At 37.6% G+C, this 72,089-nt stretch overlaps 1 pseudogene; it reads right to left on the reverse strand.

Annotated features, from left to right (window-relative positions):
• Positions 1–6,741: 6,741 nt before the first annotated feature.
• On the reverse strand, positions 6,742–45,358 carry LOC136393950 (coiled-coil domain-containing protein 66-like; annotated as a pseudogene).
• Between the last annotated feature and the right edge of the window lie 26,731 nt (positions 45,359–72,089).

Below are 72,089 nucleotides of genomic sequence, written 5' to 3' on the forward strand. Positions count from 1 at the left end.
AAAACTTTTTTAAAATTTTGTTTCCTACAGACTTTACAACAGAGTTCAGCTTTAAAAGATCTTTAATATAAAATCTCACATGAGAGAAAGATCACAAGGTTATGTTAATTTATAAAAAAGTGTTGTAATTTATGTCTCTTGTTTCTTCTGTGGCTGGCCTTCTTTGGCTGACCTCAAATTCTTCCTTAATATATTCTTTACTTTTTCTTTTTTCTTTTCTTTTTTATGTATACAAAGCAAAGATCTTGCCAAACAACACATACTATGTTGTGTTGTGAAATCTGTGGAAATTGGAGGACCCTAGAGATCATCTATTCAGACTTTCGTTTGCACATAATAAAATTGAGACACAGACCATAATTATATTGAAAAGCCAGCAGCCAATGATGGGAAAAGCTGAGATTTAAACTATCTTTACTTTTGGAGAAAGAAACAAAAGAGAATTTATTCTACAGCTATATTATTGTTAAGGATTGTATGCTGTTGGAAAGATTTAGTGGGTTGGAGCAATTTCAATAAAATGGCAGCGTAAGAATTTTTACCTCTAGTCCCATCCCATCCTCCACCCCAGAAACATCAGTTTGAAAAATGGTCTACACATGAAAATACCTTCACAAAAGCCAAGAATTCCAGGTGAAAAAATATAACACCCACATGAAGCACAGAAACAAAAAAGAATATGCTGATAAAGGTAGAAAAGATATATTCACATTACCCCCATTTCTCCTCTCCCAAGCCTGGGCAGCCCAGTGCAGAGAAAGATACCTTCCCCATAGGAGAAGGACTATAAAGTAGGTGCTGGCTTTTATAACATATCTCCAGATCCAGCAAGTCCCAACACTGGACCAACTTGTGCAGCTCTAAGTGACTGTGGGCTCCCTCAACCCAGGCCTCTGCTCACCCTGGTGCCTGCCAGATTTTGTGGCCTCAGGTTATACTGGCTGCCCCAAATAGCATCTTTGGCACTAGGCTCCCATAAACCTAGACAGTGTTCACTCTAGCACTTGCTTCCTTCAGCAGCCCAAGGAGCTGGCAAAGCAGTGCTCCCAGGAATGCAGGCCCCCATCTCATTCAGGTATCTGCCAGTTCCAGTAGGCCCACAGGCACCATCTACCATTGCAGGCAGTTTCTACAGTGGGTTCCCTGCAGGCTTCTGGGAACTCAGTCCTTTGTTTGACACACGTCTGTTAAGTCTAGCAGCTCCAGGTAGCTCCTGTAGGCTCAAGCATTTCAAATGACACCAGGCTCTCAGAAGGCTTCTATAAACCCAGCCCCTTAGTTCTCCTGAGTGCTCACAATATCCAGTAACCCCAGGTGGTGTTCATGACACCCTTAAGTCATCCTAATGCTCCCTGGCTTCAGAGGCCCGAAGAAACTCCTATGGCAACAGGCTATTTGTATCATCCCGTGAACCCAGACCCCCATCTCAGATGGTGCCTGCAGGCTCCTGTAGGCCAAAGGAATATACAGTGGCCTCAGGTTCCCAGCTTACCCCAGAACCAACTGACTTTCATGGCACCAAACACTCACAGGTTCCTATGAAAATAGTTTTCTAACTCACCCCAGAACTGACCCTCTGCTGTGACCTTGGGTGGCTCCTGTGACCTCTAAATCCTAATGAACATCCATGAAAAATGGCTCCCAGGGAGTACCTGTGAACTTAAGGCTCTGGCAGGGCCCAGTGCCAAGCTGACTACAGGTATCCTAGTTCTGATCCAGCCCAACACTGGGATGCCCAAGGACTCTAGCAACAAGCCCAACCATGGACACTTACCAAACTGACTCCATTATTTCTAGATAAGATGAGTGGAAAAGAGCTTTGCTTGCTGAAGCCAGTCTATAAAAACTAAAAGAGGAGACTATGTCCTGGAATAAATATACACCAATGCATGGCCACAAGGATCATGAATAATCAAAGAAACAGGACACCAAAGTAAACTAAAAAAAAAAAATATGTCAATGACTGACTTGACTTCAAAGATATAGAGACATATAAACTGGCTGACAAAGAATTCAGAATAATCCTCTTTAAAGAAATTCAATGAACTACAAGAAAATATGAACAACGAATTGAAGATGAAAGAACAGTACATGAACAAAATGAGTTCAACAACAACAAAAACATTAAAAATAAGCAGAAATCCTATAGTTGAAGGTTACAATAACTGATCTGAAGAATTCAATAGAGGCCTTCAACAACAAACTTGACCAAAGAGAAGAAATAATTAATGAACTAAAGAAAGGCCATTTGAAATCATATAGTCAGAGGAACAAAAAGAATAAGAATGAAATAGCCTACAAGAATTATGGGATACCATTAAAGTAAATAATATTTGCATTATTGGAGTCCCAGAATAAGAAGAGAGGAGAGAAGATCAGAAAGCTTACTTAACAATTCAATGGCTAAGAATATTTTAAAGAGATGTAGATATCAAAGTTTATAAAACTAATATGTCACCCCAAAAATCTCAATCCAAAATTAGTATCTCAAGACATATTATGATAAAACAGTCTAAAATCAAAGACAAAGAGAAAATTAAAATACACACACACACACACACACGTGTATGTATATATATGGGAATACCCATAACACAACAGTATTTTTTTCTAAACATAATGCTATAAAACTAGAATTTAATAATATTAAGAAAACTAAAAATATTCAAGCATGTGGAGATTAAACAACACATTGCTGAATAACCAATAGGTCAAAGAAGAAATCAAAAGGAAAATCAAAAATTATCTTGAAACAAACAAAAATGAAAATGCAGCCCATAAAAACATGGGATTCAGAAAAAGCAGTTCCAGTAGAAAGTTTAGAGTGATAATGTTTACATTAATAAGGAAGGAGAAAGATTATAAACCACTTTACATTACACCTCAAGGAACCAGAAAAAGAATAAACTAAGCCCCAAATTAGTAATATAAAAGAAATAACAAATATCAGAACAGAAATAATTCAAATGGAGACAAAAAAAAATCAATGAAAATAAGAGCTGATTTTTAGAAAAGATAAACAAAAATTACAAACCTTAGATAAACAAACAAACAAAAATGAAAAGAAAGAAGACTTAAAGTCAGAAATGGAAAAGGAGACATTATAACTGATATAATAAAAATACAAAGTATTATAAGAGACTATTATAAACAAGTATATGCCAATAACTTGCTAATTAATTCATAAAGCTTACCAAGATTTCATTATAAAGCAATAAAATATATGAACAGATCAATAGCAAGTGATAAGATTGAATCAGCAATCAAAGTATGCCCAAGAAAGAAGTCCAGAAAAAATGGTTTCCCTGGTAAATTCTACTGAACACTTAAAACTTCTTTAAGACCAATTCTTGTAAAATGCAACCTATAGAATGGGTGAAATATTAGCAAACCATCAATTTGATGAGGGGTTAATATCCAAAATATATAAGAAATTCATATAACTCAATAGTAAAAAATAAAAGTCTGATCAAAAAAAGTGGACAAAAGACCTAAATAGACATTTTTTCCAAAACAGACATACAGGTGGCCAACTTGAAGATATGCTCAACATCACTAATCATCAAAAAAATGCAACCTAAAAAAATAAAATAAAATAAATAAAAAAAAAATGCAACCTAAATCCAAAATAGCATTATCACCTCATACCTGTTAGATTAGCTATTAGCAAAAAGACAAGAGACAAATGTTGACAAGGCGGTGGAAAAAAAAGTAATCCTGTACACTGTTAGTGGAAATGCAAATTTGTACTATAGAAAACAGTATAAAGTTTCCTCAAATATTGAAAATGGAACTACCATATGATCCAGCAATTTTACTTCTGAATATATATCTGAAAGAAATGAAAACACTATCTTGAAGATGTAAACACCCCATGTTTACAGTAGCATTATTCATAATAGCCGAGACATGAAACAATCTAAGTGTCTATCAATGGATGGACAGCTAAAGAAAATGTGATACATATGTGTGTGCCTGTATGTGTACAAATGAAATATTATTATTTAGCCATAAGAAGAAGGAAATTTTGCCTTTTGAGACAACATGAATGAATGGACGTTCAGGGCATATTGTAAGTGAATTCAGAGAAAGTCTATGTATGCTTTCATTATAGGCAGCATTTTAAAGAACCAAATTCACAGAAACAGAGTAGATGGTGGTTTCCAGGGGATGGTAGTAGGGGAAACGGAAAGATGTTGGTTAAAGGTAAAAAAAACTCCCAGCTATAAGATGAAAAAGTCCTGGGACTCTGGCCCTGGCCGGTTGGCTCAGCGGTAGAGCATCGGCCTGGCGTGTGGGGAACCCGGGTTCAATTCCCAGCCAGGGCACATAGAAGAAGCGCCCATTTGCTTCTCCACCCTCCACCCCCTCCTTCCTCTCTGTCTCTCTCTTCCCCTCCCGCAGCCAAGGCTCCATTGGAGCAAAGATGGCCCGGGCGCTGGGGATGGCTCCTTGGCCTCTGCCCCAGGTGCTAGAGTGGCTCTGGTCAGGGCAAAGCAACCCCCCAGAGGGGCAGAGCATTGCCCCCTGGTGGGCAGAGCGTCCGCCCCTGGTGGGCGTGCCGGGTGGATCCCGGTAGGGCGCATGCGGGAGTCTGTCTGACTGTCTCTCCCCGTTTCCAGCTTCGGAAAAATACAAAAAAAAAAAAAAAAAAAAAAAGTCCTGAGACTCTAACATACAGTATGATAAATATAATTAAAATGTTATATGCTTGAAACTTGTTAAGAAAATAGATTTTAAAAGTTAACATCACATAAAAAAGGTAATTATGTGATGGGATGGAGGTTTAACAAACCATCTTGTGGTACTCATTTGATATGTGTATCAAATCATCCCATGCCATACCTAGTTACATATGTTATATATCAATAATATCTCTATAAAGCTAGGTGAGATAAAGAGAATGCTTTAGTTGGTTGGATTGATCACTAAGCATTTAAATGTACTGCATAGGCAGTAAATATGATACCATAGGTCTCCCTCACTTTTAGCCTACTCTGCCTGACATGCAGAACTTGGTTAAAAATACCAAAGAATGTAGATGGTGAACATGGCATTTTCTTAAGTAATCTCATTTAACATTCAGGAAGATCCTTGGTCCTGCATACTTTCAGTTGAACATAGCAAGACTTTATTGTATTGGACAAACTCAAAAAGAGTGATTTATTTAATGCAGTATGGCTCAAACTGATGACAGAGGTTCCTAATTTGCTTCATGTAAAATTGGTGTTCAATTAGCCAAGTATAGAAAAAGTGACCTGTTCAACCAACAGATTGCATGTCCTTATCTTGTAAGAAAAACTGCTTGAATATCAAAAAGTTTCTCATGACTGAATGCATCTTGCAGAGAGTTTGTATCTAACATTTGGCAAATTTTATGTCTAATTTGGAGAGAAGTCCCTAATTTAGTCCTCAGATCTTAATGTCTACTCGCAGTTCTAATCTTCTGATATGCAAAGCCAAACTGTCAAAGTAGAATTCTGAACATTTGGAAATGTTCCTGATAGGAAACAATCTTCTCATTTCATAATGGAACTGAATCTATATTTATAACATGAGATGTGTTACTTTTATAATAGGTTGTGAACACACACACACACACAGTTTATATTTTAAAATATTTGAAAAACCTCTCTCCTTATCAAATATTTCCCAATATTAAACAGAAAATCAGATGCTCATTAGAGAGAAAGCTACATGGATTAATTTGGCGTTAGCAGTGGAAGGCTTTATTTAAATCTGATATTGTACTATGACTATCTCAAATACACATAATGCACACAGCAAAATAATAGATTACTTTTCCTGCCCTGATGTTTCTTTTATAATAAAATATTTATCTTCTTCACTGTCTTCCCTTCAATTTACCACTCTAACCTATAAAGTCTGAAGAAAAAAATTATATAATTCGAAATGTCAGACAAACTGATAAGTGTAAAGGCAATTATATCTTTTAAATTATATCCATGTTGTTTTTATCAATTGCAAATCATGCTTCTGAATTCTGGTGACATTATTACTTCTCTGCCTTGTTTGCTCTGGTTCTTTTATGCAGCTAAGGATCAGATCTGTTTATTGTAGTTAAGCCCTTACTTTAGAAAAGAGGTCAGTACCCCTGACTAAATAAGTATTGCATGTTTTAAAAATTCTTGCAGCATATGTTAAAAATCACTGTTTTTAGACTGAGCTGCAGAACATATGACTTTTTTTTTTTTTTTTTTTTACAGAGACAGAGAGAGTCAGAGAGAGGGATAGATAGGGGCAGACAGACAGGAAGGGAGAGAGATGAGAAGCATCAATCATTAGTTTTTCCTTGGAACACCTTAGTTGTTCGTTGCTTGCTTTCTCATATGTGCCTTGAACGTGGGGCTACAGAGACCAAGTGACTTCTTGCTCTAGCCAGCGACCTTGGGTCCAAGCTGGTGAGCTTTGCTCAAAGCAGATGAGCCCACGCTCAAGCTGGCGACCTCGGGGTCTCGAACCTGGATCCTCCGCATTCCAGTTCAATGCTCTATCCACTGCACCACCGCCTGGTCAGGCGGCCATGTGACTTTTGTTTGTTTCCTCTCTGATCAAGATCCTTATTTTGGTCACTTAGGAAGTAAAGTGTTTTAACTATTTCCACTAATGACATGCTTTTGCTGAGCCTAAATTTCCAAATCTGAGTCCCCAACTAATTTTCATCGCTGATGAAACTAACACAACTCACATTGTGTCCCTGCCGTTTACTTACTCTTACAGCTAATTCTGGCCTCCCTTCTCAGGGTCTGCGGCTTGGGCGTGCGCATGCGTGATGGTTGGGCTTGTGCTCCGTGCTTTCCCTTCCTTATCGCGCCACAGGTCAACCATCCGATGTCTCCTGGTGGTCAACTGCGGAAAAATTCTCGCAGGGGGAGACTTCACGTAGGTAGAGGGTTCATTCTTGACCATAAAATCTGTGGTGGAAAGCCAGTAACACATTATTGACTCCCTTCTGACCGCTTTCATGGAAGATGAAGGAAAGGTAGGGCTTTCAGGCGTTCTGAAAACTGTCCCGCCCCGCCCTCCAGGTACCTGGCTGTGGGGGCGGTTTCGGGCTGGAGGAGGTGGAGGGGCCCCTCGCTCCTTCTCAGCATAGTGTCTTTAGTCCAAGTCAGCTGGGATTTCTCTCCTTGGGCTGCCCCTTTCCTTCCCCCAGTGTCCAGCTAATCTCTGGATATTGCCCTTCTCCAACAATGTTTGAAGAAAGGGGTTCTTTTTTTATTATTATGAACGATTTCACAGAGATATGATAGGTGTAATAAATCATAGTGAAATGACCACCTGTCTACACACACTACACAGCTTTTAATAATAAATATTTCATTCTCTGACAATAGATTTGTCACAAATTTACATACACACAATTAAAAAAGAAATATAATGAAGTAACTGCACTATAAAAGGGAATAGAAAGTGACATCATAAAATGGGTTTCCATCTGTTTGGGGTACATGCATACTCGAGACATCATGAAGCAATTACATTTCTTATCTGCTTACTGTAAATTTGTTGTGTTGTAGGAAGCCTAAGATCAAAAGCCCTTACATGTGGAAAAAGAACTAAGGATGGACCATGTACAGTAAATAAATAATAAATAAATAAAGCCTAAAGTTCTGGTAACTAGTTCTAGATCAGACTTTTTAGTATAAGGAAAAGGAAAGGCAAGAAAACAAACAAGGATAGCAGACCAAGGCAGATGATGCCAATGTGCAGAAATGAGGAAGAACCAGTCTCTCAGGTGATCTGCAGAGCTGGATCTGAAGCTGTAGTGTCAAAATTACTACCTTTGCTATATATAACCCACGGCGCTGCTATCCATGCACTGCAGACCAGAACCCTTTAAGTTCACATGGGTAGCTGGAAATGCTAGAATATACTGAGTGGACAGAATGTGCCAAGTAAAACATTGAATAGTTTCAGGATGATAACTTTATTTAAGCTTCCCTCTTGATAAGATCTGTTACTTTACTGAGCCTTTTAGCATAATCTCTTATAAAACTGTCTTAGTATTATCATGTAAAATACTGTCAGTTTCTATTTGTAAGGGTTTAGTGCAGCAAGACCTTTGGAAGTCCAGTGTCAATAGGGGCACCTAACCGTGAATCTCTGAAATGCCCAGAAGAGGGTTTTACTACCCATGTTAAGAAGTCTGAAGTTGCCTATGTTCCCTTTGCCATCACAGGCCCCTGCATCCCTGCCGATGCTGCCCTGGATTTTGTGCTTGTAATTCCCTTGGTTTTCATTTAGTTTAAATATGCATGCATACATTTCCAAGAATATAATTAGTTTTGGATATTTATGATTTCTTATATGAAATATGCTGCATATTATTTACTCCTTGCTTTATGTCACACATGCTTTTGAGAATCATCCATGTTGATGCATGTAGCTCCAGTTAATTCATTAAGAGTGACAGTCTTCTGTGAATAGAGTATGATATGTATATCTATTCTCCAGTCATTGGGTGTTTCCAGGATTTTTTTTTTGATGTTATGAAAATGTTATTAATGTTCTGTTACATGTCTTCTGATGCCATACTTGAGGGCTTCTCTCGGGTGTGTATTTAAGAATAAAATGCATGGGTTATGGGGTAGGCTCATTTCCTAACTTCAGTAGGTTAGTGCCAAGTGAGTTTTCAAAGTGATTGTACTAATTTACAGTCTCACCAGTTGTTTATATATGTTCCTATTGTTATACATCTTCACTACCACTTGGCATTGTAAGACTTTTATTTTTGATAATATATGGGTGTAAAATAATACTGTGTAATTTAAATTTTTATTTCCCCAAATACTAATGGTATGTCTTTTAAAATGAGTATGAGCTATTTGAGCTTTGCCCTTTTGTGAGATTCCTGTTTATATTTTTTGTTCATTTTTTTCTATTAATTTTTTTTTTTTTTTTTGTATTTTTCCGAAGCTGGAAACGGGGAGAGACAGTCAGACAGACTCCCACATGCGCCCGACCGGGATCCACCCGGCACGCCCACCAGGGGGCGACACTCTGCCCACCAGGGGGCGATGCTCTGCCCCTCCGGGGCATCGCTCTGCTGAGACCAGAGCCACCCCAGCGCCCGGGACAGAGGCCAAGGAGCCATCCCCAGCACCCGGGCCATCCTTGCTCCAATGGAGCCTCGCTGCTGGAGGGGAAGAGAGAGACAGAGAGGAAGGAGAGGGGGAGGAGTGGAGAAGCAGATGGGTGCTTCTCCTGTGTGCCCTGGCCGGGAATCAAACCGGGGACCCCTTGCATGCCAGGCCGATGCTCTACCACTGAGCCAACCAGCCAGGGCAATTTCTTATTGCTTTTGTGTTCTTTTTATGTTCTGCGTATGCATACTTGTTGTTTACCAGTCTTGCAAATATATTCTTCCAGTTTGGGGCTTGTCCTTTTATTTATGTCTTTTGATGGATGAAAATTCCAGTTTATTTAGCTCAAACTCCTTAAAAATGATTGTAATATTTATGTCTTAAGATACAGCTTTCTGCCTGACCAGGCAGTGGTGCAGTGAATAGAGCATCGGACTGGGATGCGGAAGATCCAGTTTCGAAACCCCAAGGTTGCTGGTGTGAGGGCAGGCTCATCCGGCTTGAGTGCGGGCTCACCAGCTTAGGCACAGGGTCATTGACTTGAGCGTGGGATCATAGACATGACCCCATGGTCGTTGGTTTGAGCCCAAGGTTGCTGGCTTGAAGCCCAGGGTCGCTGGCTTGAGGCCCAACATCGCTAGCTTGAGCCCTAGGTCACTTGCTCTGCTAGAGCCCCCCAGTCAAGGCACATATGAGAAAGCAATGAACAACTAAGGAGATTAAGGAGCTGCAATGAACAATTGATGCTTCTCATCTCTCTCCCTTCCTGCCTGTCTGCTGTCCTCTCTGTCTCTCTCTCTTTCTCCGTCACCAAAAAAAAAGATACAGTTTTTTTCTGCAAGGTGATAAATTCTTTCTTTAATTTTTATTAAAGTTTTGAAATTTTGCCTTTCCTATTTACCTTGTGAATCCATCAAGAATTGATTTCTGTGCATGGTAATCAATGTTCCCCTCACCATTTTCTGAATATAATTTTTCTTCTCTGATGTACAATTCATCACTGTCATATTAGGGTATTACACATGCGTTGATCTGTATTTCTGCTTTCTAGTCAACTGGTTTAGCTCTATAACAATGGCACACATTTTAAATATTAAACATTTTTTAAAAGAAAAAGAATACTAAAGCTTTTTATATACTTCTTAATATATTTTAAGCCCCGTCAAATTATCAACATGAGGACTATATGAGTGAATATTGGTTCTTTGATTTTCTGTATGCATTTTATTATATTTATTATTTTAAAATATTTTATTATTGATTTTAGAGAGAGGAGAGAGAGAGAAAGGCATGGGGGGATGAATGGGAAGCATCAACTCATAATTGTTTCTCATATGTGCCTGTACCAGGCAAGCTTGAGGTTTCAAATTTGCGACCTCAGCGTTCCAGGTTGATGCTCTACCAGGGGTCCCCAAACTTTTTACACAGGGGGCCAGTTCACTGTCCCTCAGACTGTTGGAGGGCTGCCACATACAGTGCTCCTCTCACTGACCACCAATGAAAGAGGTGCCCCTTCCGGAAGTGCGGCAGGGGCCAGATAAATGGCCTCAGGGGGCCGCATGCGGCCCACGGGCCATAGTTTGGGGACGCCTGCCACTGCGCCACCATAGGCCAGGATTTTGTATGCATTTCCGAATCCACTTCCCGGGTTCCCTCATAACATGTTTTTATTTATGTAAGTTCTAATTGTCTGCTTTTCATATCTTTCCAATTGTATTTTTAAAAATTTTTTGTATTGATTGATTTTAGAGAGACATGGAGAGGAAGAGACAGAGAGAGAGAAAGAGAGGGAAGCATTCATTTGTTCTTCCTCTGAGTTGTGCATTCACTAGTTGCTTCCTATATATGCCCTGACTGAGAATAAAACCTGCAACCTTGGCCTTTCGGGACAATGTTCTACTAACTAAGCTAACTGGTCAGGGCCTGTTCAGTCATATTTGTTCTTAATTCATACTTAGAATTACTTATTTTATATCTTTATATATATTAACCATATTTTTGTTTTTGGTTGATCCTAAGATATGAAGCCTCTGTAGATCTCATTCTTTGTTTTCACAGATTCATGTTCTTGTTCATTTTTTCCTTACTATGGGTTGTATAGATCCAAAATGGGCCACAACCTTGTCACAGCACAAAGTTGGGGAAATAAGACATTGCACCAATTCTCTGCCTCTTTTCAGTTCCTGGGCTAGGATTTATGGTGTGTTTTCTAGGTTTTGTTTTGTATAGTTGGTCATTTGTTCAAATTTCTATATGCTAATATCACTTCAAAATTATATACTATTAGATAATTGTTGTTTTTTCTCTTCTTTGTTAACAGACAGTATAGACTAGTGGTTAAGGCAATAAGCTGTTATTATACTGTGTGAATTTCTATCTGGACTTTACCAATTACTAGCTCTGCAAAGTAAAATGTACCTATGTGAACCTCAGTTTCTCACATTATGTAAATGTAAATATGGTTCAGTGGTATATTAAGCTATGGATAGCATTGAATGAGGCAATGCATGTAAGGAGTTCAACAACTGAATAAATATTGGTTATCATTAGCTCTGTTGTTCCTCTTCTAAGCCCCAAGCACTGAGTCTTTGACATAATTGCTATTAATCAGGGTGTAGATTGATTGACACATGGTGAATGTCTTGAAGTACTGGTACCTGTAACCAACTTCAGAAAGTAAAGATGAAGTATTGATGGGAGAAAGGTACAAAAGAGGGCCAACTGTAGACATCTCAGATGTACACTTGGGTTAGATAGCTGCCTGAGGGCTGCCCTGCACACCTGAGGATGCTCTTCTGCATTTCCAGGAGTTCTGAGGTATCAGGGCAGTGGGAATGTAGCAGGGAGGAGAATCATTAGGTCCTTTAGAAACTACATGTATTGTTATGGTAATTTCTACTGAGTTTACTCTTCAGTTTCATTTTAAAAAGCCAAACATCATGACCATCTTTTCCTCCCTTTATTTCTAAAGAAATACACTTGGTGGAAGCACTTCCAGTGATAGGTCCAGATAGAAGTATTTTGAAAATGTGAGCACAAAGATAAACAAACTCTACTCTTAGTTTACTTTATTTAGATGCCTGAGAGCCAAAGTGTATTAATTTAATGTGATGAGAAAAGTCCATTCTTTTTCTTAGCCTAAATTTAAACATTTTAGATGAAGAGTTAAACTTGAAAATGTAGTTTAAAGACATTTTTGTTTTGAAGATTATCTTTTCCCTATTTCTTTTGTTTCTTCAGGAGCTACTTGGCTTGTCACTACTCATTTCCCCCAGGGTTTGAAACTATAGGTCCTCACTAAAGGGGAAAGGATTTTGCAGTTCCCACTTGCTTTCAGCACTCAGTTCAAGTCGTAATTTTGGGGGGGATTATCATAGACTACCACTGTTAGAATATTCATTAACACATTCCAGACCTCTCAGTATAAAATTATTCTGAATCTACTAATTAGTCAAGGTGAGACATTTAGCACATTAAATTACTTTTACTTAGTTTTATTACTATTAATAGCTCAGCTGATTATAGCTGAACATTTTTTAAATCCTTTTAAAAAATATATGTCTGAAGTTCCTAAATTATCTACTTACATTTTCTGACTTTGTACTTCATTTTTTCTTCTTTTTCTGTTCCTAGAGGTGTAAAGGTAGGTTGTTTATTTGAGATTTTTCTTCTTATTAGAGGTTTAAATATCTAATATTTAAGCTAACTGTTCTAGTTTGCATTTAACTTATGCAAAGAGACTTGGAAAATAAACATTTTCTAATGATGTTTTGTTTGTGGAAACAGCACTAGAGAAGGCAAATTTCGGAATAATAAATTGCCCAAATAGTGTGTACAAGGTTGGATTGTGCTAATATATTTCTATCTTCCGTTAAAGGGCAAGCCCTTTTTCTACTGAGTGAATGACTTTGAGATTTATGCATGAATCAGGGTTTATATTTCAAGGGATCTGAAACCTAGTAATGAAGAGGTGACATCCTGGAATTCTATTCTCTTTTAAAAGCTATTTTTAATTTGAAGGAAGACAGAAATGACTTTTAAATTTAAGAGTACTATCTTTTAAATGATTCTTAAACTATATTTATTAATAATCACAGGAGAACTTACCATTCCTTAAAATACATTGTTTTTGTTAAATGATGACTAAATGTAATTAAATATTTGCATTTTGGGCTAATCACAAGATTAAGAAAAAAGTTATTGAGAAAATAGACTGGCAATAAGAAACAAACTTATTATGGTGATTTTATGATGTGTATCAGTCACAGTGTATTTCAGTGACCTCTCTGAGGTGTTGCCTACAATATTTATTTCATACTTAGATAGGAATTTTACCACAATTGATCCTGTTTATCCACTGTCATTCATGACCCTCACTCATCTTTCCTGCAGCCTGCCTAGGGGCTTCCTATACAAAGAGAATGCCATTATAATTATTTTCCTCAGGTACCCCGATGTTAAAATGTAATCTGTTTTAACGATAACAATAATCTATGTTGAGCAGATAAAATATATTATGCTCACTTTGTTAAAGATGGCGCTACCCACATGGAGGCTCATCACCCAGGTGATATTAATGTGTGTTGAGGCTGGGCTGTGGGCAGGTAGGATCCTTATAGCCGGGGGCTTGGTTTTAGGACTAAGCCTTCCCCACCCTTTTTGATGCGGGGTGGTGCACTCTCATGAGGAATCCCATTATGCCTCAGATGAGTGACTTTGTATCAGAGACTTCCTTGTTTGTATATTAGATTAAAGGTTTTGATTTCTATACTGTAAAGTGGGACAGACTGGGAGCTTGCTCTCTTGATTCCTGAGATTAGCATTAGAGGACACATGGAGGAGGCCAGGAGAAGCAGCCAAGATGGCGGAGTATTGAAGGAGAAGCCAGTTTGTGGAGAGTTTGTGCAGAGAGAAGGAGATGGGGAACAGAGGTGAATAAGGCTGGTGAGCTAGAAACCTTTGATTCTAGGAAACAAAGTCAGTAGCTTTGTGAGCACTGAATAAGTGGGTTTTGGAACCCAGTGTATGTTTTTACTTGCCCGCCGAGTGCAAGCTAGGATTAAAGGTAATGGCCCACCAGTTCTTGGCTCTATTTTTTCATTACCATCTGTCCGAATCTAATGCAAACCTGCATGGGCCAGGCAGCTGTGATGGTGGCCGCAGCAACTGGCTTTACAATCTACAATTAAGAAATACATTTTATTTTCCCAAAAGTGAACACACGTTTATGTGTACTTATTTACCAAAACTGAAATACAGTGTGAAAAAAATAATGCACACTTTTACTATTTAAAACTTTCTAGATATTTCTATTTTGTTTTACTAAAAAATACTAGTTAGGATACACTAAATTAATTTAAAGATCCAGAGTTTGAAAAATGCTATTCTAAAAGATGTACTACATAGAAAAAATATATACATTTAAGTACTAATTTAAAAAAAAATACTTTTTTATTTTGTACTTATAGTTGTCATACAATATTATGTTATTTCAGTTGCACAACATAGTAATTAGACATTTATATATTATGATTGCCTCAATAAATCTAGTACTCATCTGATACCATATGTAGTTATTACAATATTATTGACTATATTCCCTATGACTTTACATCCCCATGACTATGTTTAACAACCAATTTGTTTTAAGTACTAATTTATTTCCCTTCTCATAATTAACTATAAATTATATTATTGCCAGTCAGACCAGTATTACCACACTAAGATGATAAAACTCATTCCAAAACAAAGAAAGCTTTAATTTTTATTTCTGTTATACTCTGTAGAACAAAATCACCTATTGACCCAATACTCTCTCTCTAGACTTCAGGTTTGAACTACCTTTCTCTAGGTTGTGAGTGAAGTACCTCATACTTAAGAAATATATATTTATTTACCCATTATTTATAGTTTGTTTATTGCTTTGTAAGGCTTATGTGAAAGTTTCTGACATTCAACTACAGGTTACACAGGGAGAAAAAGAAGTCTACAGAGGAAAAATTAGAAAGAAAAAAAATAAACTCCTTACACTTAAATTGTATATATCATTTTTCTTGGTTATAACAAAGAAGAAAATGTTAATCCATCTCTTGTGTGTTTCTGAAAGAGAATTGCTGATGATTTGACAATGCTTTAGTGGTCATTACCAGCCAGTCAGACTCACTTATTGGTTGTTTCATTCAAGTTTTGCTCTTAGATGAGATGAAATTGACTCTTGGGATTAGAGGTTCTTCTCACAGTTGGGTCAGAAGGTTGGAGAAAAGAGCAAAAGGCCACCATACAACTTCCCATCTTGTGGTTCATCCAAGTGTTCTTAGAATTAAGGCACAGAGATTTATTTCCTTTTTGTTTTAACGTTTTCAACAAAATAGAAAAAGTGGATTTGCCTAAGAAATGAAAAGATTAAAACCAAGGTTGTACTGTGTAGGTTCACTCAGCATCATGGCTTCTGTACCATTTTGGATGAAAATCAATGGAAAAGGGGCACCCCTGCCTTGTTCCTGATCTTAAGGGGATTGCTTTTAATTTTTGCCCATTGAGTATGATGTTGGCTGTGGATTTGTCATAGATGGCTTTTATCATGTTGAGGTATGTTCCCTGTAGTCCTACTTTGCTGAGAGTTTTGATCATGAATGGGTACTGGATTTTATCAAATGCTTTTTCTGCATCTATTGAAATTATCATGTGGTTTTTCTCCTTCCTTTTGTTTATGTGATGAATCACATTGATTGATTTGCGAATATTGTACCAGCCTTGCCTCCTCAGAATAAATTTCACTTGATCATGGTGTATGATTTTTTCCATATATTGTTGGATCCAGTTTGCTAATATTTTGTTGAGGATTTTAGCATCTATATTCATCAGGGATATTGGCCTATAATTTTCTTTCTTTGTGTTGTCTTTGCCCTGTATTGGAATAAGAATTATGCTCGCCTCATAAAAGGAGCTTGGAAGTCTTCCTTCCTCTTGAATTTTTTGAAATAGCTTGAGAAGGATAGGAGTTGGTTCTTCTTTGAATATTTGGTAGAATTCACTTGTGAAGCCATCAGGCCCAGGACTTTTCTTTGTTGGGAGTTTTTTGATAATTGTTTTGATCTCATTTGTTGTAATCGGTTTGTTTAGGTTTTCTGTTCTTCCAGATTGATTTTTGGAAGATTGTATGTTTCAAGGAATTTGTCCATTTCATCTAGGTTGTCTAGTGTTTTGGCATACAGTTCTTCATAGTATTTTCTAACAATATTTTGTATTTCTGTTGTGTCAGTTGTTATTTCTCCACTCTCATTTCTAATATTATTTGTTTGAGTCCTCTCTCTTTTTTTCTTGGTGAGTATGGAAATAAAAATAATGAAAATGTTTAAACTTAGTAGGATAGCTTGCAAATTATGGGCAGTATTTAACTAGGAACCATGATACCAGGATTTTTATAGGATATTTATACAAGGTTTTCTGTTGTTTTTTAAATTTTTTCTTCAAATGTACCATTTAAGGTTGACATAATTTATATTGATACTCTCATTCTATTAGCTTGAGCCTATGGAATAATTACATCATGCAATGTATGAAATACAGGAAATTTTCCTTCCACTATAATGATAGTTTCAGAATTAACTCTAAATTTATACATTTTGGAGAAAATAAGAGGTTTCAATGTTATAATTTTCTAAAGCTTGCCATAAAATGAAGTGTCCTTTCTTATATATGAGAAAACATGAAAAAAAATACACTAATCTCTTGAGGCATTGCAGATTTGTTTACTGATTGAAATAAATAGCATAAAGCCCAGTCACTTTACCTGGAAACTTCTATCACAGACCCCTCATGTGAATCTGTCAGCACTCTATAATGTGTGTGACATGGCTCAGTCTTGACACCACAGATCTGTTTCAGTCGTAAATCCAGGTAATTCCACAATACTGCCACTCATCATCATCAGTTTAGTGGTACTTCTATCTGTTGTTCTCGCCCATATTTCTGTTGCAGTAATATAATGTTATAGCAATTTAATATATAGAAATATAAAACAATATATAAAAGTAATTAAGATATAATATTAAAATCAAGGAAATTAAATAAAGTTGTGCCATCTGGATAGGAATTAATATAGCATGTACCAATATGATAAACATACTCTGACTTTTGAGCAGGGCCAAGTTAGTGTGTGTGTGAAGTTATAGGTAGATAATAAGTGGCTTGATGTCATAACTTTGTAAGTTAACATAAACAAGAAGCTTCCCTAAGAACATCTTAAAAGTGGCTTGATGTAACATTACAGTAGATTAACATAAAAAGGGCTCCCTGCTAGGAACTCCCAAAAAGGTGGCTTGAGGTGATAATTCTGTAAATTGACACCTGTTAGAAGGTGGTTTGAGGTGATAATCCTGTAGATTGACATCTGTTAGAAGGCTTGGCCAGAAAAGCTACTAAAGCTGAGGGGCCCCATGCTGCAGTAGTTGCCCAGACTCCAACATGAATGTGGACCATCTCCATGCCCCTCTGATCAAAGAGAGCTGAGAGGAGCATGCTGACAGGGACCCGCTGTACCCAGGCACACCGAAGGATTTGTAAGTAATAAACTGCCTGTGTGATTCTTGTAACTAACTTGTGTATTGGTCATGTCTTTCCTCTGGTGGCAGTTGGTGTCGGCACTGATAAGTAGAATCCTCATAGCCACCTCAAGAGTAGTCCGGAAGAGGCTGCCAGCCCTGCTGTTAAGCAGGAGTGTTCCACAGTGTGGGGAAGTTGAATAGGGGACACCTGATTGATGTAGAGCTCGAGCTCTACTGGGACAATTTCCAACCTTGCTTAACTTTAATTCTCACTACTTACTTACTTCTAGGACCCTCTTTCCACATTAAAGTACTGTAGTTGCTAAACTTTTTGACACTACTATTTTTACTTTTGTTTTTCTAGCTACCCCTGCCTCTCCTTGTGACTATAAATGCCCCCTGGAACTCTCCAGCTGGAAGTATTTATTCTCTCAGTACACCATCTATGGTAGTTTGGTGCCCTCCTCACCCCTCCCAAATGTCCAAATTATAATACCCAGCACCTGAGAATATGTTACATTAACTGGTAAAAAGAAATTTTGAAGATGTATTAAGTTCTAGAACTTGAGCTGGGGAGACTATTGTCAGTTATGTGGGTGGGCCTAACATCATGACAAGGATCCTAATAAGGGAAGTTAAGAATCAGGGAGAAAGAAATTATAAGGAAGGAGGCAGAGCTCAGAGACAAGAGAAGATGCTATGCTTCTGGCTTTGAAGATGGAAGAAAGAGCTATGAGTGAAAAAATGTAGGTGGCCTCTGTAGATTTGAACAAGCATGGGAGCAGATCCTTCCCTCAATCCCTTGATTGCAGTCCTGTGAAACTGACATCTTTGATTTCAGCCCAGTGAAACTGTTTCAAACTTCTGACTGCAAGAATTGTAAGATGAGTTAAACCACTAAGTTTCTATAATTTGTTATACCATAAATAGGAAAGTAAAACACCATTAATCATAAACTTTTGTGGCAAAAAGCTTCCCTAAGAGGTTTATGCCATCTATTCATAATCCTTAAAATACCAATTACTTGTCACTTGGCTCTTCTCATCTTTTGCTCTCCATTATGCTAGAGGTCCACCACCTTTGTTGTGCTCTGGATTTTATATCCAAGAACTATTGCACTTCTCTCTCACCTTACTTCATTATTCACCCTGGAACCCGTGGAACCCTGAACTTCTCTTAGTTCCCTTGGATCTTCTTTCTGCTACATGTGTCTTGTCCTTGGCCTACAAGTAATTTCATTGTCTTTTATATCTGAGCTGTTGAGAATTGATCAAATAAATTCCTCAAATATATAGACTAAATACAAATTTATTGTCTCTACAGTTAACCGGTCCTTAAAACTGGTCTTGATTTATGTGGCCACAAACTGGTCTGTCTCTTATTAATCAGTAATGACTAGTAAACCTTCACAACTCTTTTCAAGCCTCTCCAAAAACTTTACCCTTCTCACTATGGTAGATGACCTTAACTTTTACTTTACAGATAAAATTAAGGTGAACAAATGAATTATCTCCACACAGGGCTGCCTGTCGAGTACATAGGGCCCAGAGAAAATAATTTCTTGCAGATCTGTATTTGTAGAATTTTATTTTGAAAAATGTACTACTAAATTAATGGAGTCGTATGAGGTTTAGTGATTATTGATGAAGATTTGGAATAGGGGTGGAGAAGAGGCATCTGTGTATTTGCTTATTATGAATCATTGCATGAGAAGATTGTTCATGGTATCTGGCAATATCTCTTCCTGTTCAGGTCCAGGAACCATGACTTTATATTCTTTATTATTGATGAGCCATTTCTGGTTAATTTCATATCTCCCACCATTAGTAACAGATAGCAGTACAGAGTTGATATTAAAACACTAGATATTTTCTTTTCTAGTTCCCAGATATCATTTATTTTTGCTAGTCACATCATAATCATGATGCTGCATTATTCATTGTGCCACCCATGATTACTAGTTTACAATGACTCCCTTGAAGGTTGTTATTGTGCTTTATTGATGATGACCACAAATCCAAGTCTTATCATAATTAGTTTTCTGAATATGTTAAATCTACTGTTCAGAATCTTAAAAATAGAACAAGACCTTTTTAAGCCTGTCTTTTCTTGAACTCTTCAGGTTATATTCACTCTATTCCAAGAATGTGATCTCTTTCAGTGTTGCCCTGTTCTCCATGTATCACCACAAGTGAGAAGGGTAAGTTAGTGACCCTTGAGTAAATCAAGCATAAAAGTCCATTTTGTGCAGGGACTATTCCTCTTCTAGTACAACTTTAGACCAACTAAGAGAACACAATGTACCCATTGATGTTATGAGTTATGGTCATAAAAGCTGTTAGAGAAGGTAGGTCAAAAACTTTCTCCTTGATTGGTCAGTTAACTAGAGAATTTACCCATGTAACTGTCACTAAAATTAAGATACAGAATATTTCCAACATCCCTCTAATTTCCCTTTTGCCCTGATAGTATATTGCCATCCCCTCCAAGCCCAGGCAACCTTTTGCCACCATATATTTGTTTTGTCTGTCCTAGAACTTCAAGTAAGTAGAATCCTACAGTATATGCTTTTGTGTCTTGAGTCTTTTGCTTATAATAATGGTTTGAAAATTTATGTTTTTTACTTATTAATAACTGATGTTTAATTGTTGAGTAGTATTCTATTGAATGAATATGCCAAAATTTATTTATTTGCCTGTTGATAACTAGGAGTTAGATTGCTATATTATATGATAAATATGCAATATGTTTAATTTTTATGGAAGTGCTAACCTGTTTTCCAAAATGTAAAACAGAGGGGTTTTATACTTCCATCAGCAATATATGGAACTCTGGCTATTAATCATGTTCACTGACACTTGTTTTTATCAACTTAAAAAAATTTTTAGTCATCCTAGGGTGCATGCATTACCTTATTATTGTAGTTTTATTTTTTTATTTTCATAATGATTAGTGATGCTGAGCATTATTTTCATTATTAGTTATTTCTGCATCTTATTTTGAGAAATATTTCTTAAAATCATTTTGGCAATTTAGAAAATTGAGTGGCTTGTCTTCTAATTACTGAGTTGTGAAAATTCTTTCTAGATATTAGTTCTTTATCAGGACTAATATATGCATTATAAATATTTTTTATCCCAGTTTGTGGTTTGCCTTTTAATATTCTAAATGATATTTTTCCAAAAGCAGATGTTTTTATTTGGATTAAGTCCATTTTATCAGTTTTTTACTTTTATGTTTAAAGCTTTCTATATTCTAAGAAATCTTTGCCTAATTAAGGTAGTCAAGATTTTATCTTATGTTTTCTCCAGGAGTTTTTAGTTTTAGATGTATGATCTATTTTGAGTAATTTTTTTCTGTGTCTTGAGAGTGAAGGCTTGGGTTTATTTTTCTAATGAATATCTAATTGTCCCTATTACCATTTGTTAAAGAGTTTGTCTGTGCCTACTAATTTACCTTGTTACCTTTGTTGAAAATTTATTGATTATTTATGTGTGAATTTATTTCTGAACTGTTTATTATTTTTTATTCATCTCTGTCTTTATCCCAATACCATATTGTCTTAATTACTATAGCTTTCTTGTAAACCTTCAAATCATATAGTGTCATTTCTCCAACATTTTTCTTTTTACTTTTAATAGTTTTGACTATTCAAGTTTTTTTTTTTTTTTTTTTTTGCATTTCCATGTAAATTCTAGATCTAGTTTGTCAATTTCTATAAGAAAAAACCTGTTGGGATTTTGTTTGAGATTGCATCAAATCTGTAGACTAATTTGGAGTAAATTGACATCTTAACAATATTGAGTTTTCCAATCCATGGGGTGATAATATTGGTTCGTTTATTCAGGTCTGCTTGAATTTTTCTTAACATTTAGTAATTTACAACATTCAGGTTTTGTACATATTTTGTTAAAAATTAGTAGATGTTTTATATTGTGCAACTTGTCAAACCTACTTATTAATTAGGATATTTTTCAGACTTTATGGGATTTTTTTACATATGAGATCATGTTTGCTGCAATTAAAAAATGTTTTTCTCTATATGTTTCAATCTGTATGCCTTTTTTGCCTTTTCTTGCCTTACTATGCCAAATAGAATCTCAAACCCAATGTTAAATAGAAGGATTGAAGCAGACATCCGTGTCTATTTCCCATTCTTAGAGGAACATGTTTATGTTTTAACCATAAAGTGTGAGGCTCACTGTAATATTTTCATGGGTGCTGTATTAGTTTCCTAGAATTGCTGGAAAAAATTACCACAAATTAGGTGCTTTAAAAAACAGGAATTTATCCTCTCAAAAGTTGGAGGCTAGAATTCTGGTTAGTGTGTTGACAGGGTCCTCGTTTCTTCAGAAGCTCTAGGAGAAGGGTCTTCCTCACCTCTGCTTTGCTTTTGGTAATTGGAACACTTTGAAATTCCTTGGCTTATATTGCTGCATTACTCTAATTTTTACCTCTGTCTTCACATAACCATTATTTCTGAGGGAGTGACTTTACATCAACTTTTCTGTGTCTTCACATGGTTTTCGTGGGATTTAGGCTAATTTTTAATGGAAATTTATTATGGAAATTATGAAAATTTCAAAGATACAATAAAGTATAGTGATTTATATAGTAAATTTTCATGTACCCATAACCCCGCTTCTACAATGATCATAATTCTGGCTCACTTTAGTTTTAAATCCATTATTAACTGAGTGACCCTGCAATTGAGATGAAAATTAAGCTATAGTCTATAGCAGGGGTCCCCAAACTATAGCCCACAGGCTGCATGCGGTCCCCTGAGGCCATTTATGTGGCCACCGCTGCACTTCCGGAAGGGGCATCTCTTTCATTGGTGGTTAGTGAGATGAGTACTGTATATGGCAGCATCGCAAAGTGCTGTGTCGTTCACATACAGTACTACTTCTGGTGACACGGGGCACGCACGTCAGGGCTCCGGAAGCTTGTCATATCACTTGTTACGGCTAGCACTGACAAATATAAAACCGAACATTGACCATCTCATTAGCCAAAAGCAGGCTCATAGTTCTCATTGAAATACTGGTCAGATTGTTGATTTAAATTTACTTGTTCTTTATTTTAAATATTGTATTTGTTCCCGTTTTGTTTTTTTAATTAAAATAAGATATGTGCAGTGTGCATAGGGATTTGTTCATAGTTTTTTTTATAGTCTGGCCCTCCAACAGTCTGAGGGACAGTGAACTGGCCCCCTGTGTAAAAAGTTTGGGTGCCCCTGATCTATAGGGTGGACATAAAATATATAGAAACAAGTGTAAATTTGGACCTGGGTATGGTTATATGTTTAATAATGTCTTAGTTGCATATATGGAATTCCATTTGACATGGTTTAGCTTTAATACTATTGTGTCAACAGTTCAGTTTTAAAGTTTCCTACTTTCCTTAAATATGAAAATCCACACAGTTCAACCAAGTTTTATAATGGGATGAAAAGTGACTTTGGTTTCTATTTAAGAATAGTGCTATTTTCATCCTCACCTTCCTTACCTCTTATACTCTTCACACCTTCACTCATCCTTTCCTTTGGACATTTTTCTAGGGGTATATTTTTCAGACCACTCAACTCTGAAGAACAGAACACACAAGAGATTTCTGAAATATTCATGGGAATGGGGCTTCAGAACAGTAGAGTGAGTTTCCCACTGCTGTTCTTTCAAATTATTTGTGTCTTTATAAAGTGAATAGCAAGGACGAAATGTATTATAAAAGTGAAAGAGAGCCATGGGTTATTATTTACTAAGACTAATTCTCAAATGTCTGTAAAAGGGTTGGTTTTCTTTGTTGCCATATTGAAGACTATTTCCAGTGAAGAAAGTCAAATTAAAATTCATGTTCTTTTAGAATGAGGAGTTTGGCACCTAATAGAATAGACAGAGAACACTGTATCTTTGTGATGCCCTTTGAATGAGGTTTTCATGTGTTTTTAAACATACAGTTAGTAAGTATGTAGTACCAGAAATGTAAATAAAATGTTTGAAAATTTAAATATGTAGGATCTTAGTTTTCTTATCTAGGAGATAAAAAGAATGTTTATTTCTTCCAAAAAAAAATGAAAAAAACCCATAAAAAATAAACACTAATCTAATAGATATTAGTTATCATTCATTATATCTATTACTGAAGAAATACACAAAGAAATATTGTTCTCACTTTTCTTATAGCTAGATTGTTTCCATTAAATGATAACAGCAACCACACTCCCACACAAACATAAATTATGTGAGCAATATAGGTCAGCACCCAGTAATACAATAAACAATGTGGGGTAATAAATAGATTTAGTTTTAAGTAATTAAATCTTTTTAGAATACTTGAATATTAGAGTGAACCATTTTGGGTTTTCTAGATAAAGGGTGAAGGGGACAGAGTGATGAATATGTAGTTAATGATGTATTTCCCTTAGATCTGTGCAATGCCCAGAAGAATGGTGGTCATCAAAAGTGTTAAATTGCAGTTCATTGCAGTTGGTTTGAATGCAGAGTGAGCATAGAAATATACATGGATAACTATGTTTCTTGTTAACCTTCCTGAGTTGCTTTGTTTGATAATATTCAGTTCACATAGAGAAGCCTGTCTTTTGAAAGGTTCTTCAGCACTATCTATTTATATACATATATATTTTTCAATTATTTTTATTTCCTGCTGAACCTTGCTGCAGAAGTTGATATTTTGGGCTATCTATCCAGTGATTCACACACAAATTTTGTTTTGTCTACACTGGTTCAGTGACTGTTGACATCCTAGCAGTCATTATTCTGGCCTGCATTTATATTGAACGACTGTTGATGCCTGCCCCCTTACATCTGCACTAAAGCAAAAATGTTTGCACAATCATTTTAACAACCACATTACAGATCATAAAGATAGACTACAAATATTAAGGCAATAATTTTTCTAGAGTAGCAAAGGATTTAAATTTTATATTGTTGCTAGGCAAAGGAAAGATAGAGATGAAACTGGAGGTGAAAACTAGATGTTTAGTAAAGCCATTTTAAAGAGCATCTCTGAACATTAGATATGATTATTTTACATTCAGCACATTTTGTTTCAGCTTATAGTTTGTCATGTCTTGTTGCAATATTTATATTCTGGGTTGCAGGTTAATTAAATGAAAATGTAGTTCTTTGTGAAGTCTTTAGTGAAAACAAAAGTGCTCTTTTTAAATGACATCAAAACAAGAAAATACCCTACATTTTAATATCACATAAAAAAGCATATCCATGCTTTATCTATAACTTTATAATAAGTGTATTGTTTTTCTGCACTCTCTTTTTTACTAAAATAGGTTTAGTCTATTTTTCCTAGATGCTTTAACAGTGTAATTGTTATTTAAATAAACTGAACTTTTTGAATCAAGAATTCATATTTTCTTTTGATTCTTAGCCTTTCTTGCCCAATGAAGCAAGGATGCTATCTTTGCCTTTTACCCTTACTCCTACTTCATCTCTTCTTCATCATTAGCAAGTTCTTTAAAAATAATCTGTTAATAGAAGTTTACTATGTAAGCTATCTCTTATAACCACTCTAATTCAGGTTTGCTTTATTTTATGGCTGTATTGAATAACCAATAGAGTAAATCTATGCATGTTCATTTTGTGTAATAATATCTATTACTTGGTGCATATATGCCACCTCTCAGGTATTCCTAGCATTTTAACCAAATATTACCATTGGCAGGTTCTTAAGTAATAATGACAAGAATTTACATAACATTATAAAGAAAGGTTTTTTTAACTTATTTTTATTGGTTTTAGTGCAGTGACATTGATAAATCAGGGTACATATGTTCTGAGAAAACATCTCCAGATTATTTTGACATTTGATTATGCTGCATACCCCTCACCCAAAGTCAAATTGTCTTCCATCACCTTCTATCTGGTTTTCTTTATGCCCCTCTACCCTCCCCCTACCCCCTCCCTCTCCTTCTTTGCCCCATCCTCACCCCTCCACCATACCTCCTGTTACCATCACATTCTTGTCCATGTCTCTGAGTCTCATTTTTATGTCCCATCTATGTATGGGTTCATATAGTTCTTAGTTTTTTTCTGATTTACTTATTTCACTCAGTATAATGTTATCAAGGTCCATCCATGTTATTGTAAATGATCCGATGTCATCATTTCTTATGGCTGAGTAGGATTCCATAGTATATATATGTACCAAAGCTTTTTAATCCACTCGTCCTCTGACGGACTTTTGGGCTGTTTCCAGATCTTCCCTATTGTGAAAAGTGCTGCTATAAACATGGGGGTGCATTTCTCCTTCTGGAACCGTTCCATGGTGTTGTTGGGGTATATTCCTAAAAGTGGGATAGCTGGGTTAAAAGGCAGTTCAATTTTCAAGTTTTTGAGGAATCTCCATACTGTTTTCCACAGAGGCTGCACCAGTCTATATTCCCACCAGCAGTGCAGCAGTGCAGCAGTGCAGGAGGGTTCCCTTTTCTACACATCCTCACCAGCACTTATTCTGTGTTGTTTTGTTGATGAGCGCCATTCTGACCAGTGTGAGGTGATATCCCATTGTGGTTTTAATTTGCATTTCTCTAATAATTAGTGATGTTGAGCATTTTTTTCGTCTGCCTATTGGCCATCTGTATGTCCTTTTTGGAGAAGTGTCTATTCATTTCTTTTGCCCATTTTTTGATAGGATTGTTTGTCTTCCTGGTGTTGAGTTTTACAAGTTCTTTATAAATTTTGGTTATTAACCCCTTATCAGACGTATTGTCAAATATGTTCTCCCATTGTGTAGTTTGCCTTTTTATTCTGTTCTTATTGTCTTTGGCTGTGCAAAAGCTTTTTAGTTTGATATAGTCCCATTTGTTTATCCTGTCTTTTATTTCCCTTGCCCATGGAGATAAATCAGCAAATATATCGCTGCGAGAGATGTCGGAGAGCTTACTGCCTCTATTTTCTTCTAAGAAGCTTATGGTTTTACGGTTTACATTTAAGTCTTTTATACATTTTGAGTTTATTTTTGTGAATGGTGTAAGTTGTGATCTAGTTTCATTTTTTTGCAGGTTGATGTCCAATTTTCCCAAAACCATTTATTAAAGAGGCTGTCTTTACTCCATTGTATGCCTTTACCTCCTTTGTCAAATATCAGTTGTCCATAGAGCTGAGGGTTTATTTCTGGGTTCTCCGTTCTGTTCTTATGTGTCTGTTCTTGTGTCTGTTCTTATGCCAGTACCAGGCTGTTTTGAGTACAATGGCCTTGTAGTATAGTTTGATATCAGGAAGTGTGATACCTCTCACTTTATTCTTCTTTTTTAAGATTGCTGAGGCTATTTGTGTTCTCTTTTGGTTCCATATAAATTTTTGGAATATGTGATCTATATCTTAAAGTATGTCATTGGTATTTTAATTGGTATTGCATTGAATATATAAATATCTTTGGGTAATATAGACATTTTAATGATGTTTATTCTTCCTAACCATGAGCACAGTATATGCTTCCACTTGTTTGTATCTTCCTTGATTTCTTTTATCAATGTTTTATAATTTTCCGAGTACAAGTCTTTAGTCTCCTTGGTTAAATTTACTCCTAGGTACTATATTTTTTTGGTTGTAATAGTGAAGGGGATTATTTCCTTAATTTCTCTTTCTGACTGTTCATTGTTGGTGTATAAAAATGTCTCTGATTTCTGAGTATTAATTTTATATTCTGCCACGTGGCTGAATTCATTTATCAGGTCCAGTAGATTTTTGACTGAAACTTTAGGGTTTTCTATATACAATATCATATCATCTGCAAATAATGATAGCTTTACTTCTTCTTTTCCAACTTGAATGACTTTTATTTCTTCTTTTTGTCTGATTGCTGTGGCTAGGACTTCCAGGACTATGTTGAATAAGAGTGATGAAAGGGGACACCCCTGCCTTGTTCCTGATCTTAAGGAGATTGCTTTTAATTTTTGCCCATTGAGTATGATGTTGGATGTGGGTTTGTCATAGATGGCTTTTATCATTTTTAGGTATGTTCCCTGTATTTTTACTTTGTTGAAAGTTTTGATCATGAATGGGTGCTGGATTTTATCAAATGCTTTTTCTGCATCTATTGAAATTATCATGTGGTTTTTCTCCTTCCTTTTGTTTATGTGATGAATCACATTGATTGATTTGCGAATATTATACCAGCCTTGCCTCCCCAGAATAAATCCCATTTGATCATGGTGTATGATTTTTTACATATATTGTTGTATCAGATTTGCTAATATTTTGTTGAGGATTTTAGCATCTATATTCATCAGGGATATTGGCCTATAATTTTCTTTCTTTGTGTTGTCTTTGCCCCGTATTGGAATAAGAATTATGCTCGCCTCATAAAAGGAGCTTGTAAGTCTTCCTTCCCCTTGAATTTTTTGAAATAGTTTGAGAAGGATAGGAGTTACTTCTTTTTTCAATATTTGTTAGGATTCACTTGTGAAGCCATCTGGCCCAGGACTTTTCTTTGTTGGGAGTTTTTTGATAATTGTTTTGATCTCATTTGTTGTAATCGGTCTGTTTAGGTTTTCTGATTCTTCCAGATTGAGTTTTGGAAGATTGTATGTTTCAAAGAATTTGTCCATTTCATCTAGGTTGTCTAGTGTTTTGGCATACAGTTCTTCATAGTATTTTCTTACAATATTTTGTATTTCTGTTGTGTCAGTTGTTATTTCTCCACTCTAATTTTAATTTTATTTATTTGAGTCCTCTCTTTTTTTCTTGGTGAGTCTAGTTAAAGGTTCATCAGTCTGGTTTACCTTTTCAAAGAACCAGCTCCTAGTTTCATTGATCCTCTGTATTGTTTCTTTAGTCTCTATGTCATTTATTTTTGCTCTGATATTTATTATTTCCTTCCTTCTACTACATTTGGGCTTTACTTACTGTTCTTTTTCCAGTTCTTTTAGATGCAGGGTTAAGTTGTTTATTTTTAGAAGCTTGTTATTTTAAGAAGCTTTTTCTAGCTTCTTAAAGTGTGCCTGTAGTGCTGTGAACTTCCTTCTCAGTACTGCTTTTGCTGTGTCCCATAAATTTTGAGTTGTATGCTCGTTACCATTTGTTTCTAGGAATTTTTTTATTTCTTCTTTGATCTTATTGTTAATCCATTTATTATTTAACAACCTGCTATTTAGTTTTCATGTATTCGAGAATGTTTGAGCTTTTCTGTTGTGGTTGATTTCTAGTTTCATGCCATTGTAATCAGAGAAAGTGCTTGGTATGATTTCAATCTTCTTAAATTTGTTGAGACCACTTTTGTGCCCTAATATGTGGTCTATCCTAGAGAATGTACCATGAGCACTTGAAAAGAATGTATATCTTCTGCTTTAGGGTGAAAGGTTCTGAAGATATCTATTAAATTGAGTTGATGTAGTGTGTCTTTTAAGTCTGCTATTTCTTTGTTAATTTTCTTTCTTGAGGATATATCTAGTGATGTTAGTGGGGTATTAAAATTCCCTACTATTATAGTATTGCTGTTGATCTCGCTCTTTTTATCCATCAAAGTTGCTTCGTATATTTAGGTGCTCCTATATTAGGTGTGTAGATATTTATAATAGTTATATTTTCCTGTTGGATTGCTCCCTTTATCATTATGTAGTGGTCTTCTTTATCTCTTACTATATTCTTTGTTTTAAAATCAATTTTGTCTGATATCAGTATTGCTACCCCAGCTTTTTTTTCATTTGCATTTGCATGAAATGGTTTTTTTCCATCCTTTTACCTTCAGTCTATGTGCATCTTTTGTTTTCAGGTGTGTCCCTTGTAGACAGCATATGTACGGGTCCTGTTTTCTTATCTATGCAGCTTCCCTATGTCTTTTGATTGCATCATTTAATCTATTTACATGTAAGATTTTTATTGATATGTATTTGTTTATTGCCATTTTATTCTTTAAAGCTGTATTCCTCTTTTGCTATGTTCTTTTCTCACTCTGATCTGTTTACACCATGCCCCTTAACATTTCCTGTAGTATTGGTTTGGTTGTAATGAATTCCTTGAGTTCTTTTTTGTCTGGGAAACTTTTTATTTCTCCTTCAGGTAAAAGAGGAACCATCACTATTAAGGCATACAGCAGGTCCTTGAATAACGTTTTGTTCAATGTTGTTCTTTTACAATGGTGATAAAATGTTCTCGGAACTTAACTCTTCAATTAGTTTATGCTAAAATTGGTTTCATTATATATTGTTTTATTGTAGTTCCAAGAACTTATCCATTATGTTAAGTGAACATTTACTGTATAGTAAAGTGTTTGAAGTGAAAGAATACTGAGAAGTTTCTATAGAACTTGGAAATCAGGGTGTCCAGGCTGACATTAAGGGAAACATTTGGAAAAAATAAAAGGGTGTAGAAGCCTATTTCAGTGGCATAGAGTGAAAAGGAGAGAAGGAATTGATGGATGTGTGTAACTATTCCAAGTTGTCAGTGCCAGAAAAATTGAGAGGAATGGGGAAAGACTGAGGATAGCTTAGTCTGATGAAATGGAAGGTACATTAAAGACTTATAGGAGACAGGCTTCAAAGAACTATAGTGAATGGATTCTGGAGAGATTTGATTGGCTAATCAATATATATATATATATGCAATATATATATATATGCAATATATATATGCAATACACACACACACACACACACACACACACACACACATACATGTTGAGTCTTTTAGGCCAGAAAGGTATGTGATCAGACTGGATGAAAGAGAAAGCATCACTCTCTGGAGAGTTTAATCTCCATCCTTCTCTTAGGTATACAGTGGTACCTTGAGATACAAGCAGACCAACATATGAATTTTTTAAGATACGAGCTGTGGCTGTTAACTAAGCTAATATCTAGCTAGGATGCTAGAGAAATGAAAAATACAAGTAGGCTCCTAGGCTTACTTAATTTTATCCAAAATATTTTGAACTTCGTGGATTAGTCTGCAGGCTGCACAAAATTGTTTGGCAGGCCGCATGCAGCCCGCGGGCCGTGAGTTTGAGACCCCTGCTTTAAACAGAAAAGAGAAGCAAAAGAATGAGTGCCAGAAGAAAGAGATATAATGTCAAGAGCAGGCTCAGAAAGATGCTACATTACCCGCATTAAAGATGGAAGAATGAGGCCACAAGCCAATAATTGCAAGCAGCCTCTAGAAGCTGGAAAGGAGACGAAAGTGAATTCTCTCCTAGAGCCACCAGAAAGGAACATAGCCATGCCATCATCCAGATTTTGGCCCCATGAGACCTATGCTGAATCTCTGACCTATAGAATTGTAAGATAATAAATTTTTGTTTTTAATCCAAAAAAAAAAAAAAAAAAAAGATACGAGCTATGGCTTGGTCCATATTTTTGTTTGAGATCTGAGCAAAATTCTGAGATATAAGTCATGATTCAGGAAGCTGCTGCTAGTTGGTGTGTTGGCACACGGGTCCAGTATCGGCAGTGCAACACCAGCATCTCATTCTTTCTCATGCGTTACCTGCAGAATCAAGTAGAATCTCATGCACTGTACTCGTTCTTGCATAATTTTTGCATTTTTTACTAACTTTTTTGTGTTCTATCATGGGGCTAAAGAAAGTGAGTGTAAAGGTTGGTGGTGAGAAGAAGAGAATGATGTCAATAGAAGTAAAGTAAGAAATAATAGAAAAACATGAGCATGGTGTACGAGTGATTGAACTGGCAAGGCTGTACAACCACAATACATCTACAATTTGTACCATCCTTAAACAAAAGGATGCCATCAAAGTGCAAATCCAGCGAATGTAACTATAATTCTGTCCCAATTAAGGACAAATATCCATGAAGAAATGGAGAAGCTTCTGCTGGTGTGGGTGAAAGAGAAATAGCTGGCAGGAGATACAGTGAAGGAGATTGTAATATGTGAAAAGGCATGTATTATTTACAGCGACTTGAAGAAGAAAGAACCATCAACCTCATAAGAGGCAGCAGAAGATACATGTTTTTGAACTGACTTAATATTTTGCTCTGTTTTCTTAAAATATCATTGTATTAGTCAGCTCATGCTGCTATAATAAAATACTAGAGTTTGGGTGCCTTAAACAATAAATTTATTTCTCACAGTTCTGGATACTGGGATGTCCAAGATCAAGGTATTTGGTCCCCCAGTGAGGGCTCTTTTCCTGGCTTGCAGATGGCTACTTTTTCATTGTGTCTTTTTTCTTTTTCATTCTTTTTTTTTTTGATATTTTTATAAAATGAGGAGCAGGGAGGCAGACAGACAGACTCCTGCATGCACCCAACTGGGATCCAACCAACAAGCCCACTAGGGGGCAATGCTCTGCCCATCTGAGGTGTTGCAACCAGAGCCATTCTATCTAGCACTTGAGGTGGACGCCATGGAGCCATCCTCAGTGCTCAGGCCCACTTTGCTCCAGTGGAGCCTTGGCTGCAGGAGGGGAAGAAAGAGATAGAGGGAAGGAGAGAGGGAAGGGTGGAGAAACAGATGGGTGCTTCTCCTGTGTGCCCTGGCCAGGAATCAAACCTGGGACATCCACACACCAGGCCAACCCTCTACCACTGACCCAACCAGCCAGGGCTTATTGTGTCTTCATATGCAAGGAGAGAGAGAGAGAGAACAAGTAAGCAAGTTTTCTGGTGTTTCTTATTTCTTCTTATAAGGGCATATATCCCTTCATGAGAGCCCCACCCTAATGAACTCATCTAAGTCTAATTTTTCTGGTGTCCCCTTCTCCAAATACCATCGTATTGGCAATTAGAGCTTCAATGTATGAGTTTTGGGTGGGACACAGTTAATTTTATAGCAGTCATTTTGAGATACATACTTTTTATCTCTGCTGAGCTTTAGCAATGTTAGGCACAGAATAGGCAGTCAGTTACATTTTGTTTGTTAATTGATATATCCATATCCTACATATAGAGATGAGCATTGACTTAAAAAAAAACTGAATAAATGACTTTCTATAAATATGAACACATTGCCTCTTAAAGTTTCTGTTTTATCAATTAAACATTTGTCTCAATATAAATGGTGCTCAAGTTATCCTCAGGTGGAGCGATGGGTAATGGTGGAAAGGGGCTAGAAACAGCAGCACCACTGAAAGCTGTCATGCTTTAAAGTCTAGGGATCGCAGCCTAGCTACCTTTAGAATTTTCTTGCAAATCTGAAATTAAAAGCAGATAAATTAATCTAAAATCTCTCCTCTCTGTGTCTTATTCACTCAAGATCTTGCCTTATTCTTTGTAAACCATTCAATAGCTAAAACAAATAAATTAAAAAACAAATATACTGAGCAAACTCTATTTGCCAAATTCACCCTGCTAAACTGGGAAATAAGGAATTACCTTTTTTAGAAAATTCAGTTAAAATCCCCATTGGAGGAGTTATTTTTGCACATATAGATGAAACCATTCCCATGAAAACAAAAGCCAAAGGTTTGTAAAGAGACATTTCTCAATATCAAAAGAGCTGTATTTTTACCTGCTTACACATTTCTGGGGAGAAATACAAACTGTCTTATATGCTACTGTTACACTTAGTTCATCATGTAATTGGGCCCTGATTTCCTTTTCTATATGAACTACAAATTCTTGAACAAAAACCTTAAAAGTTCTATCAGATTAATACAGAATTTTATATTTTTCCCAAAGGGCCTTAACCTGTCTTTTTTTTAATTGTTGATACCACCCCCCCCCCCCAAGAATATGGTGAGCTCTGTCTCCTCACTGAAGGTCCCCAGCTGGGAGTCTGGTAGCATTTTCACTATCAGCAATATTAGGAGACCAGTGATTTATAACAGCAGTCACATCCAAGTTTATTCTGGAATTGTCAGTGATGTATCTAAATGCTATGTATTATTTTCCTGCTGTTCTGCTTTTCTTTTTTAAATACTTTATTTTGAAATACATTTAGCCCTGGCTGGTTGGCTCAGTGATAGAGCGTCGGCCTGGTGTGCAGAAGTCCTGGGTTCGATTCCTGGACAGGGCACACAGGAGAAGCACCCATCTGCTTCTCCACCCCTCCCCCTCTCCTTCTTCTCTGTTTCTCTCTTCCCCTCCCGCAGACAGGGCTCCATTGGAGCAGGGTTGGCCTGGGCACTAAGGATGGCTCTGTGGCCTCTGCCTCAGGCACTGGAATGGCTCTGGTTGCAGCAGAGTGAAGCCCCAGGTGGGCAGAGCATTGCCCCCGGGTGGGCATGTCGGGTGGATCCCAGTCGGGTGCATGCGGGAGTCTGTCTGACTGCCTCCCTGTTTCCAACTTTAGAAAAGTACAAACAATAAAAATTAAAAAAAAAAAAGAAATACATTTAGATTTAGAGGACAGTTGAAAGATAATAGAGATTTGTTTATATATATAAATACTGAGAACTTAACACTGGCACAAAACTCCATATTTTATTTGGCTTCACCAATATTTCCACTGACATCTTTATCTGTTTAGGATCAAATCCAATTTGCTGTGTTGCATTTAGTCATCATGTCTCCTTAGTCTCCTTCAATTTGTACCAGTTTCTCAGTCTTTACCTTTGATGACCAAAAGCTTTTTCCAAATATCTTTTAATACATTCAAGATATAACCATTGAAAAGAATACCTTATGTATATATACTTTAAAATAATTTTCACATTGTGAGGTAGTTATTTTTTGACACGCAAAAGGACCTTGAAAAATAAGAGTAAAAATAAATACTTGTTGAAAAAAATGAATTACCAAAGAAGACTTCAACCCTTCAAATAACTGCCTTTTAACTGGCTTTCCTGCCTTTATTATCACCATTACCCAATCCAATGATACATCTCAACCATTCACATTATTTTATTTATTGATTTTTTTTAGAGAGAGGAGAGAGAGAGAGAGAGAAGGAGGGAGGAGCAGGAAGCATCAACTCCCATATGTGCCTTGACCAGGCAAGCCCAAGGTTTCGAACCAGCGACCTCAGTGTTCCAGATCGACGCTTTATCCCACTGCGCCACCACAGGTCAGGCTAAGATTATTTTTAATGTGTGAATTTATCATGTAATTATGTCAGACTTCCATGATCATTTAGATTCTTAAGCATATAAGGTCTTCCATGATCTGGCCCACACCCATCCCTCAATAAAGAAGCACCTTTATTCCTGACTAGAGTCCTTTGTGGCAGATAGCCTCTACTAATCTACTAATCTCTGTCTCCTTTAGTTTAAGACCCTGTGTCATCCCTTCCCCTTGAGTGTGGACTTGCATTTATTGACTGGTTTCTAAGGAATAGCATATGATAGAGTAAAAGAATGGCCCTTCTGAGATTATAAAAGTAACTGGGACTTTTTTCTTGGGTCCTCTCTTTCATTTTCTCATTCAGGAGAAGCAAGACACCATTTATGAGTACCCTTAATAAGGGGTCTGCTTGAGGAGGAACTTATATCTCTGGCTAGTAGCCACTGTACACTGAGCCTTGCCAGCAGCTATGTCTGGGAGACTGGAAGCAGGTTCTTCTCCAGCACATTTGGAGATGACTGCAGCCCTCACCCTCTGTTCAGTTGCAGCTTTGTAAGACACCCTGAGTCAGAGGACCCAGTTGAGCCATTCCTAAATTCCTGATGCACAGAACTGGTGAGTTAGTACATGTTTTTTTTTTTTTGTAAGCTACTGAGTTTTGGGGTAATCTTTAATATAATGAACACATGTTTTATCCAGATGGACTACCAATAATATCCCACAATAGCCATATTTTTTCATCCCTTGGTACCTAGACATTTAATCAGTTATTTTGGCATGTAATCAACACTCACCACACCTCTACTGAATGCCAGACTGTGTGCAAGGTGCTCAAACAATGATACCGAATATGTTCAATGAATCCACAATTGATTAGAAAAGACAGTGATGCTTGTTATGAGCAATAATGAGGTGATAGTACTGATAAGTGCTGTAGTTGAAGAATGAATATATATCTGTGAATTTAGAGAAGCATATTTGCATTTTAGTTGAGAAGCAATGGAGTACCAAGAAACTTTTGAACTAGATTTTGGAGATTCCTAAGGTTTGATCACATAGAAAGGCAGCAGTGGGAAGAATGGGAACAAAGGAAAGTGGGGAGTACATGCTGTTTGGGGAATGGCAAAAATGACAGTGTGCTGGGGTGAGGGTGTGCAGGATGCACCCTGGAGTAAAAGAGAAGACTCTAGAAGAAAAGATGGTGATAGAATAGGCGGACGTACCAACTTCCACCTCCCAGAACCAAAGTGGATTACAAACTAATTTTAAGAGCCATCATCTGAAAAAACCAACTTTGGACTAAACTAAGAGGACTCTTCAACCAAGGAACACTGAAGAAGCCACACTGGTACTGGTAGAAAAGGCAGAAATGCTGAGAGAGCTGCCTAGCTCCCTGGAGCGAATGGCAGCTGGAGAGACTTGTGTGGTGGGAAGTGAGTTTAGCAGAGAGAGGAGGGTCCTGAGCCCCAGGAACAAAGCTCCAGCCTGCAACCCCAGAGCCTACAAGAAGCGTATGGGCAGTATTTAGCTGGAAACAAGACAATATACTGTTAGTGAGAAAGAGACTGATTTCTCAGACCCAGTATTCTTCTTAAAGGGACTGCACAAAAACCTCTCTCACAACCACTCACCTGGAGCTCTGGGGGACAAGGAGAGAGGAGAGGATGGGAGTAGCCAGAAGAGACTGTAATCTAGGAAGCATATGGAGAAACAGTTTGAGAGACAGCCACCCTACCCTCTGGGATGAGTCACTCCCCAAATCTGAAGTGAATATTTCCCCTGGAAACAGCAATACCAGCAGAGGGAAGCAGGACACCAGCCAAACAAGCTCTCCCATGGAACTCAGAGCAGAGTCTCTTAGAAGGAGGATCTTTTGGGACTACAGTAGTGAGAGTAGGGTCTGAGCTGCAGTGCCCCCATCCACACAGCTGGCGGCTCAAAGAGGGTGGGCGGCAGTGGGATATGGAAACGTGGTTCTGTCGGCAAGGGCGGAAACCAGCTGGCCACCACTGAGGCCCAGGTGTGAGCTCAGTCTTGCCCAGCTGGGGAGGAGGGGACATGCAAAAGTAGTCAAGCCCAGCTATGGGCCGTCTGTGATCCAGCCTGCGGGGGAAGGGTGGGAACCCCGGAAGAGGTGGAAACTGGCCCTTGAGCAAGGGTGCAGGAGCACAGCCTTGCCCCGCCCATGGAACCAAGGCTTGTGGCCTGACTTGGGAGCCAGCTCCTCCCGTGGGGGTGGAGCCAAAGGCCCAGAACAGGCAGAGTCCCGCTACTGAGCATGGGCATGCAGTCCCACCTGGCCTGTGGAGAGAAGGCTTGCAGCCATCCCATGAGCAGGCTCCTCCTGCAAGGGCAGGGCAAAAACCCAGAATCAGGTGGAGACCCGCAGCTGAGCAAAGGTGCTCACCCCTGCCCTCAGGGCCGAGCATAACACCACCTGCGGGGGCAGGGCAAAGGCCAAGTCCACAAGGCTTGTACACCCGAGCACGTGATCACAGCCACTCCCATGAAGGAGAGGCAGAAATCACAGCAAGCACCCCAGTGGGCAGGCACTGGCAACGCCCATACCCAAACGCACTAGGCAGCAACAGCAGAGGGGTTGGCAGGCCTGCAGACAGACCACACATAGAGAACAAAGAGGCACACCCAGTGGACTCCAGTGGCCAAAACCTTCTTTAACACAAGCAAAAAGAGAAGGCAGAGAAATGCAACACAAATAAATCAAGAAAAATCCCCAGAAAAGGACCTGAATGAGTCAGATATAACCAAATTACCAGATGCAATTTAAAATAAAAATTGTTTGGATGCTCAAAGATATTAGAACAACAATAGATGGTCATTACAAACACTTAAATAAAGAGAAAGCAATATAAAAAAGGACATTGAAATAATAAAAAAAAAAATCAGTCAGAAATGACAAATACAATATCAGAAATGAAGAACACAATGGAAGGAATTAAAAGCAGGATGGATGAAGCTGAGAATTGAATCAACAAGTTAAAGGACAAGATAAATAAAGGCACAGAAGCAGATCAGAAAAAATAAAAAGAGACTCAAAAAGTCTAAGGAAACGTTAAGAGAGCTCTGTGACAACATGAAGAGAAATAACATCCACATTATAAGGATTCCTGAAGAAGAAGAGAAAGAACAAAGGGTAGAGACTTTGTTCAAACATATATCAGAAAACTTCGCTCAATTAAGGCAGGAAAATATCTCACAAGTTCAAGAAGCACAGTGAACTCCATTAAAAAGAAACCCAAAGAAATCTACACCAAGACATCATAATTAAAATACCAAAGATAAGTGATAAGAGAAAATATTAAAAGCTGCTAGAGAAAAAAAGACTATCACCTACAAAGGAGCCCCCATAAGGATGACATCCGACTTCTCAACAGAAACACTTGATGCCAGAAAGAAATGGCAAGAAATATTCAAAGTGATACAGAACAAGAGCCTACAACCAAGACTACTTTATCTAGCAAGGCTATCATTTAAAATTGAAGGAGAAATAAAAAGCTTTCCCCAAAAAAACTCTCAAGGAATTCACGACAACCAAACCAAGGCTGCAAGATATGCTAAGGGACCTGTTGTAAACAGATCAAAGGAGAAAAAGAATATAGCAAAAGAGGAATACAGTTTTAAAGAATAAAATGGCAAAAAACAATTACATATCAATAATAACCTTAAATGTAAATGGATTAAATGATGCAATCAAAAGACATAGGGTAGCTGCATGGATAAGAAAACAGGACCCATACATATGCTGTCTACAAGAGACACACCTTAAAACAAAAGATGCATATAAACTGAAGATAAAAGGATGGAAAAAAATATTTCACGCAAATGAAAATGAAAAAAAAAAGCTGGGGTAGCAATACTTATATCAGACAAAATGGACTTTAAAACAAAAAATATAGTAAGAGATAAAGAAGGACGCTACATAATGATAAAGGGAGCAATCCAACACGAAGATATAATCGTTATAAATATCTACACACCTAATATAGGAGCACCTAAATATATAAAGCAGACTTTGATGGATTTAAAGGTAGAGATCAACAGCAATACTATACTAGTAGGGGATTTCAATACCCCACTGACATCACTAGATAGATCCTCAAGAAAGAAAATTAACAAATAAACAGCACACTTAAAGGACATACTAGATCAACTCAATTTAATAGATAGAGAGTGGAGAAATAACAACTGACACAATAAAAATACAAAATATTGTAAGAAAATACTATGAAGAAATGTATGCCAAAAAACTAGATGAAAGGGACCAATTCCTTGAAACATATAATCTTCCAAAAATTAATCTGGAAGAATCAGAAAACCAAAATAGGCCAATTACAACAAATGAGATTGAAATAGCTAGCAAAGAACTCCCAAAAAGAAAAGTCCTGGGCCTGATGGCTTCACAAGTGAATTCTACCAAATACTCAAAGAAGAACTAACTCCTATCCTTCTCAAGCTATTTCAAAAAATTCAAGAGGAAAGAAGACTTCCAAGCTCCTATTATGAGGCAAGTATAATTCTGATTCCAAAACCAGGCAAAGACAACACAAAAAAAGAAAATTAAAAGCCAATGTCCTTGATGAATTTAGATGCTAAAATCCTCAACAAAATATTAGGAAACCGGACCCAGCAATATATGAAAAAAATCATACACCATGATCAAGTGGGATTTATTCTTGGGAGGCAAGGCTGGTACAATATTTGCAAATCAATCAATGTGATTCATCACATAAAAAAAATTACCACATGATAATTTCAACAGATGCAGAAAAAGCATTTGATAAAATCTAGCACCCATTCATGATCAAAACTCTCAGCAAAGTGAGAATACAGGGAACATACCTCAACATGATAAAGGACATCTATTACAAACCCACAGCCAATATCATACTCAATGGGCAAAAATTAAAAGCAATTCCCTTAAGATCAGGAACAAGGCAGGGGTGCCCCTTTTCAACACTCTTATTCAACATAGTTCTGGAAGCCCTAGCCACAGCAATCAGACAAGAAAAAGAAATAAAAGGCATCCAAATTGGAAAAGAAGTAAAACTATCATTATTTGCAGATGATATGATATTATATATAGAAAACCCTAAAGTCTCAGTCAAGAAACTACTAGACCTGATAAATGAATTCAGCAAGGTGGCAGGATATAAAATTAATACTCAGAAATCAGAGGCATTTTTATACACTAACAATGAACTGTCAGAAAGAGAAATTAAGGAAGCAATCCCTTTTACCACTGCAACCAAAAAAATAAAGTACCTAGAAATTAATTTAACCAGGGAGATTAAAGACTTGTACTCGGAAAATTATAAAACATTGATAAAAGAAATCATGGAAGATAGTAACAAGTGGAAGCATATACCGTGCTAAGTTTAGGAAGAATAAATATCATTAAAATGTCTATATTACTCAAAGCAATTTATAAATTCAATGCAATACCAATTAAAATACCAATGACTTACTTCATAGATATAGAACACATATTCCAAAAATTTATATGGAAGCAAAAGAGAACACGAATAGCCTCAGCAATCTTGGAAAGGAAGAATAAAGTGGGAGTTATCACACTTCCGGATATCAAGTTTATACCATAAGGCATTGCACTCAAAACAGTCTGGTACTGGCATAAGAACAGGTATATAGATCAATGGAACAGAACTGAGAACCCATAAATAAACCCACACTTTTATGGACTACTGATATTTGACAAAAGAGGTAAGAGCATACATTGGAGTAAAGATAGCCTCTTCAACAAACGGCGTTGGGAAAATTGAACAGCAACCTGCAAAAAAATGAAACTAGACCACCAACTTACACCATTCACCAAAATAAACTCAAAATGGATAAAATATTTTAAATGTAAGCGGTAAAACTATAAACATCTTAAGAGAAAACATAGACAGTAAGCTCTCTGACATCTCTTGCAACAGTATATTTGCCGATTTATCTCCACAGGCAAGTGAAATAAAAGACAGAATAAACCTATGGGACTATATGAAACTAAAAAGCTTCTGCACAGCTAAAGACAATTAGAACAGAATAAAAAGACAAACTATTCAATGGGAGAATATATTTGACAATATGTCTGATAAGGGGTTAATAACCAAAATTTATAAAGAACTTGTAAAACTCAACACCAGGAAGAGAAAAAATCCAATCACAAATGGGCAAAAGAAATAAATAGATAATTCTTCAAAGAGGACATAGAGATGTCCAATAGACATATGAAAAAATGCTCAACATCACTAATCATTAGAGAAATGCAAATTAAAACTGCAATGAGATATCACCTCACACCAGTCAGAATGGCGCTCATCAACAAAACAACACAGAATAAGGGCTGGCGAGGATATGGATGAAAGGGAACCCTCCTGAACTGCTGGTGGGAATGCAGACTGGTGCAGCCACTGTGGAAAACAGTATGGAGATTCCTCAAGAAATTAAAAATAGAATTGCCTTTTTCCCAGCTATACTACTTTTAGGAATATACCCCAAGAACACCATAGAACTGTTCCAGAAGGAGAAAAGCACCCTCATGTTTATGGCAGCATTGTTCACAATAGCGAAGATGTGGAAACAGCCCATGTGTCCATCAGTGGACGAGGTGAATAAAAACTTTGGTACATATATACTATGGAATACTACTCAGCCATAAGAAATGATGACATCAGATAATTTACAACAACATGGATGGACTTTGATAACATTATACTGAGTGAAATAAGTAAATCAGAAAAAACTAAGAACTATATGATTCCATACATAGGTGGGACATAAAAATGAGACTCAGAGACATGGACAAGAGTGTGGGGGTTACAGGGTGGGGGGGAGAGGGAGAGGGTTGAGGGAAGGGAGGAGCACAAAGAAAACCAGTTAGAAGGTAACAGAGGATAATTGGACTTTGGGTGATGGGAATGCAGCATAATCAAATGTCAGAATAATCTAGAGATGTTTTCTCTGAACATATGTACCCTGATTTATCAATGTCACCCCATTAAAATTAATTAAAAATAATTACACAAGATAAAAAAAGAGAAGACTCTTTTCTGTTCTCCTTCTTGTCTGTTAAATCTCTTGTCCATCCCACAAGACCAGTTCAAATTTCATTGTTTTTTGAAACCATTTCTGACTCTTTCTGTCCTAAATGGTCTTTCTCATTCAGCTACTTACTGTTCCGTATTGTTCTTAAAGTGCTGCCCTCACAAACTTGGTTAGTGAATAGTGTCTTTTCTTCTGTATGAGTATCCAGAACATTGCTGGACACATAATGTTAGATAAACTCGTATTGATTAATTGAATGAGATGGCCTTTAACTTCTGTGTTCCTTAATGATTGAGTTAAAATGTTCAGCTGACTATGGATACACAGCCAACTCTTAAAGCAACCCATGAAGTACATGACTAATACCGATACTGGGAATGCAAGTAGGAGGGAATGATTAGTCACACTTACGCTGATATTCAGATGCATAGACTTGATGTCAGTAGCCAAATGAAGACTCAGGTGTGGGAAGAGCACAAGAAAATGCACAGACGGGGCTAAGTGCTGCTTAGTTGGAAGGCGCCAGCCAAACTGGGGTGCAGCTCTGTCCCAGGGAGCAGTCTGAGAGGTGATTGGGTGGCACAAGTGAGCCCAAACAAGAAGCTACAAACTAATCCATGAAGTAGAAACAGGTTTGGAATTGGCCTCGCTGATCTATCCCATGGATCCCAGACAAGGAATTTATATAGAGTCATGTCAACAGGAACCCTTTATCCCTAGCCTAGGTGCACATGCCAGAGAACAAATATTACTGTGACCTGCCTGGGAACTACCCTTTAATGTGGAGTTGTAAACCCCGACTGTCCTGCAGAGTATTTCAGGGAGTTACAAAAGGTGTTCTACCGGAACTCACAGATGAGTCGAATCAGTTACTATGTGCCAGCCATGTTTGTATTGCTCTACTAGTTTTTTCCCTTACTACTACCTCCCCACTAAAATAGAACCACCACTCACTCCTTCAGCCCCTGGCTGAGCAGTTGTGTATCACCCATCCCAAAAGCAGCAAGAAGGCTTGAGCGGCATGTTCCCTGTGTCACAGATATGTGTACCCTCATGTGTTACAGATGAAAAGAAAAAAATCAATTATTTTAATTTCTACTAATAACTTTATATGCTATTGATACCTCCTACCTCCCAGGGCTCAATCTTGAGTCTGACCAGGGATGAGCAGAACAGGGGAGGGAGTGGGACTTGAGGAAAAGTCTTAGTAATAAACACGATGTTCTGTTCGTATTTTCCTCCTCCTTACTACTGTCTTTTTTTTTTATATGAAACCAGAAATTTATTACAAGAAAACTGGAATATTTACAAATATGTGGATATTAAACAGCATGCTATTCAACAATCAATGGGTCAAAGAAGAAATCAAGAATTTAAAATATATTCTGAGACAAATTAAAATGGAAATACAACATACCAAAACTTTTGGGATGCAGTTTTAAGAGGAAAGTTTATCACAATAAATGCCTACATCAAGAAAAATCAAGGCCCTAGCAGGTTGGCTCAGTGGTAGAGCGTCAGCCTGGTGTGCAGGAGTCCCGGGTTCGATTCCTGGCCAGGGCACACAGGAGAAGCACCCATCTGCTTCTCCACCCCTCCCCCTCTCCTTCCTCTCTGTCTCTCTCTTCCCCTCCCACAGCCAAGGCTCTATTGGAGCAAAGTTGGCCTGGGCGCTGAGGATGGCTCTGTGGCCTCTGCCTCAGGTGCTAGAATGGCTCTGATTGTGGCAGAGCAATGCCCCAGTGGGCAGAGCATCTCCCCCTGGTGGGCATTCTGGGTGGATCCAGGTCGGGCGCATGCGGGAGTCTGTATGACTGCCTCCCTGTTTCCAACTTCAGAAAAAAAAAAAAAAAAAAAAAAGAAAAATCAAGAAACAAGAAGCCGTTGCTGGATAGTTTCATTGGTTAGAGCATCATCCTGAAGCACAGAGGTTGTCTGTTCAATTCCCGGACAGGGCACATACAGGAATAGATCCATGATCCTGTCTCTCTCTTCTTCTCCCCCTTTCTCTCTCAGGATATTGATTCCAAACCAATATCCTTCCCAGTGGAGTTTGTAGAATTGATGCATGTATTCATTTTACCACTGACTTCATTCAAGTCATGTCTTAAAATTTGAAATGTCGTTAGTAGATTCATTTAATTACACTTGTACTGTATCAACACCAAGATTTTTAATCAACCTAGAAGCGTCATGTCTCTTTTGAGGCAGTTCTCCAATTCTCTGTTCTTGTTTCAGTCTCTGTGCTGGCTTCTGCATACTCTGCACCTTCTCGAATAGTTCACTTGTCTTCAGAGTTATAATTTCTTCTTTTGGTTTTTGCTTAAGAATATCTTCTTCATAGTATTTCTGCATCTCTTCTCATTCCTGTGCTAAGTAAAGCTCCTCTTCTTGTTCTTTTATTGTTCTTCTTGCAGCTGTCTCTTCCTATGCTTCTTTTCTACCCGAGCAGGGATGACTTTCTGATGTTCTAAATGTTTTTTGTCACCGCCTGTCTTGTTCCTCAATCTGAGCTGGGTTCAAGAGAGCAGGCATGGAACAGGAAAGTTTGTTTTTTGACTGTTTGTCATTGCCATACCTCTAACAGGCTTTGCTATATACTCCTCTTCTGAAGGTTCAACCTGGTTTTCAGCCAGCTCCTGAGTATCTGGGGAGACACAAGTACTCTGGTTGTTTATGTCCTAGCTGAGAGGACAGTGGAGACTGAGAACCAGCAGAGCTCTTTAATGAATCAAAAAGAATTGCCCATCTGTCATGTTCCTCACCCTCTAAAATCTGACTAGTTCTAAATAGTGATTGCACATCAACACAGACCACAGTTACCTGCCTGGGAGACTGTGGCAGAATGCTGGAAACACCTGCAGAAGTCTTGGACTAGTCAAGAAGTTGAAGTTTTTTCCATATTATTTTATCACTTTCAGATTTTGTTCCAAGGATTATTCCATTTTTTAAGAGCTTCTTTTTCTTTTTTAAATCAACCTGTTCTTGAAGCTCTTGCCTCCACTGAGCTTTTTTCTTCATCTAATAAACTTCTACCACGTTCTCTTTTCTCCAGAATACTAAATGTCAGCTGGTTTCCATACATTCTCTATAGCCATTTTCTGCTCAGATGTCACATGATTTTTGTTTAAAACACATTTATTTTCATCCTGGGTGTATGAAACATCCTCAATATTTTGTAGTAGTCCCATAATGACCTTGTCCTTTGGTTGATTAGGAATATTGGTTAAAAGTAGACTATACTGACTTGTTTCCTCTTTCTTTCCATTCTCAGTCAGGAAAACAGATATATTTCCTCGGTTTACAGTTATCAAAGTATGTTGTAGTTGTTCTTGTGTCAGACCACACCAAACCACTCTTCATATATATTTTCACCTGTGATGGTTTTTTTTGTTTGTTTGTTTGCAAGGCTTCTATTTAGCTGCTACTGAAGTATTTATGGTGTTTCTAATCTTCTGTACATTAGGGGTTAAGGGTGAAATTTCTTTCTGGATGTGAAGACAGTTTTTATCAGCATATTGCTTGCATAAAGCCTTAGTGAGAAAAAAAGCCATACTGTTTTTTTCACCTTTTGGCAGTGAAGTTTCTGAACCACTTGCTTTCTTTTGCAAAAGTCTTTCACTCCTGATACAAATATTTTGTGTTGATTTTAGAATGTATCTTGTTTCTTTTGTTCTTAAAGGAAATTTTCCAATTTGGTTATTATTTTCCATCTTCACAGAAATGTTTGATCTACATTCATAGGGAGACAATATTGGCTTGGTTTTTCTACCCAGTAACTCAGTTTAAAGTTTTAAACCATTTCCCAAGTTCATGGTGTGACATCTCACTCTCTCTACAGGAGGCTCAAACCCCCTATGTACATTGGTTGCTGCCCAAGGCTGAATTACTATTAATAAGGGTGTTGTGTCTAATCCTTTCTTTATCCAGGAACTTTATTATTCCTCCTTTGCAAACTTCTGATGGGTTGAGCAGATGGTCTCAGGCATCTCTAAATTCCTCATAGGGAACAGAGTTGGGAATTAAGCCAGGACCACAACTCTACCACGCTCATGTTTAAATAAGGGATGCTGGACTGAGAGGGAGTTGTGAAACCCAGATAGGGATAGGATCAGAGATTATATAAGGGAGACTTATTATGTGTTGGGATGGACAGGGGAGAGGTGAACTGGATGTGTTCTGCAGACATAGTTCTATTGCCTTTGCAGGGCATTATTTTACTCTGGTATATGCTTATATGGATAGAACCATCTAAAAATGAGAGGTAAGCAAGGAATTAAAATTGTTAAAATATTAATTTTATGATAATACAACAGAGGTATGCAGTATAATTTTTTTTAACTTATAAGCCAATGACTTTATTGGAAGAAATGGCAAACTTGAAGAAGAAAACCTTAAGTGAACGTTTGCAAGGGCAATATTGCAATATGCATGCTTAGCATGGTGACCAGGGGAAGTGGCCCATGGCTGTGGGGAAGGCAGTCTAGGCTCAGTTCTTGTCACTATTGCCCAGGGGAGACTTATCAAAGAGCTACTCTTCAAGGCTGGTTTCAGCCTCCCATATGCATATGTTGGTGGTATGGTTTCCCAACTCTTTGATGAATGTCACCTGCTCATGCTGGTAGTGACTATTCAGGAAGTTGCACTGGTGGGTGTGCTTCTTCTCAGTAGCCAGCTGGTGCAGATCTAGCAGGCTTTGGTTCACACTCATGTCCAGTTCACACTCCATGCCCTTAAGCCATTCTCCCAGTGGTTCTCGTCAGGCCTGAGGTGCTGCACAGGCAGGCGCAGTCTTGCTCCAGTTCTACAGCTGTGTCAGCCTCTCCTTGTCCTCCCTCTCCACGCTCAATGGGCATGGGAAGAAATGAACCAAGTGCTTCAAGACCACATAATTGTGTTCAAAATAGGAAGACATGGACAGGTGCACATACAGAACTAGAGCTGGAAGGAATAAGCCAGGCATGGAGCGATCAGCGTGGTTTCTGCTTTCCTGGCCTGCTAGGAAACTCATAGTTACATTCTGTGCTGACTTGTAATAGCTATCATTTATCCAGATTTAGAATGTGATTGCCTTTCATCTTCATCCTTCAGATCATATACAGGGGTCCTCAGGTTACAACACAGTTCCGTTCCTGTGACAGTGACAGAACCTGAATTTTGGTGTAAGTTGAAACACACCCTAGCCTAACACAAATGGAGGCCAACTCCTTCACTCATATAATGTGTTACTGAATATTCTTCTGCCACTTGCAACCAAACTAGTTTGCCCACATAGTCTGTAATTACAATGCTAAAGGGGAAGCCAAAGTAAGTCTCAATTTTTTTTTAGTTTTTATGGGAGTGAGTGTCATAACCTCAAAATATCATATATCAAGACTGTCCTAACAGGACATACAGAGGAACCCCTGTATGTGCTTCTTTTGCCTATTAGGTGTTATTTTACTTAATTATTTTTATAAGCCACCACATCTTACTTTTAAGAAGTAGACTTTAAGTAATAAAAATGCATCAGTGAAAAAAATTTATTCGTAGTAATGGCAAGACTGCTGTGAATGATACTTATTTTTGTTCTTTTATTTATTTTTTATTTAGTGAGATGAGGGGAGGCAGAGACAGACTCCTGCATGTGCCCTGACTGGGATCCAGCAAGCGTACTAGGGGACGATGCTCTGCCTATCTGGGGTCCTTGCTCTGTTGCAACTGGAGCTATTTTTTAGCACCGGAGGCAGAGGCCATGTAGCCATCCTCAGCACCTGGGGCCAACTCACTCCAGTTGAGCCATGGCTGCAGGAGGGGGATAGAGAGAGAGAGAGAGAGAGGGAGACAAGAGGCGAAGGGAGTGGAGATTCAGATGGGTGCTTCTCCTGTGTGGCCTGACTGGGAATCAAACCTAGGACATCCACACACCAGGCCAATGCTCTTCCACTGAGCCAACCAGCCAGGGCCATGGATGATACTTATTTGACATGAAGTTTTTATAGAGTCAAGTATTTTACAAAGTACTAGGTTGAGATGGCACCTAATAGGTGACTGGTGGTGGTGGTGGTATGGCTGGGAGTTAGACAGCAAGGTTAAGATGACATAGTAACTTTTTAAACTTCAGATGACAAGAAGCTGAGGTTATGGTTCAGAAACTGTTGTTGAATTTAAGGAATGCTAGGTCTCCACACCCACTCTACGTACAGATCAGGGGTTAGAACTGGACAATGGCCTGAGGAGTACATACGGGCTGAGTGAGACTCTATTCCTTTCTAAGGTTGAACAGATGGAGGAGTGGGAAGGGTGGTGTGATCAGAGTCCCAGGCAGTTCCCACGGACAGGATATCTTCATCAGTATGAAGAGCAGTGACTGCATGAGGAACACAGTGATGTGCCAGGCATGAGAACTCACTAGTGAGGACTCGAGCTTCAAAAGCTTACAAAGAAAATACAACATAATGAAATATTAGCAAACAGAAAGGCATAGTTATCAAATCCTGGAGCATATAGCACAAGGATTTGCAAACCCAAATGCTTGGAGGGTGCCGGCAGACAATCTAAATGAGTGAAGTGCACAAGGTATAACACAAAGAAGACATTGGGGCCTGGGGAGCTGCACAGCATTTGGTCCACCACAGGGTCAGCCATAACTCATTTTATTGTTGGGATGTGCATGCCATACTCTCAGATATTCTGATTGTTCAGGAAAAGCTATAACACCTTTTAATAAAATATGATTATTTAAATATTGGCTGAGTGTTACAATGTACATGGTTTGCAAACAAAATGCTCTGTGACTGCATTAACCCTGTGGGCCATTGCTTTGTGGTCTCTGGAGGAGGATCACTTTCCATACCCCTAGAGGGAGGTAGGACTCACATACATGCTCATTTACACAGAAGCAGCTGGCCAGAAACTTTTAAGGGAAAAGATAGCACTTGTTTAGGTACTGGATAAAGGATAGCCAGATACAGGAATAAAACCCCATCTCTAGTAGGTTGGCTCAGAGGAGCGATGTAACCTCTCCTCTGAAGTAGACCCTCTTATTCTATTTGAATCCAGCACCTCTAATAAAAAGACTTCAGCAGAGGCCACTCCTCAGTCAATGCAGAGTTGAGGCTCTTATTGAGGATGAGGAGGAAGAGTCTAGATTTACCATAAAGACATTGATTAAACCTTTTAGTGGAAGGCTGAAAGGAGTGTGGTGGCCACAGCTGTATTATGCAGCAACTAATCCCAGAGTTGAGGGAAGATATTCAGTCAAATAAACTTATTTAATATTCACTGTATGTGAGAAGAACAATTTACAAAATCTTCCAAACTTCCAACGAGTTAAATTATGGAATGTGAAGTTGGGTTTAGGGTTTAAACCCTAGTTTTATTTTAGGGTTTTAATAATAACAATACTGTATAACTAGAAAGTATAGTTAATTTTCTGCATTAATTTTCTGATTATATTTTCAAAGCCTTGAAGCAGGTATTATTATCCCACATTTAATACATCAGCATACTAGCATGATGACAGGTGAAGTACCTTGTTCAAGGTTGCACAACTAAAACAGTGGTAGTGTCATGTCCTGGAGCCAGACTGCTCTCATTCTAGAGTGTAAGCTCTATTATGCAAACTTTCTCCACTGATTTGGCCCTGACTAGTTTCTAATTTTTTGAGTGTGAGTTGTTATAAAAGTTAAATGTGATGATATATGTGACAACCGTTTTATAAACTGTTTTACAGTTGCTGGTTTAATTGGCACTTACCTGGCACCATCTAGGTTTTGGGCAGATTGCTTGGTGATTCCACTTTTGATGGCAGTAACTATTCTGTTTCTCAGAGAAAATTCTGTTAATTGCTTCTTACGTCTTTCATCCAAAATGAATGATCCCTTACCCTATCACTTTTGTTCTTGTACAGTTTACATCTTTATGTGCCAACTTTAACCTAATTATATGGTCTTCCTCTGGGACCAGTTGGGGATGAAGATGAGAAGAGACCCAACCCACCTGAGGCTCCTGTTCATAGAATGGTTATTTTACCACTGTTTCTATGATCCCAATGCTGGAGAACTTTTCTTCTAAACAGTGAACATTTTTTCCCTATGGGCTTTAAAAAAAAATCATGGATCACTGCTGAGCATATATCCAGAAACACTATTAGTTAAAATCACAGGAAGAACTATTGCAGGATGTGGAAACTTTGACCTAACACAGTTGCATCTGAAATTTTATATTCTTTGACTCTACTCTCTAGGGGAGAAAAAGAAAAGAAATAGAAATAAACAAGAGAATAGGAATGAATATGAGCAGGAATCCAGTCAAATAGCACATTGCCATATAGAAACACAGAGAATGATTTCTACGAGTCAAACAAAAGCCAGCTTAGGACAGGAATTGGAGGAGCTGGGCCTGAAGACAAGTACCACGCAGTATACAAAAATGTGATTCAATGTGAGAGGGAGAAAAGTAGGACATATATTCTTTTCCTTTGTTAAAAGACTTGATAACTACATTGGGCTGGCAAAGAAAATTGCTTCTTAGTATTGGTAAAAATAATGATGACAGCTTATGAGAAAGATAACCCCATTTTTCGTCTTCTTTCTCATGTTTGAGGAAGGAAAACAGATACCAGGAAAATGGAGAAAAAACAGCTGCAAAAAGAGCTCTTTATTTTGAGTCAGATTTTTAGAGTAAAATGAAGTATGTAGTTTAGAAATTAGAAGACTTGCCTGACCAGGTGGTGGTGCAGTGGATAGAGCGTCGGACTGGGATGTGGAGAACCCAGATTTGAGACCCCAAGGTCACCAGCTTGAGCACGGGCTCATCTGGTTTGAGCTAAGCTCACCAGGTTGGACCTAAGGTCGCTGGCTTGAGCAAGGGGTTACTCGGTCTGCTGAAGGCCCGCGGTCAAGGCACATATGAGAAAGCAATAAATGAACAACTAAGGTGTCGCAACAAAAAATTGATGATTGATGCTTCTCATCTCTCTCCGTACCTGTCTGTCTGTCTCTATCTATCCCACTCTCTGATTCTTTCTCTGTCTCTATAAAAAAAAAAAAGAAAAGAAAAAAAAGAAATTAGAAGACTTATACCAGATTGATGAAAATAAGTTCAATATGTCAGACCCAGGATTCAGTGGTCCGTAAGTGCATCTTGTAATAAAGAACTTTCAACAAAATTGTAAATGATTTCAATATGGGACATAATACTTTGTGCCACATCTTTAAAGATAAAAGACACCTGAATGTAAAATGTAGAAAACTCAAATATGATACTCCTTTCGTCAACACTTAATTATACATGAGACAGTGTTAGATGGTGTAACTCAGGTGAGGCCAGTTATTTAAAATCTTTCAGTGTCTTCCCATTGGGCTTGAAATTAAGTCTAAACACTGACAGTGATGCCAGTGGCCCTGTGTGACCTGGCATTCGTCTCCCCAGCTTCATCTGTGGAACCCTCACTCCTGCTCACCAGCTGCAGGCCTTCTATTGTCTCCAAGCCCTTTGCCACTTTAAGTCCCTTCTACTTGCTGCTACTTTTGCCTGGAATATGCATTTCCTGTCTGTTGACTTATTTTTTTATAGCTGTCTTTCTCACCCTCCTCAAGTCTTAGTTTAATGTCATATTTCTTCCCTAATTCTTTTTGAAACAGCCTTCCCATCCCTCACCCCACTGTGCCCCCATTGATGATTCTGCAATGGCATCCTTTTATTTCCTTCATAGAACCCCTCACAATCATTTTTTCTTGTTTACTTGATTGTTTTTGCTTCTCTCATATACTCTAGATCCCAGGAGGGCAGAGACCCTGTCATTCTTAATTTCTTTTGTATTAAGTCCTAAAATGATGACTGGCACACTAGACCTATACTGCTAATTTGCTAAATGAATGAATAAATGTGGGGAATGGAAAGTAATGTTTACAGACCCATACTTTTATGCCAAGCATTGTGCTGAGTATTATTATATTAGTTCCATTATTATTGTGAGATAAGTATTATTTTCTCCAGTTCACTGATGAAAAAGTGGGAACATAGGTTTTATAATCTTTCACAAGTCCTTAACGAATGGCCAGTCTAACTCTATGAAATGAGCTCATTATATATATATAATGGATCGAGATCTTGTTTTCTTCCACTATGGCATGTTGAAATCTCATATAGCATTTTAAATTAAGTGGTTGGATTTAGCCCTCCTCTTCATGCCTTCAGTGAATTATGCATGTATTTGTGAGTATGAATATATCTTTATGAAATAAACATCTATTGGAGTGCAGGCACTGTCTCTCTAGTCCCCATTAAAGTGAAATGCCCATTATTTAAATATGTGTGAGTCTTTCATTATAATCCTTTATGTTCACACAGCTCTCTAGCAAAGAATTTTCTGACATGTCAGCTCTTTATATGTCCTTTTGTGTCTCTGGTAGGCAAGCAGGGCAGGTGGAGTTTTTCATTATCTTCCTGCCACAGATGCTGCTGCCAGAGCTATGTGATATTGAGCAGCTTGGCCAAGGTCACACAGCTGCTGGTGGTGGAGAGGCCTCTTGGCCTCCATTTTCTATCCCCAGAGCACAATTTGGTTGTCCCCAAAGCTCTGAAATCTCTCATCCTTCTCACCTCAAGCATTCTTCTCTTCTCAGAGAATTTCCTGGCACTGAGCACTGTGATTTACCAAGAGCTTTATTTATTTATTTATTTATTTATTTTATTTTTTTTTAAATAAATTTTTATTAATGGTAATGGGATGACATTAATAAATCAGGGTACATATATTCAAAGAAAACATGTCTAGGTTATTTTGTCATTAAATTATGTTGCATACCCCTCGCCCAGAGTCAGATTGTCCTTCGCCACCCTCTATCTAGTTCTCTGTGCCCCTCCCCCTCCCCCTAACTCTCCCCCTGTCCACCCTCCCCCCACCCCTGGTAACATAAAAATGAGACTAAGAGACATGGACAAGAGCTTTATTTTACACCTAAACAGAGTTGAGGATGAAGGAGTTCTTGATGGGGAAAACAGAGGAACAGACAGATTTCTCTGCCTTTTTCTGATTCTTCCCCAATGTCCTTCTGATCCAGGCAAGAAAAGCAGAAGGAGAATGTTACCACAGAGCCCTTCAGAATATTGTTCAAAAATATTTGAATGGGTGATAGTGAAAAGGTAAATATTTTTTCTGTGATCATTTGATGAGCCATACTAATGAAGCATGTCCCAGAATGCTTCTCAAATAGTTCCCCTCTTCATTCCCACTAGCCTTGCTCTATTTCAGTCATCTTAACCTCTCTCTATTGTTCTCCAGTAATCTTTTGACTTGTCTCCTTTCCTTCAGCCTAGCCACCAACCATTCTGTTCTCTACACTGCAGATATAAAATCAGTGGTTCCCAAGGATGATAACCTAAGTCCAGACTCTTCAATATATCATCTAAAGCCCTTGGCCGTTGAGTGCTTTGCTGTTCCAACACCCCTCTTGCCATGTGCTGTACTGTCATGGTCTGCATGGGCTATGTAGCCTCTTACCCCTCTTTCTGTGGTGTTTGTGCTTACTAATGCCCGCTCCCCACTTCTCTGTAAAAGCTCAATTCAAAAATAACTTCCTGTTTGGCCCTGGCCAGTTGGCTCAGCAGTAGCATATCAGTCTGGTGTATGGAAGTCCCAGGTTCGATTCCCAGCCAGGGCACACAGGAGAAGTGCCCATCTGCTTCTCCACCCTTCTTCCTCTCCCTTCTATCTCTCCCTTCCCCTCCTTTAGCCAAGGCTCCATTGGAGCAAAGTTGGCCCAGGCACTGAGGATGGCTCCAGTTGCAACAGACAGACAGCCCAGATGGGCAGAGCATTGCCCCCTGATGGGCATGCCAGGTGGATTCCAGTCAGGTGCATGTGGAAGTCTCTCTGACTCTGCCTCCCTGATTCTCACTTCAGAAAAATACAAAAAGAAAAATAAAATAACTTCCCATTTGAAGCTCTTCTGGACTCTCCTTTACAATCCCTTTTTCTGAAGAAGATGTTTTTATTTCAGCCTTATTTCCATAGCAATTTGCTTAGACATCTATTAGGGCTAAAGTTATGACACTTTCTGTTTTTAATATTGTGACAACATGGTTTGCCAACAAAATAGAATAGTTAAAGTCATGATAATGCCTCGTTCCATTCATCATTTTTACTTCATGGACAGAGGTCTCATAGAGAGCAGGGACATTACCTTACTCCTATTTGTGACATTAGGACCTACTATAACACCTGGAATGTATGTTATTCATGTTTGTTGGACTCCTGGCATTCTTCTAGGCACTTTACATTTACTTTCTCATTAATACTCCAGTTCTCTGGAGGTGGTGTGGCCATGATGTTGCCATTTTGCAGATAAGAAAACCAAGGTTTAAAGAAATTTTTTCACAGGGATAGCTTTTGAATAGATGTATGTCTAACTTCTAAACTATATTTTTTCCCCAATAGATAAACCATTTCCTTATATAAATTGGTCAGATATGAAATACCATCTCTCCTTTTAAATGCAGAAAATATTCCCTACCTTGCGTCTTGTGAAAGCTGTTAAAGGTGTGTGGGAAGTTAGTGCGTGAAGTGATTGAGCATGAAAGCCAGCAATAGGCGATTGGAGAAAAGCAGTTTGGGGCTGGGGGGAATGAGACTATGGACAGAGACTACCTAGGATATGTCAACAGAGCTCTATGAAAGGAAGTAAATTAAGTTCATGACTTATTGAGATAGTTTTCTAGCACCTAAGTGAAAACTTACCTGAATAAGCTGCATTGGTTGAAACTGAAAAATATTGCATTTGACAAAGATGTAAAGTAGTGTATACAAATGCTTTGACAGGTAACCCTTCAGAGTCTTGATCCCGGTTATGAGGGTGGCAGAGGAGGCTGACTTCCCAGGTCTGACCTACTGCCTATGGTTTTATTTATACTCAACAACCTCTAAATGATGCAATATTGGGCAAATTTAACAAACAAATCACATGCTGAATGACTACATTTCCCCCAAACATCTGTAGCACTCTTATTAGGCAATAGAAAGTGCAAGAAAAATCAGGTGGGATCTTGAATGAGAGGTCATAAAAACCCTTAATTACTTTTCTTACATGCTGACATTGTTCTAGAGGTTTCTGCAAAAACTTCCAGGTTGGGGTGGGGATTTTCAGAATTAGTAGTATTTTAAAAAGAACAATACATTTCCTTTTTGTTAAAAGGATATTTCTGATCAAGGAAGCTGCACTGACACATGTTTCCAGAGATGAGAGAATAGCACACACACACACATGTTCACTAATAACTTTAGAAAAATGAATTAAATGCTGGGGCAAATGCTGCATTCTTGACTTGAGAATGGTCATAAAGGGAACAGAAAGGGCCCTGTGTCTTCAAAGGAAGCAAATTAGTTTCAGCAGCCTCAGACAAGTTGAAGAAACATCAGGAAAGGCCGATAATAGACTAATTTCCTGAAATGTGAGTTTGACTATGATGACTTAAGACAGGAAGTTTAAGTTTCTTATCATAATGTTGGGTAAAGATATAAAATTACAAAATAAGACTGATTAACTTCATACAGAATTTTAATTCTCTAAAACAATGTGTTTTATAAAATTTAGAGGTTTAAAATTGTTATCAGGAATATCTAACATCAAACATTTTCATATATTTCTCTCATTCAAAAGGAATAGAGAAAAATGTATGTATTTGTGTCTATTAAGTTCAAACTCTATAATCTCTTCAAATTACTATATTTTGGAGGCAATTTTATTTATTTATTTATTTATTTATTTATTTATTTATTTATTTATTTATTTATTTACAAAGACAGAGAGAGAGTCAGAGAGAGGGATAGATAGTTTCAGACAGACAGGAACGGAGAGAGATGAGAAGCGTCAATCATCAGCTTTTCATTGCGACACCTTAGTTGTTCACTGATTGCTTTCTCATATGTGCTTTGACTGGGGGGCCACAGCAGACCAAGTAACCCCTTGCTCGAGCCAGCAACCTTGGTTCCAAACTGGTGAGCTTTGCTCAAACAGTTTGAGATGAGCCCACGCTGAAGCTGGCGACCTCTGGGTCTCAAACTTGGGTCCTCTGCATCCCAGTCCGACGCTCTATCCACTCCTCCACCGCCTGGTCAGTCTTGGAGGCAATTGTAATAGAAATGACATTTCTTACCTCCAAACAAGAATGTTGATATGGGAAAAGTTTTGACTACAATAAAATTTAAAGCACTAATGAGAAAAAATAATAAGCAGAAAAGAAATGAGACATGTTTCCCAATGAAATGGCTACTGACCTTTCTTACACTTTAAAGCAGGGCTATGAGAATAATCCTAGGAGTTATCAAATCCTGGGAGTTATCAAATGTATGTCCAATTTTTTTAGATTTTATATACACATGTCAGTATGATGTTTGAATTCTGGAGGGAGTGAAATCCATTAGCACTATATTCCACCATATTCTTTCTATCCTAGGCAACACCCAAAACTTCATTAAGCTGCTTTGTCTAAAAGAAGGAACAATATTTAACCTTATTTTTTTAAGGGAGGAGCAAACTCCAGAAGTCCACCACTCTTGGTTGCTACTGAATATAGGGCTGCTTTTTGAAAGTGAAGAAAATGTTTGAAAATTAGATGGTGGTGGTTGCACAATTCTGTTAATATAATAAAGCCATTGAACTAACATTTTAAATGGGTGACATATAGTATATGAATTAATTCTATATCAATAAAACTTAATAGAAAAAAGTGACGGTCTTAAAAATTCTTTGTAAGCATTATGGGGACTTGCCCTGTCTTCTTGAAAAGGCAAATCAATATAATTGCCAGAGGCTTTTAAAAGACATTTTTTATTACTTGTGAAAATATACATGCAAACTATAAGGTCTTCTAGGCAAAATAATAAAATCTGGTAACAGCTTTCTGAATCAGTTAAACAGTATTGTGTATGAATAATTTTAGTATTAGAGGGAAACTTTTTCCTTTTTTAAAATAAATTAATTTTGCCCTGGCCGGCTGGCTCAGCGGTAGAGCGTCGGTCTGGCGTGCGGGGGACCCCGGTTCGATTCCCGGCCAGGGCACATAGAAGTGCCCATTTGCTTCTCCACCCCCCCTCCTTCGTCTCTGTCTCTCTCTTCCCCTCCCGCAGCCAAGGCTCCATTGGAGCAAAGATGGCCCGGGCGATGGGGATGGCTCCTTGGCCTCTGCCCCAGGCACTAGAGTGGCTCTGGTCGCGGCAGAGCAACGCCCTGGAGGGGCAGAGCATCACCCCCTGGTGGGCAGAGCGTCTGCCCCAGGTGGGCGTGCCGGGTGGATCCCTGTCGGGCGCATGCGGGAGTCTGTCTGACTGTCTCTCCCTGTTTCCAGCTTCAGAAATATACAAAAAATAAATAAATAAAAAATAAATTAATTTTAATAGAATGACATTAATCCATCAGGATACATAGGTTCAGAGAGAACATCTCCAGGTTATTTGGACATTTGATTATGTTGCATACCCATCACACAAAGTCATATAGTCTTCCATCACCTTCGATCTGGTTTTCTTTGTGCCCCTCCTCTCCCCCCACACCCTTCCTTCCTTTCCCCATCCCCGGTAACCACCACACTCTTGTCCATGTCCCTAAGTCTCATTTTTATGTGCCACCTATGTATGGAATCATATAGTTCTTAGTTTCTTCTGATTTACTTATGTCACTCAGTATAATGTTACGAAGGTCCATCCATTTTGTTGTAAATGATCTTATGTCATCATTTCTTATGGCTGAGTAGTATTCCATAGTATATATGTACCACATCATCTTTTTCCAATCATCTATTGCAGGGCTTTTTGGCTGTTTCCATGTCTTGGCCACTGTGAACAATGCTGCAATGAACATGGGACTGCCTGTGTCTTTATATACCAGTGTTTTTGAGTAATGGGGGTATATTCCCAGTAGAGGGATTGATGGGTCATATGGTAGTTCTATTTTTAACTTTTTGAGGAACCACCATACTTTCTTCCATAGTGGTTGTACTACTTTACATTCCTACCAACAGTGAATAAGGGTTCCTTTTTCTCCACAGCCTTCCTAACACGTGTTGTTACCTGTCTTGTTGATAATAGCTAGTCTAACAGGTGTGAGGTGGTATCTCATTGTAGTTTTTTTTTTTTTCAGATTAGACAATTTAAAAAATTTTAATATAATAAATACATAGTGTTGGGGACAATATTAAGGAAATAACCAGTTTTATATACATTTTTTAGAAATATAATTATCTTTTTGAAGGTAACAACAATACATATCAAAAACTTTAAGCTTTTACAATCTCTTACCCAGCGATTGCATTTTAAGGCAATTATTATAAGGTTATTATCAAATAAATGTGACAAAATATATTTACAAGAATGCTTTCAGGCCAAAACACAGAAAAATAGCCAGAAATAAACAATGATTAGCTAATTAAAGAATTGACTAAACAAATTATAATATACGGAGCCTGTTTTAATTTTCTTAAATATTTTTTGAATTATTGATTAATTTTTAGAGAGAGAGAGAGATAAGAAGGAAGAGAGAATGAGAGGAAGATAGAAACATTGATTTTTTGTTCTACTTATTTATGCATTCCCTGGATATATTCCCTGCCTGGGGATTGAACACACAACCTTGGCCTATTGAGATGACATTCTAATCAAATGAGCTACCTGGCCAGGGCTGTTTTCTTTAGGTACCCTGAACAATTCATTTGTTTTAAGTTCTTTTTATTTTATATATAAATAATTTTATTTTTTTAATGGGGCGACATCAATAAATCAGGATACATATATTCAAAGATAACGAGTCCAGGTTATCTTGTCGTTCAATTATGTTGCATACCCATCACCCAAAGTCAGATTGTCCTCTGTCACCTTCTATCTAGTTTTCTTTGTGCCCTTCCCCCTCCCCCTTTCCCTCTCCCTCCCCCCCCCATAACCACCACACTCTTATCAATGTCTCTTAGTTTCACTTTTATGTCCCACCTACGTATGGAATAATGCAGTTCCTGGTTTTTTCTGATTTACTTATTTCACTTCGTATCATGTTATCAAGATCCCACCATTTTGCTGTAAATGATCTGATGTCATCATTTCTTATAGCTGAGTAGTATTCCATAGTGTATATTTGCCACATCTTCTTTATCCAGTCATCTATTGATGGACTTTTTGGTTGTTTCCATGTCCTGGCCACTGTGAACAATGCTGCAATGAACATGGGGCTACATGTGTCTTTACATATCAATGTTTCTGAGTTTTGGGGGTATATACCCAGTAGAGGGATTGCTGAGTCATAAGGTAGTTCTATTTTCAGTTTTTTGAGGAACCACCATACTTTCTTTCATAATGGTTGTACTACTTTACATTCCCACCAACAGTGTATGAAGGTTCCTTTTTCTCCACAGCCTCTCCATCACTTGCTATTACCTGTCTTGTTAATAATAGCTAATCTAACAGGTGTGAGGAGGTATCTCATTGCAGTTTTGATTTGCATTTCTCTAATAGCTAAAGAAGATGAGCATCTTTTCATATATCTGTTGGCCATTTGTATTTCTTCCTGGGAGAATTGTATGTTCATGCCCTCTTCCCATTTTTTTAGTGGATTATTTGTTTGTTTGTTGTTGAGTTTTATGAGTTCTTTGTATATTTTGGATATTAGGCCCTTATCTGAGCTGTTGTTTGAAAATATCATTTCCCATTTAGTTGGCTGTCTGTTTATTTTGTTATGAGTTTCTCTTGCTGAGCAAAAACTTCTTAGTCTGATGTAGATGACGTCAGAGTAATGGCGGGGTAGGAAACGATACCAAGAAATCTCCCCTAAAACTCAACAAGATCTTCAACCACAAACAGAAAAACCTATCCTTGGAGCCTCCAGATGTTTCGCAATACACCCAAAGGTATGATCGAGCGAAATATTGGCTAAATATATAACCAAACCCCGAAGGAAATAGGGAGTAAGAAATGCTCCGCCTTCCTCACTAACCTAAACAGGGCGGCTTTCACTGGGAACTGAGAATATAGAAACTGAGGCAGGCAAAGGGGATGAATAGATCCAGGCCGCAGCACAAACGGTCGAATGAGGCTGTGGCACGGAGATCCAAGCCGAGGAAAAACTGTTCCTGTGGCAACCCAGGCAATACAAGCTAACACTCGCACCAAACCCAGACAAAGAAAGACAAGTGGGGAAACCATTTCCCCCGATCCCCTGGTCGGCGCACACAGATGGTGGGTGAGAGATTCCTTCCAAAGCCCCGGGAGTGGGCGCCCATGTTATCCCACAGAGAGGCAGAGTCAGAGGCCTTTGTGTGGGCCAAAAGCAGAATCTCCGGGCCACCCCAGCGCCCTGGGAAAGCCGCGCACGAGGAGGAAGCAAGAACTTATTCCAATGCTGGAACTTTTCCGTGCTGGTGAGGGTTTCACTCAGAGGGTGAGGCGGTCGGCCTGATATCCTGGTCTGCGTGCGCAGATAGTGAGCGAGAGATTCCTCTGAGTGCTTTGGCAGTGCGCGCCTGTGTTATCCCACAGAGGGGCAGAGTCAGGGGCCTTTGTGTGGGCCAAAGAGGAATCTCGGGCCGCCCCAGTGCCTTGCAAAAGCCACACACGGAGACGGAGCGAAGCCAATTCCAATGCTGGAACTTTTCCATGCGGGTGGGGGTTTCACTCAGAGTGTGAGACTGCCGGCCTGATATCCTGGTCTGTGCACACAGATAGTGAGCAAGAGTTTCCTCCAAGCACCCCGGGAGTGGGCGCCCGCACATGTTACCGGACAGAGTGGCAGAACCACAGGTCTTTGAGTGGGCAGAAGCCCCGCCTGATTATGCTAGCAGCTCTGACTGACTGAGCCTTACCCAGAGCCCTGTGCTGAGTGGAAATAGAGTGGGGATTTGCCAGCTCTTTGAGCCTCTTACTATCCAGGCAGAGGCAGCAGCAACCCCATAGCTGGATTATCAGGCTACTAATTGAGGAAGGAAAGACTAGGAGACAGGCTCCAGGAACACCAGGAACATGGACTCTCTCACTGGCAGAGCCTATAAATGCTAATGAGCCTCGACTGCCAATGTGACTAAAGCACAATACATTAAATCACCATAGAGACTTATCAACTACAAACCTCTACCTGAGCGTGCCAAAGGGGCAGAACCCGGGTACAGAGTCACCGACCAGGAAGAGGGAGAGAAAAGAAAAAGCAAGAAGATAACCTCTCAAAATCAAGAATAATCCACAGACTTTATAACCTATCCCATTTTATTATATTTGTTCGTTTCTTTCTCTTATCTTCATTCTTGATATTTTTTTTCGTCCTCCAAATTGGTCGATTAACTCTCTGCCGGTCTTACTCTCTCCTCTCCTTGAACTACACTACCCATAAGTGTTACATCTCCCATTATCTTTTCTTTCCTCTTTCTTTCTCTCTATGAGGGTTGCACTCCAAAACCCTTAACTCTCTTTCTCTCTCTCTCTCTCTCCTCTTTTTTCTTCTTTTAGTGGTTCCCTCTTTTTTTTCTCTCTCTCTCTTTTTTTTCTCCCTCTATATTAGTTTCTTCCTTTCTCCTTTATATCTCCTCTCATTCAAACCTCAATAATGAACAAATTATCTTATCTGGGACTCAAACTTATGTTTGTGGCATTTTGGGTGGGTTTTACTTCACCTTTTTAACTCACTAGCAGTGCTCCCATCCCTGGCTCTCCATTTTATCTAGTTCTTGTTCCACTAAATACAATAGTAATTTTTTAATTTGTCCCCCCATTTCCCTGTTTCCCTCTTATTCCTCTCATCATAACTCTTAGTCAACCAACACCTAAAAGCAAATCATTTTATTCTTGACCCAAAATTTTTCCTTATTTGCTTTTTGTGGGTCCATACCCCCTTCTTTTTTCTTTCTTTTTTTTTTGCCCCTTTATTACTTTTCCCCAATTCAGGCCCTCCATTACAGTCATTGTTTGTTATAATTCACAGTTCACCACAAGATTTTCTCAAGAAAGAGGGGAGAGGAGAGAAGAGGAAAAAAGGAGGGGGAGGAATAATTTCCTTTTGTAAAAATTTTTATTTTATTTTATTTTTCTTTATTTCATTATTAATTTTTTTAAAAAAACAACTCTTTTCGATTTTTTATTTTTTTAACTTTTTATTCTTTATTAAATCTCATTAATACTATCAAAAAAACCACCCTCAGATGCCATTAAGGAAGAGAAAATCGAATATCATGGATACAAAAGAAAAAGAGGTAACACAGCTAGATGAGGAAAAATCTATGGAGAAAAAGTTTAATATATTGGAAACCTTGGAGCTCAATGACAGAGAATTCAAGATAGAAATCCTAAAAATCCTCCAAGATATACAAGAAAACACAGAAAGGCAATTTAGGGAGCTCAGAAAACAACTCAATGAACACAAAGAATATATTTCCAAGGAAATTGAAACTATAAAAACAAATCAAACAGAGATGAAAAACTCAATTCACGAGCTGAAAAACGAGGTTAACAAGCTTAGCTAATAGAACAGGCCAGATAGAAGAGAGGGTTAGTGAAATAGAAGACAAGCAACTTGAGGCACAACAGAGAGAAAAAGAAAGAGACTCAAAAATTTTAAAAAATGAGATAGCCCTACAAGAATTATCTGACTCCATCAAAAAGAATAACATAAGAATAATAGGTATATCAGAGGGAGAAGAGAGAGAAAATGGAATGGAGAACATACTCAAACAAATAATAGATGAGAACTTCCCAAGCCTGTGGAAAGAGCTAAAGCCTCAAATTCAAGGAGCAAACAGAACTTCGCGTTTTCTTAACCCCAACAAACCTACTCCAAGGCACATCATAATGAAATTGGCACAAACCAATGGCAAAAAAAAAATTCTCAAGGCAGCCAGGGAAAAGAAGAATACAACATATAAGAGAAGGCCCATTAGATTATCATCAGATTTCTCAGCAGAAACTCTACAAGCTAGAAGAGAGTGGACCCCAATATTTAAAGTCCTGAAAGAGAGGAACTTTCAGCCATGAATACTATACCCATCAAAGCTATCCTTCAAATATGAAGGAGAAATAAAAACATTCACAGATACACAAAAGATGAGGGAATTTATCATCAGAAAAACCCCAGTGCAGGAATTACTATAGGGGGTTCTCCAATCAGATACAAAGAACAAAAAATAAAAACAAAGCCACAAGTAAAAGCTCCAAGAATAACACAATAAAACCAACTCTAAACTGTGACAACAACAAAAAGAAAGGGGGGAGAGGATGGAGATTAACAGTAGCAAAGGACGATGGAGTGCAAAAGTACTCACAAAATAGTGCGCTACAATGAACAGGGTAGGAACCCTTTTTATTACTTAAAGTAACCACCATTGAAAAAACCACCACAGAAGCACATGAGATAAAAAAGATAGCAACAGAGGAAAGAGGTATGGAATACAACCAAATAAAAACAAAAGATAGAAAAACGAAAGAGAAGGATCAAACAAGACACAAAACTAACAGAAAGCAATACATAAAATGGCAATAGGAAACTCACAAGTGTCAATAATTACACTAAATATAAATGGATTAAACTCATTGTAGTTTTGATTTGCATTTTTCTAACAGCTAATGAAGATCAGCATCTTTTCATATATCTATTGGCCATTTTCATTTCTTTCTGGGAGAAGTGTCTGTTCATGTTCTCTTCCCTTTTTTTTATTGGATTGTTTGCTTGTTTGTTTTTGAGTTTTATGAATTTTTTTGTATATTTTGGATATTAGGCCCTTATCTGTGCTGTTGTTTGAAAATATCATCTCCCATTTAGTTGGCTGTCTATTTTTTTTTCAGAGATAGAGTCAGAAAGAGGGATAGCTATGGGCAAACAGGAATGGAGAGAGATGAGAAGCATCAATCATCAGCTTTTCATTGCAACACCTTAGTTGTTCATTGATTGCTTTCTCATATGTGCCTTGACCACGGGACTTCAGTAGACCAAGTAACTCCTTGCTCGAGACAGCGACCTTGGGTCCAAGCTGGTGAGCTTTGTTCAAGCCAGATGAGTCTGCGCTCAAGCTGGCAACCTCGGGATCTTGAACCCAGGTCTTCTCCTTCCCAGTTCGAGACTCTATCCAATGCGCTACTGCCTGGTCAGGCTGTTTGTTTTGTTGTCAGTTTCTTTTGCTGTGCAAAAGCCTCTTAGTCTGATGTAGTCCCTTTCATTTATCTTTGCCTTAACTTCTTTTGTCTTTGGAGTCAAATTTATAAAGTGCTCTTTGTAACCAAGGTCCATGAGTTTAGTACCTATATTTTCTTCTATGTAATTTATTGTTTCAGGTCTTGTATTTAGGTATTTGGTCCATTTTGAATTAATTTTAGTACAAGGGGACAAACTGTAGTCAATTTTCATTCTTTTGCATGTGGCTTTACAGTTTTCCCAGCACCATTTGTTGAAGAGGCTTTCTTTTCTCCATTGTGTGGTTGGCCCCTTTATCAAAAATTATTTGATTATATACATGTGATTTTATTTCTGAGCTCTCTCTTTTGTTCCATTGGTCTGAGTGTCTATTTTTCTGCTAATACCATGCTGTTTTGATTATTGTGGCTCTATAATATAATTAGAAGTCAGGTATTGTAATGCCCCCAGATTCATTCTTTTTCCTTAGGATTTCTCTGGCTATTTGGTTTTTTTTTATAGTTCCATATAAACCTGATGATTTTTGTTTCATTTCTTTAAAAAATGACATTGGAATTTTAATGGGAATTGCATTAAATTTGTATATTGCTTTGGATAATATAGTTATTTTGACTATATTTATTCTTCCTATTCAAGAACAAGTAATATATTTCCATTTCATTATAACTTTTTTGATTTTCCTTAACGATGCTTTGTAGTGTTCATTATGTAGGTCCTTTACATTCTTTGTTATGTTTATTCCTGGGTATTTTATTTTTTGTTGTTGCAACCATAAATGGGATTGTTTTTTTGAGCTTGTTTTTTGAAGTTTCATTGTTGGCATATAGGAAAGCAATGGACTTTTGTATATTAATTTTGTATCCTGTGACCTTACTGTATTGGTTTATTGTTTCTAGTAGTCTTTTTGTGGAGTCTTTGGGATTTTCGATGTACAGGATCATATCTTCTGCAAAACGTGAAACCTTTACTTCCTCTTTCCCAAAAGGAATGCCTTTTATTTCTTTCTCTTGTCTGATTGCTCTGACTAGAACTTACAGCACTACGTTGAATAAGAGTGGAGAGAGTGGACAACTTGTCTTGTTCCTGATTTTATGGGAATAGTCCTCAGTTTTATGCCATTTAATATGATGTTAGCTGGTGGTTTATCATATATGGCCTTTATCATGTTGAGATATTTTCCTTCTATACCCATTTCGTTAAGTGTTTTAAACATAAAATGATGTATTTTCTCGAATGGCTTTTCTGCATCTATTGATAAGATTAAATGGTTTTTGTTCTTTGTTTTGTTGATATGGTGTATTATATTTTCCATTTTACGTATGTTGAACCATCCTTGTGATTCTGGAATGAATCCCACTTGATTATGATGAATTATTTTTTTAATGTGTTGTTGTATTCGATTCGCTCGTATTTTGTTTAGTATTTTAGCATCTGTTTTCATTTGTGATATTGGTCTGTTGTTTGTGTGTGTGTGTGTGTGTGTGTGTGTGTGTGTGTGTGTGTGTGTGTGTGTGTGTTGTCCTTGCCATGTTTGGTATGAAAGTTATGTTGGCCTCATAAAATGTGTTTGGCAGTATTGCTTCTTCTTCAATTTTTTGGAGGACTTTGAGTAGAATAGAAGCCAAGTCTTCTTTGAAGGATTTGATAGGATTCACTAGTATAGCCATCTGGCCCTGGACTTTTATTTTGGGGGAGGTTTTTAATAGTTGTTTCTATTTCCTCCCTGATAATTGGTCTGTTTAGGCTTTCTGCTTCTTTTTGACTCAGTTTAGGAAGACTGTATTGTTCTAGAAATTTATCCATTTATTCTATATTGCTAAATTTGGTGGCATATAATTTTTCATAGAATTCTACAATAATTATTTGTATAGCTATGATATCTGTATTTCTCCTCTTTTATTTTGGATTTTGTTCATATGAGTCCTTTCTCTTTTTTCCTTGGTGAGTCTTGCCAAGGATTTGTCAATTTTGTTAATCTTTTCAAAGAATCAGCTCCTTTTTTTATTAATTTTTTCTATAGCTTTTCTATTCTCTATTTCATTTATTTCTGCTCTGATTTTTAATACTTCCTTTCTCCTGCTCATTTTGGGTTATCTTTGTTCTTCTTTTTCTAGTTTCTTAAGATGTGAAGTTAAGTAGTTGGGCTCTCTCTTGTTTGTGCATATAGGCCTGTAGTGATATGAACTTCCCTCCTATTACTGCTTTTCCTGCATCCCAGAGATTCTGGTATGTTGTATTTTTACTTTTGTTTGCCTGTATGTATCATTTGATTTCTGTGCTTATTTCTTCTTTGACCCACTCATTTTTTAAAAGTATGTTGTTTAGTTTTTACATTTTTGTGGGTTTGTTTACCTCTTTTTTTGCAGTTGAATTCTAGTTTTAAGGCTTTATAATCAGAATATATGCTTGGTATAATTTTAATGTTTCTGAATTTGTTGATGTTTTTTTTGTTGCCCAACATATTTTCAATTCTTGAGAATGTTCTATGTACACTAGAGAAAAATGTATACTCTGGCACTTTGGGATGAAATGTCTTGTAGATGTCTGTGATATGCAGTTGTTCTAGTGTTTCATTTAAAATCAATATTTCTTTATTGATATTTTGTTTGAGTGAATGATCTAGAGCCGTCAGCGATGTATTGAGGTCTCCAAATATTATTGTATTTTTGTCAGTTTTTGTTTTTAGGTCAATCAGTAGCTGTCATATATATATATATATATTTGGTGCATTATATTAAGAAGTGTTATGTCTTCTTGATTCATTGTCCTCTTTATCATTATAAAATGACCTTTTTTGTCTCTGATTACCTTTGCTGTGTTGTAGTCAGCATTGTTAGATATGAATATTGCTACCTCTGCTTTGTTTTGTATGTTATTTGCTTACAGTATTGTTTTTCAACTACTCACTTTGAATTTCTTTTTATCCTTGTTGCTTAGATATGTTTCTTGTAGGTAGCATACAGTTATTTTTTTTAATCATTCTGCTACTCTTTGTCTTTTTATTGGTGAGTTCAATGCATTTACGTTTAGTGTAATTACTGACATTTGAGGGTTTCCTATTGCCATTTTATATATTGCTTTCTGATAGTTTTGTGTCTTGTTTGGTTCTTCCCTTTTATTTTTCTATCATTTGTTTTTTTTTTTTGGTTGTAATCTAAACTTCTTTTCTCTGTTATTTCTTTTTTCAAGCCATGTACTTTTGTACTTCTGTGTTGGATTTTTCAGGGGTGGTTACCATTAAATAATGGAAAGCATACTTATCATATTCATTGTAGTACATTATCTCATGAGTGCTTTGTATTCCATCCTCCTTAGCTACAAAAGGACAAATCTTTGTCCTTTTCCCTTTTTTGTTTCTCTATCTCAGAATAATCTTGTTTTTATTGCAATCTTGATGGAGCTTTTACTTGTAGTTTTGTTTTGTTTCATTCTTTGTGTCTGGTTGAAAAAACACCTTTAGTATTTCCTGAATTGGGAGTTTTCTGGTGATAAATTTTCTCATCTTCTCTGTATCTGTGAATGTTTTTATTTCTCCTTTGTATTTGAAGGATAGCTTTGATGGGTATAGTATTCTTGGCTGGAAGTTCCTCTCTTTGAGAACTTTAAATATTGGGGTTCACTCTCTTCTAGCTTGTAGAGTTTCTACTAAGAAATCTGTTGATAATCTAATGGACCTTTCTTTATATGTTGTATTCTTCTTTTCCCTGGCTGCCTTGAGAATTTTTTCTTTGGTTTTGGTTTGTGCCAGTTTCATTATGATGTGCCTTGGAGTAGGTTTGTTAGGGTTAAGATAACTAAGTGTTCTGCTTGCTTCTTGAATTTAGTTCCTTCCACAGGCTTGAGAAGTTCTTGTCTATTATTTGTTTGAATATGTTCTCCATTTCATTTTCTTTCTCTTCTCTTTCTGATTTACCCATTATTCTTATGTTGCTCTTTCTGATGGAGTCAGAAAATTTCTGTAGGGTTCTTTTTTTTTTTAATTTGTAAGTCTTCTCTTCTTCTCTCTGTAGTACCTCTAATTGCCTGTCTTCTATGTCACTAATTCTCTTCTCTATCTGGTCTGTTCTATTGGCTAAACTTGTTACCTCATTTTTCAGTTCATGAATTGAGTTTTTAATCTCTGTTTGATTTGTTTTTCATAGTTTCAATTTCCTTGGTAAAGTATTCTTTCTGTTCATTGAATTGTCTTTTGAGCTCTCTAAGTTGCTTTTTTGTGTTTTCCTGTATATCCCTGAGTATTTTTAGGATTTCAATTTTAAATTCTTAGTCATTTAATTCCCAGGTTTCTAAGCTATTGAAAATGTTTTCTATAGATTTTTCCTCATGTATCTGAACTACATCACTGTCTTTTGTATACATGATATTCAATTTCTTTTCCTTTAATGGCATTTTAGAGTGGTTTTGTCAATAACACTAATAAGAGTTGATAAAAAATTTTTTTGAGAAAATGCAGTGAAAAACGGAAAATTCTATTGTGCTAAGTGGAACAAATATACATAGAATGAAGGGTCTGGGTTGGGGGCGAGAAACAAAGAGGCGAAATGAGGCAAGAACCTACAAAATGCCACAAGAAAAAAATTTGGATTAAGAATAAATAATTTAAAAAAAAAAAGAAAAAAAAGAATAAAATAATTTGTAAATGATGGTCAAATGAGATAAATAGTGTAAGAGAAAAGAAAAAAAAGAAAAAGAGAAGAAAGAAAAAATATTCAGTGAAAACTGAAAATTCTATTGTATTAAGTGACACAAAAACTATAGAATGGAGAGCCAGAGTTGGAGGAAATGCTAAAGAGATAGAATGTGAAGTAAAAACACACAAAATGCCACAAAGAAAAAATTTGAATTCAGAATAAAATAATTTATTTGTGAGTGAGATTCAAATGAGAGAAACAGTGAAAGAGAAAAGAAGAAACAGAAAGAGAGAGAGAGAAAAATTAAGTTTTTTGGAATCTAACACTCATAGAAAAAAAGGAAAGGAAAATGTAACACCTATGGGTAATAATGTTCAAAATGAAAAGAAAAGAATAAAATAGAAAGAGGTTAAAGTGACCAAGGTTGAAGGAAAAAAAAAGATAAAAAAATACAAGAAAAAAATGCAAAAAGTTATAAAGACTGTGAATTTTTCCTGGTTTCGAGAAGATATCTTCTTCCTTTTTTTTTTTTCCTCTCTCTCTCTTTGGCTGGTGGTGCTGTACTCCAGGTTCTGCCCTGGTGGCACTCTTAGGCAGAGTTTGCTGTTATGTCCCTATGGTGATGACATAAACTAGGCTTCAGACCCAATGGTAGGCAGGGCTTGTTAGCATTTGCAGGCTCCAACAATGAGAGAGTCCATTTTCCTGAAGCCTCTCCCTAAATCTCTCCTTCCTGAACCAGCAGCTTGGGACCCAGCTGTGAAGGTGCCCCTGCCACTGCCTGGAGAGCAAGAGGTTCTAAGAGCTGCCAAATCCCCCCTTCTATCCCTACTCAATGCAAGGTTCTGGGTAAGGCTTTGCCAGCCAGAGCTACCAGCGTAATCAGGCAGAGCTGGGAGCTGATTGCCTTTCAGGTGTTTTTCTACGAGCTTCTGAGCATGTCTAGTAGGCCTCAGCACTCTGCAGGTCTGCTCTCCAGAAGCTGTCTGCAAGTTGCCTGCACGCCCCTCCCCCCACCACTTCTGCAGTTCTCTTCCCCAAGAGTGTGCTCTGTTAACCTGTATGGCTGGTGGAGGTACCGCACCCAGACAGGTCTGGGTGTAGAGAAGCTGGCTTTTATGTACTTCTCATGCACTGGTGTTTGTGAAGCCAGGATTATTCAGAAACCCTGATCACAGCCCACACAGAGGGTCACTACTGACAGTCTCCAACCCAGCCCCTCCATCTGAGAATGTGAGCACCCACGCCCAAAGCGCCAGGTGGTTCCACTCACACACTGCCTGTGCTCGCTGACCAGGATACCAAGAATAAACAAGGCAACTTCTTGCCCACCTCTGCTGGGGTTTACCGCTGGCGTTAGCTCCACATGGTCTGAGCCGCAGGCACACTCTCTCCTCAGCTTGAACGTCTCTACCCTAGTCCAGCTTTTTCTGTGCCCCCAGCCCTCACTTTCTCTCCGTTCCAAGTGAAAGCAGTTCTTGCTCAGGTCAGTGAGGAAAGCAGAATATTCCATTCTTCGTCTTATTTCCTTCACAGTGGATTATATATTCAGCCACCTTTTTGCCCAATTGTATCTTTGTTTGATGTATGTGTATTTCAGATGCTCTTGAGATTATTTTCTCTCTCTAGTTGTTGAAGTTGTTGAAGTTTCAGGGAGAGGTATCAGGAGCACTCCTCACAGTGCCATTTCTCTGATGTCACTAGAGGGAAACTTTTCAAATAATAATTTCACTAAGAGCTCTCACCTTTTTTTTCTAATACTAACAATGTTAGATTGTTATTTTAGCCACCATTTTACCTCTTGTTATTTTATACAAATGCAAAGTTTCATAGAAACTCTAATCAGTAGTCAAATTACTCATACTTTGAAGGAATAAACCAGTAAAATTGGATGTATATCAATATGACCTTCTTCACCAAAAAGTTTCATCAAACTTTTTTTTAAGTAAATAACTCATGCTGTATCTTATAAAGGCCCATCAAGAGTGCCCCACAATGCACAATCAGTCATGAAGAATGAACAATGGAGATGAGATGTTTCAGATCTACCAATACCCTTTGATGGAGGATCAGGTTCTTCCTCCACTAATCATTTATGTTTAGCTGATAACTGTCAGTTCTGACATAGTCTAACTAAAAACCTTAGGACTTCATGATCTTGTTTTCACACTCATCAGCAACTGTGATCTCAGTAGAGGCTGTGGATGTACTGTGTGGAGATAACCATTTGGGTCTGTTTTCTACTCTATGAAACTCATCACCAGAAATGCTGTTCATGGTCTTCTGATGATAAACTTTGTGGAAAAGTGTATTTCCAACTATTTGACTAATTCCTGTTTTTAACCTTTACTTACATTTTTAGTTCTTCAGTTTCTGAGTCTTATAGAAATACCTCATTTCCTATAAAAAAAACCCTCTATTTGTACATTAAAGTCTGAGAACAATGGGGCCTAACAATAATAGTGTATAGTAGTGGCCCATTAAATTCAGTGAATAATTTCAGAATATCTCCAGTTTATAGGTAATTAATAACATGTTTAGTATATGCCTGTAAATCAAAATAATTGGCATGTAAATTAGCCAGCTTCTAAGTCAACTCACTTGTCTGATTTCCATCACACAGAGAACACCTCCAAATGAATTGAATCTATTTTAGGTTTGGACTTAACCAGCATTTCTGCTCCTACACTTACTATCATCTATGAGAAGGCTGTGGCAACTGAGGGGGTCTGTGTCTCTGTATCCCTTTGTGTGAGTAGAAAATCATCCAGGCTCACCTGAGGATTTTAGGGTACTCACTAGTCACTCATCCCCTTCAGTTACAGAAGTTAGGACTATGACTTATGTCGTTGTTTCTAAACAAGCCTACTTATTACTATAAATAGCCACTGTAGTAGGGGAGAAAGAAACATGACTTTCTAGGTTTATTTCACTAAGAACAGCTATTCATCATTTATTTTTTAAAAATCAAGATTTAGTTTACAGCATTATGGCTTTGTAAATATTATCCATAGAGGAACTATGTATCTGTGATTGATCTGGTACTTCCTGTTTTCTATCATGTCCAATATTCTGTTTCCTCTGGAGTTAATAATTACCACTGGTTTTGATTGGTTGTTTAGCTTCCTAATTATCTTATATTCAAATCTTTTTGTTAGGACTAAAAATCTGATTCTAGAAGTTTCAGACATCAAGTAATCTCTTATGTTCTTTCTCTTATCTTATAGTTAACTGTTTCTTCCACTTTAGTGTAGAGTGATTGATTTGTAGCTGTGTTGTCCCACTGTGAACTAGAAAGCTCTCTGCCACTATCATGAGAAATCCCTCATTCCTCTTTTGTGTAAGATTTTCTGTCTCCTAAATTTCATGTCTTTTCCTTAATTGATTCCAGAATTTTGAGAGGTTACTGTATATTCTATAGCTAATCCCTAAAAAGGAAGATACATTTTGAGATATTTTATGTCTGGTAGTGCCTTAATTCTACCCTTAATTTGATCTTTGGCCTAGATAATTAATTCTATAGAAAATGTTTCCATTAGAGTTTTGGAAGCATTGCTCTATTTTCTTTTTTACTTTGAGATTTGCCATTAAGAAATCTGATGCTGTTCTTATACTTAATATATGTGACTTATCCTTTTTTTTAATCCTTCAGTGAAAACACCTAAGAGCTTTCCATTATC

This window comes from Saccopteryx leptura, chromosome 2 (genome assembly GCF_036850995.1).
Source record: "Saccopteryx leptura isolate mSacLep1 chromosome 2, mSacLep1_pri_phased_curated, whole genome shotgun sequence".
Lineage (NCBI taxonomy): Eukaryota > Metazoa > Chordata > Mammalia > Chiroptera > Emballonuridae > Saccopteryx > Saccopteryx leptura.